Source organism: Magnolia sinica, chromosome 4 (assembly GCF_029962835.1).
Source record: "Magnolia sinica isolate HGM2019 chromosome 4, MsV1, whole genome shotgun sequence".
NCBI lineage: Eukaryota > Viridiplantae > Streptophyta > Magnoliopsida > Magnoliales > Magnoliaceae > Magnolia > Magnolia sinica.
In genome coordinates, this window is record NC_080576.1 from 13,306,057 (window position 1) to 13,378,145 (window position 72,089).

General features: G+C 38.9%; 2 protein-coding genes and 1 non-coding gene across 10 annotated transcripts; 1 reads left to right on the plus strand and 2 right to left on the minus strand.

The window, feature by feature from the left end:
• Positions 1-3,238: 3,238 nt before the first annotated feature.
• On the plus strand, positions 3,239-27,180 carry LOC131242485 (thioredoxin-like 4, chloroplastic). 8 transcript variants are annotated; one of them, XM_058241163.1, is made up of 4 exons: positions 3,239-3,370; positions 10,649-11,334; positions 11,636-11,689; positions 26,806-27,180. In XM_058241163.1, the coding sequence occupies exons 2-4, from the start codon at positions 10,846-10,848 to the stop codon at positions 26,926-26,928; spliced, it is 666 nt and encodes a 221-aa protein (XP_058097146.1). In that variant the 5' UTR covers positions 3,239-3,370; positions 10,649-10,845; the 3' UTR covers positions 26,929-27,180. The 8 variants fall into 8 exon arrangements, 7 of the variants coding, with proteins under 7 accessions (XP_058097146.1, XP_058097149.1, XP_058097151.1 ...); XM_058241166.1 differs by having other exon boundaries at positions 3,264-3,370; positions 10,652-11,334; XM_058241168.1 differs by having other exon boundaries at positions 3,277-3,370; positions 10,820-11,334.
• Positions 27,181-50,004: 22,824 nt separating this feature from the next.
• On the minus strand, positions 50,005-50,111 carry LOC131244862 (small nucleolar RNA R71). Its single transcript, XR_009170634.1, has one exon. It is a non-coding gene; the product is annotated as a small nucleolar RNA R71 (small nucleolar RNA).
• A 9,908-nt stretch (positions 50,112-60,019) lies between these two features.
• Positions 60,020-63,296, minus strand: LOC131242487 (abscisic acid 8'-hydroxylase 4-like). Its single transcript, XM_058241170.1, has 9 exons — positions 62,901-63,296; positions 62,474-62,795; positions 62,154-62,303; positions 61,807-62,055; positions 61,622-61,708; positions 61,444-61,522; positions 60,912-61,018; positions 60,552-60,670; positions 60,020-60,337 (listed from the first exon to the last, which is right to left on the minus strand). The coding sequence occupies exons 1-9, from the start codon at positions 63,110-63,112 to the stop codon at positions 60,235-60,237; spliced, it is 1,428 nt and encodes a 475-aa protein (XP_058097153.1). The 5' UTR covers positions 63,113-63,296; the 3' UTR covers positions 60,020-60,234.
• Between the last annotated feature and the right edge of the window lie 8,793 nt (positions 63,297-72,089).

The following is a 72,089-nucleotide window of genomic DNA, read 5'->3' on the forward strand; positions in this document are numbered from 1 at the left end:
AAAGATGTGGACATTCAGCTATAAATTTTTTATCGATTATTATACATTAGGATAACCTATCACGTATGGCCACATGTATAAGAGAGATTCTCACTCCACATCATGCATTCCAAGTCATCATATTTTTGAAATTCCATAATAAAAAGTGGCTAAAGAGTTACTTTGGACAAAACTATAGCATTTAATGATAAGATATAAATCTTCGAATTCTAGCATTTAATGCTCTAAGAGAGAGACTTATAGTAAACTAATGAGATTCTTACTCTTTACATAGGGTACTTTTGATAAATTTCCATCATTTAATGCTCTATCTCAAATGTACACGTGGAATTAATGAGAAAGCCTTTCGCATGAAGTTTCTGCACAAGGATGCTAGGTGGGGCCCACCATGATGTTTGTAGGAAATTTATCCCGTTCATCCGTCTTGAGATCTCATTTTAAGACATTTGATCAAAAATGAGGTGGATCCAAAACTAAAGTGGGACATACAAGAGGAAATAACGAGGATTTAATAAGAACCGTTAAAACATTCTTATGACCATAAAAGCTTTGTGTCAGGTTAACTTGTTTATATTTTCACTTAATCCAATGGTAATGACCTTATAAAGGTTTTGGATGGCATATAAATATCAAGGTGGAGCCCAAGAAAGTTTCAACAGTAGGTATTTCTTTCCCCAAATTTCCATCTCATGTGGCCCACTTGAGTTTTGGATCCACCTAATTTTTTACCTCATATCCAAAAATGGGCTCTCAAAACGGATGAACAAGGTAAATCTCCCAGTGGGCTCCACCCAGCATCCTTTCGCAAGAAATCTGCGTCTATTGAAATCACTTACTCGATGTGGTATGACTGACGGTTGGCGTCTCCTCAACTATTTGTTTTGAATATTCTTGATATGATTATTTAGCGCATTTTATCAAAATGTGATAGTGTGTCATTACTCATTGGACCACACAGGGGTGCCAAAAACGAATACAAACAACAATCACTTGAACTGTGTTCAGGAAATGGACGCTTATCCTTCGATTGCTGGAGACGGGGTGAACGGCTTTTCATCTTAAGTCCTAACAAATCAAATGGCAACGGTCCACGTTCAACCAAAACGAGACCATATACTCCTGTCCTTGATACTACAATCAATACTGAACTACTTCAATCACATAGCCTAACTTCCACAAGCTGAAAAGCAGACCACCTCCGTTAAGCTGGTCTATCCTGTGACGTGTCCTACGGTGGATGTACCTTCGCCAAAATCTTCTCGACGAGAAACCATCCTAGCCTTCCGATCCGTGGCCCACAAACAGATAGAAAAAGACAAATGCTGCAATTGACCTCATCTAACGGCGGAAATATTTCAATCTAGTTTCTTTTTTGAGGCATGGTTCATCTGCTCCTGGATTCAACAGAACAACAGTGTGGATCACAGAAACATGGGTCCCACCTACCAGAATTGAAAACCCACATACACCAGGCAATGCCCCGCGCCATGCCTCGTATGCTTCCACTCAAAAGTTCATGAGAAATTGACCATCGTAAATGCTACCTTTTACCTGGTGTCTTATTCAAACGCTCCCAAACTTACTCTCAGTCTAAACCTTTCAGGTAGGGTGAAAATCGAGTTGAACCGAGCCGGCCTCAGCTAGACTCGGCCTGAATAGTGGCTGACCTCAGCTTGAACTCGGCTCGGCTCAGTCCTCGAGCCTGACTGGCTAGCTCAACTCAGTTCGGTCAACAACTCGTGCCAGCTCGGGCCGAGTTCGAGCCAAGATCGAGCTGAGTTCACCATTGAGGCAGTTCCACAAACACCTTAACTATAACTTCAAAATTCCACTGTTTTATAAAAAGAGGCAATTGTTTTACAGGTATTTTCTCAAACACCTTCTAAATAACTTTAAAAAAAAAAAACAAAGAGAAAAATGTATTTGTTACATGTACATACCTTCCTTGCCACCAACTAAACCTTCTTTGCTACCTTGCCACCAGCCAACAAAACCTTCCTTGCCACCAGCCACATTTTGTTGAGTCATTTTATCAAATAGTTGGTGAGCAACATCATGGCAAAATAACCAAGTCACTGAACTACTTCGATTCGAGCTGGATTTGATTCGAGTTCGATTCGAATTGGATTCGATCCAAGCTGAGTCGAGCTGAGCCCGCTCGAACTCGGCTTGAACTCATTTTTGAGCCCAAAAAATCAGCTCGACTCGGCTCGAACTCAGTTTCAAACCAAGTCAAATTGAGCTTTTTCGAGTTGAGTTGAGGGAGCTAATTGAACTAGCTCGATTCGTGTACACCCCACCTAGGGGTATTTTCGTCCACAAATTAGTACATCGGCATGTGAGAGGTTTAGACTGGGATGTAAGTTTGAGATGGTACAGGAAAGACGCTGGTTAAAAGGCGGGATTAGAGTGGTCAATTTCTCAAAAGTTCGTGATGGCAAGGGATGCTCACGTACAAGTAGCTGGACCTGGTAAGTTACGGTCCAACTAGAGAAACTGTAACCTGTCCAGTATTTACTAAATCTATCCGTTTAAAACGTTTCTACCGCATCAAAAATTAATTGATTAAAAAATCCTATCATGCAGATGAGTTCGCTTTGGATCAGATCGTCGGATTTCTTCTTCTTTCAATGTGTGGTCCAGAATATGAGAGAATCATCTTGATTTTTCCAAACCTTTTGAACGGTCGGATGTCACTAGGTCTTGACAACTCCTCACTTATTTTGTGGTTGGACAGTAGCTTATCATCCAACTAGTTGTATTGATCATTTCTCACGTCAGCAGACAGGATTTATCCGTAACAGTGCAATCAGATTTCTTTTTAATCTCCACCGCGTCGCGACTCAGAATCCAGCGTATGTCGCGTCCACTGGGCCTAGATGCTGAGTGATCCTATGATCAGAACCGTCAATATTGTCTACTCTATTCTATACGATCCACCACATGAAACTTATGCTAAAAAGATAATTGAGACTAGGGGTGTCAATGGGCCGAGTCGGGCCTAAAAACAGAAGTTTGAATAGGCCCAGCCCAAAACAGTTCAAAACTGGGCCGAGACTACCCGAGGCCCGGCCCTGACAGCCTACTGGGATGAATTTAGAACAATGGCTGGCAATCACCTCTAAAAATCAGAGGCAGTGATCATTACTGAAGTGTGATTATAGGCAGATAGCTTACCTAAGTTAATATCTAAAACATGGAAGGTTCAAATCATCGGACCATCCGAGCTTGTGGGCCCCAGTATGTGGCGACACACGCTGGGTTCTCAGTCGCGACAGAGGCAAAACAAACTCAACAGTCCCTTAGTCAGGTGTTGGTTCGTCCTTCTCCTTTGATCGACCAAAAGCCCACACAAATCTCCTTCAAGCAGGTATGCATCTCTCTCTCTCTCTTTCAACGGATGATCAAAGCCGTTCGGCCATGGACCTGAAAAATCGGACGGTAAGATCAGTTTCGCTCTTACTGTAGATTCTCGATGGCCTTAATAGGCTGGCTTTGATTATCCGATCGTGTTGATTTGGGGTCCATGTGCAATCCACGGTGGATCCCTCCTATCCAGTGGTCATCGATGTCGCCGGCGGGCTGACCTATCTCTGCCGTTGAATGAAAATCAGTCTCTTCTCTACAACTCGTTGGATTCATCATACATTGTATACTTGATTTTTTTTTTTTCTTTGGTGAATGAATAATAGCTACTAATGTGCCAATGAATTCTGCCAAGATGAACATTTGGGGTTGTTTGATAACGTGGAAATCCGTGGAGATGAAATTGGTTTCCATGAATAGTCGGCTTTCTCTAAAGTTTGGGAAAAAAGTAGCATGGGCGACCAATTTGAAATTCTTATATTTTCCTCGAAAACTATGGACATTCATTTCTCCCAAAGAAGGCGTTAAATTAACTTCCGAGGCAGGGAAGATGATACAATGCCCGAGTCAGAAAACACCGTGTGGTTAATAGAATTAAATTAAGAAGAAAAGATAGAAAATAAGGCCACTTTGAGGGTGGTCAACCTCCTTAAGCAATTGCATTTTTTTTTTTTTTTTCTAATTTTTTTTTTTATTACATTCTCCACTCTATTTAATTATAATAATTCAAATTTCAAATAATACCAATAATTTAAAATTCAAATAACATTAGCTATTTCTAATGCTAAAATGAGATAAGGAGAATATCAACTCCTTTATTTTTGCTAACCGCATAACTCCTTTATTTTGAACAAATTGTTGGGGGCGGAAGCAACCTCTGATGAAATCAAACAATGCAATAGAGAAAGAAAAAAAATACAAGCAACCACATATAACACACACGAGATTTTTACATGGAAAACTCTTGCAGGAAAAAACCACAGCACAAACAGACAATCAATCCACTATAATCAGAAAGTCACAATAGATGGAACAACTTACAGTAGAAAACCCTATCTCCCTTCAAAACCCTTCAATAAACGTTCTGCTCATTACCCTAATCATAATCACTAAAGTACTTATATACCCTCGTATAAGATTAGGAAACAAAACCCGCACTAACGCATTCCGATCAGTCGGGCTAGATATAACCTTCGGTTGGACCGGACAAAACTAACATTCCTCGGTCGGATCGAGTGTCAAACTGAAAATGTGCAAAACATCATAGCGAGCAAAGGGTCTAATTTAGAAAATTTCGGTCGAACTAAGACATGCTTCGATCGAGTTGAAAAATGCCCTCTCTACAACAGATTAAAGGCACTCGATCAACAATATCCACCGTGGCTTTAATCATCCAGCTCCACCGCTTCAAGTTGCTATCATCATCTCTAATTATCTTCAATAGTAACACCATCATCATCGCTTCTTGTGTACACTTCGTCTTTATTTCTTCTTTGCCAAGCCCGGAGAAGTCGAGCAAAATTTGAATTTCTTTGAAGGAACAACCTTCATAAGCATGTCTATTGTATTTACGCTGGTGTGAATCTTCTCAAGAGTAACATCTCATTTCTCTAGCATCTGCCAGGTAAAATGCTGATGAACATCAATGTGTTTAGTCCGTGAGTGATACACCGAGTTCGTCGCCAAATTGATTGTGCTCTCGCTGTCACAAACTCACAATGCACATGCACGACTTCTTGTTGAAGCCTCAACTCATTCATCATCCATTTCAACCAAACAATTTCCTTGAATGCTTTTATCACTGCCATATATTTAGCTTTGGTTGTGGAAAGTGCAACCACAAAATGAAGCTTTGACATTCAATTGATAGCTCCACCTGCTAACACAAACGAGTAACCAGAAGTCAACCTTCTATTATCCACATTCCCTACATAGTCTGGATTCACATAGCCTTCAAGTTTCTCTTCAGAATTTTCGAAAACTAAGATGTAGTTCATCGTACCTTGTATGTAATGAAGTAACCATTTTATTGCTTCCCAATATTGTTTGCCGAGGTTTGATATGTATCTGCTCACAACACCAACCGTATGTGAAATACCTGGTCTGGTACAGACCATGGCATACATAAGACTGCCAACCACACTTGAGTAAGGCACATGAGATATATACTGCTTTTCATCATCTTATGTAGAACATAAACTTGAAGAAAGCCGAAAGCGAGCAGCGTAGGGTGTGCTAACTAGTTTTTCCTTTTCTGGTACAAACTTGACTACAACCTTCTTAAGATATTCCGTCTAAGACAACCATCGCCTGCTCCTTTTCCTGTCTCTGTATATATCGATGTCTAGAATCCTCTTTGCAACCCCCGGATATTTCATCTTAAATGTCCTGGATAACTGAGCCTTCAATATATTGATTTCAGACATGCTATGGTTGATGGCAGGCATATCATATATATATAACACAAGAATAATGAATTCCTTGCCACTCAGTGATTTAAAATAGACATAATGATCGAATTCGCTTCTGATAAGCCACCGGCTCATCATAAGAGAATCAAATTTTTTGTACCATTGCCTAGGCGACTGTTTTAGTCCGTACAACAACCTCTTTAACTTGCAAACCAAATTCTCCTTTCCCTACACTTCGAATCCTTCAAGTTGCTTGTTGATCTGCTCATCTAGTTCCTCATGTAGAAATGCAATTTTCACATCTAATTGTTCCAGTTCCAAATTATATTGGGCAAGCAAAGGCAATATAAATATGATAGATACTTGCTTTACCATTGGCGTAAATATCTCACCGAAGTCGACACTCTCCTTTTGAGTATATCCCTTCGTTACCAATCTTGCCTTATACCTATCCAGTTTCTTATGGTAAATCCACTTGCACCTGATCGCTTTTCGGTCAACGGGCAGCTCCATTAGCTCTGACATTTCATTTTTGTATAGAGAGTCCATCTCATCATGCATCGCTGGCATCCATTTCTTTGCATCTCTATCTTCAAGTGCTTCCTGAATAGTAAACAGACCCCCCTCATCTGTAATGAGCAAATGCAACATTTGAGTCATCCCTTTATCTTAACGGTAACCTGCAATCTTATGTTGATTTCTCCTGACAGGTGGTGGCTCCAACTCTTGCTGTACCTTTGCTCATGGCTCAAGTTCTTTAAGTGTTTCGCCTTTGTCCGTTTCAACATTAATTACTAATTTTTCCGTTTCCTTGTGCTCATCCTTCTGAAACAAGGAACTTTTATCAAACTTAACGTCCCGGCTAAATATGATTTTCCGTGAAACCCGATCATACAATTTGTGTCCTTTCACCCCATTGCCATAGACGACAAAAGTACACTTCTTAGCCCTTTGGTCTAGCTTATCTCTCTCAGCTAACGGTATGTGAGAGTAAGCATCACAACCAAATATTTGCAGCCCTGAGTAATCAACTACCTGATTACTCCATATTTCTTCTAGAATTTCATAATCGATAACTATAGATGGAGATTGATTTATTAAATAGCAAGCCGTATAGACGGCCTTAACCCATAACTTCTTGCCCAACCCTGAATTACTCAACATACTCCGAGCCCTTTTTAAAAGAGCCTGGTTCACACGTTTAACCACACCATTCTGCCCTAGTGTATGCCTCAGTGTGTTGTGCCTCACTATCTCCTCATTCTTACAATATTGATTAAACTCCCTTGAAGTAAATTCTCTGCCATTATCTGTCCTCATAATTTTCACTTTCTGCCCCAACTATTTTTCAGCTATCACTTTTTAGGTCTTGAAAGTGACAAATACATCAGATTTATGTTTCAAACAATAAACCCAAATCTTTCCAGAGAAGTCATTAATGAATTTAACAAAGAATGACGACCCTTATCCAGAAACAATAGTCAATGACCCCCCAAACATCCAAATGCACATAATCCAGCCGACTTTTACTAACATGTTTTCTAGTTTTAAAGCTTAACCTTGATTGTTTCCCATATATGTAATGCTCATATATATATATATATATTTAAGTCAAAAATTTTAAAACTAGGAATTAACTGACGATTGAGAAGTACCTTCATATATTGCTCGCTCATGTGGCTTAGGTGGGCATGCCACAAACGTGCCGATGTGGATTCCGCTACAGACACTGCAACTCTACTCGATATAGTATTCCCAATCAACTTGTAAAGATTTTCACTCTGTGCTTTCATAACTATGAATGCCCATTTTGAAACTTTCAGGATACTTTTATAACTAGCGAACTTGCATCCTAGTGCATTTAGAGCTCGTGGAGAGATCAAATTCTTCTTCAAATCCGGAACGTGCCTCACATCGGTCAGAGTATGCTCCATGTCCAACCAATTCCGACCATTTTACAGGCATGATTATTGCCCATGAGAACTAGGCCACCACCATAATCGCTATATGTGGTGAACCAACTCCCATGGGGACACATGGTGTGATGCCCTTGTATCCAAAATCCACTCTTGATAGAAGTTATCGATGTCCTGGACACTGACAAAACGTCATAACCACCTGATCCTTCACCTGATTTTGTTGAATTGGCTTCATTCAGTGAATCATTTGATTTCTCCTCCTTCTGAGTTTTGGGATATTGATAGTCCTTCATATGTCTCACCCTATGACAATTCCAACACTTCAACTTGCCTTTGCCTTTCGACTTGGATGTAGATCGCAACTTCCCATTCTCTAGCTTAGACGGTCTTCCTCGAGCAAACAATGTATCCGCAGAAGTACATTTGCTTCCGCTCTTCGTTCTCAACTGCTTTGACTAAAGGGATGATATAACGGTCTCGACGTCTAAGATATACCTACCATAGCATATAGTATTAACCATAGACTTGTTGGACTTCGGGAAAGATGTCAATAAAATTAGTGCTTTGTCTTCTTCATTAATCTCCACTTCCACACTTGTTAACTTGCAAACCATCTTGTTGAAGACATTACTAATGTGCTTAGACAGATCTGACCCTTATGCCATCTTTAGAGTATAAAACTCTCTCTTCAGATATAGACAATTGATGAGCGATTTCGTCATGTAGATGCTCTCCATCTTCGTCCATATGCTCGGGGTAGTCGTTTCATCGATGATATTATCAAGTACTTCATCGGCCAAGCACAATTGAATTGTGCTAATCATCCTTTGATCAAGTTCATCCCAATCATCTTCCTTCATAGATTCCGGATGTTCGCTTTCCAAATGAGTGCATACTGCAACCCTTGCTAAATTAGGAGGGTTTTCATCTTCAACCTCCATAATTCAAAATTATTTTTACCTGTGAACTTCTCTGTCTCGAAGTTCACATTCGATCCCTTCGATGCGATGTTTTCGTATTTAACCTAATACCCCGACCCTCTCTGATACCACTTGTTGGGCGCGGAAGCAACCTCAAATCAAATCAAAAAATGCAATAGAGGGAAAAAAAAATCCAAGCAACTACAGAGAACACACACGAGATTTTTACGAGGAAAACCCTTACGGGAAAAAACCACGGCACAAAGTAACGATCAATCCACTATAATCAGAAAGTTACAAGAGATGGAACAACTTACAGTAGAAAACCCTAGCTCCCTTCAAAACCCTTTAATAAACGTTCTGCTCATTACCCTAATCGTAATTACTAAGGTACTTAAATACCCCCGTATAAGATTAGGAAACAAAACCTGCACTTACGCATTCCGATCAGTTGGATTGGACAAAACAGACATTCCTCGGTCGGACGAAGTGTTGAATTGAAATTGCACAAAACATCACAACGAGCAAATGGTCTAATTCGGGAATTTTGGGTTGAACCTAGACAGGCTCTGGTCGAGCCGAAAAATGCTCTCTCTACAACATATTAAAGGCGCTCGATCAACACAAATTGCTGAAAATTCGGAATGGTAGTTGATGACGGTGCCCTGTCAGCTGGGTGACACTGTGTTGTATGCTGGTGATGGTATGTATCAGAAGACCGATTGAAGTGACCGTATGTGGAATTGTGGAAATCCATGTAGATGAAATTGGTTTTCGTGAGAAGTTCACATTTGGGTAAAACGAAGAAGCATGGGTGACCAATTTGCATTTCTTATATTTTCCTCAAAAAACTATGGACTTTCATGTCTCCCAAAGAAGGCATTAAATCAACTTGCGAGGCATAGAAGACCGGTTGAAGTGATCATATGTGGAATCATGTAAATCCATGGAGATGAAATTGGTTTCCATGAGAAGCCCACATTCTCTAAAGTTTGGGAAAAGGAAGTAGCATGGTCGACTGATTTGCATTTCTTATATTGTCCTTGAAAAGCTATGGACATTCATTTCTCCCAAAGAAGGCTTTGAATCGATTTCTGAGGCAGAGAAGACCAGTTGAAGTGACCGTATGTGGAATCCATATAATATTGGAATCCAAAACAAATAACGGAAGGAAATTGAAATCCATAGTTTTTCATTTCCCGAGGATTCCAGGTTACTTTTACATATCCACGTTTTAGTTTTTATTCATCCAAAAACTCCTTTAACTACAAAAAAAAATGTGGGCACATCAAATTTTTGGGAAATGGAACAACCTTGTTACGTATCTCTAGTGCAATTGATGGTTTCTCCGTCTTTGATTTTATAATATTAGAAAAGCCAGTGCAGCTACATCATGTAATAGGGCTTTTCTTTCAGTTCAAGCCATTATCTCTGTCCTCTTCATTCCATGTTACTTTTTAGTGGTTTTTTTTTTTTTTTAAAATTTTATTTTATATAATTATCTTACACTTCTTGAAACAATGTTCTCTATTCGTTGCGAACATGGAATTTTATTTGTAGATGTGGGGGCCATGGTTGCTCTATCCAAGCCATTGATCTGACAGCCCCTATCATGGACGAACCATTCCCTCCAAATCTCCCAAATTGGAAGATCCTAGCCATCAAAACTTTGGTTTTTCCTCCATTGAATCTGGTATGCTCATGCATATATTTTTAACTATTTAGATGCATGCCAACAATGGGAAGGTTAGAGTTGACCATTTGAGAGGATATTCTGGGAATGGTCTGTCCATGATGGGGGCCGTCAGATCAATGGCTTGGCTAGACAACCATGGGCCTCACATCTACAAACTAAGTTCCAAATAAGGTAGTCTCTTGTTTGAAACAAAAAGAGAACTTGCCCACTTGGCCTTTACACTTCTTTTGTTCAAAAGACACACCATCCAAAGTTCACCTTCCTAATTTTCATTTTCTGCTTGTTTTATTTTTGGCTGTTTCTATCTTTTATGGTTATATGTTTTGTTCTATGCAGCAGATGAAATGAACTGCTCATATTAAAACAAAACAAAAAAAAAGAAATCCTATGATTGAGTGCTTATTTTCAGAATGCAATAGCGGAAAATATTTTATCTGAATCTTTATGCTGCACGTTCTTTATCCTGGTGCACATCCGTACATCCCATTTATCGGAAAATTCATTTAGCCGCCGAGGCTATTTTCTTTCTTGCCATGCAAAGGCAGAGTTCACTATACCGGAGGGCCTCTTTCAATGTTACAAAAATCACAGATGGACTGCATGATTCAAGAGTCGTCTGTGCACTTCCCAGCTTGCTGGATGCAGCGTGTCAAAACCATATTAGATTTTGGCTGTTAAGGGCGAAAATCCCTTCAATATTAAGGAGTGTGAAGCTGGACAGGGTAAAAACACATTGCAGCATTCAAGCTTCAGATTTCAAAAGTACATCGTACGAAAATGAAGGAGAATTATCAGATGCCGATGAGGATGACGAACTTTGTCCAGTTGAATGTGTTAGAGAATTCAAGACTGACAAGGAATTCTGTAAAATTCTGGAGAGGTCTAAAGAAACAGATTCCTTAGTTGTGGTAGATTTCTATCGGACTTCATGTGGAAGCTGCAAGTATATAGAGCAGGGATTTGCAAAACTATGCAAACGATCTGGCGATCATGAAGCCCCAGTTATCTTCTTGAAGCATAATGTAAGCAATGTTTGATCATTCCTGAATGTGCATTTTTGTTTGTTTCGTGGTACGCCCGCTTTAGTTGCATTAATATAGTATTTTATGCCGTGCATCACATACCATACCTGCCTGACAGTTGAACACTTGAAATAATATTTTTGAAAGGAACTTTGCGTTCATGTAGTGTTTGGAAGCACCTGTAAATCAACTTTTGGTTTGTTCCTGACATACTTCTAGACACTCACTTAGTGGGCCATAGTTACACTTCTCATTAACTAGTGAAAAGGTCTTAAGGTTTTGCTTCCATGAACCACTGCAGGTTATTGATGAGTATGATGAGCAGTCTGAGGTGGCTGAAAGACTAAGGGTCAAGGTAAGTTTTCTTGAAACTAGCTTTTACTTGCAACTTGAGTTTTGGTTGGTAAATCTGCAGCATTTATTGTAAGGACACATACAACCATGAAGATGGAGGACTCAGTGTTTTGCGTACTTTATGTGCATTGCATCATAGAGAACATCAGCATCTGTGCTCCTAGCTACTTGTGGCCAGAACTGTAGCTTCTGTTGTCATCACTCATGTTTTATGGTTGCAAATTGCAACTTTATCTTTAAGTTTAAACTCTTCAAACTATCCATATGAATTTTGGTCTAAATGTTCCCCATGATCTTCCTGAATCCAAATGAAAGTTGGGGGATTAGGGTTCCTGATAAGTTTACTCATTGCTTAGATAATATAAATGTGGAAAATGATGTTTTGGAGGAAACCTAACTCAGTTTTTCTTCTTGATGAGAATTTGACCACAAGACAACGGGCCTGCAGCTGCCCACACAACAAAAGATGCAACAACACATCGTAGCACAAGAATGAATCCTGGCCTAACCCCTCTCTACAAAAACAAAAACATCCACATCCAAATCTACCTCCTCGTACACATGAAAATAGGTGAGCTTCAATACTGTAGTCTTACTTATCTAAAATTTCTTCCACAATATTGGCCAATTTCCAATGGGACTTTCTGGAGGAAACCTGCTGGAGAACATTGGAGGAGTCTCCCTCGATAAGAAAAGGGCCATCCTAAATACCTTGATATAAACAGATACCCTGAAGCGACCCACATGCTTCAACCTTATAGTAAATGTGCTGCCCAATGGGTCCTGACTATGCTTGAATACACACCCCCAAGGTGGATTCTGAATAATCCCCCGACTGCCATCCCTGGCTACCCAAAGGAGCTTCTGTTGAAACTCATTGGGGGCTGGGTCTACCTATCCACATCCCAGGGAATCAAGACAGATATTTAATTACCTATTCCAATTATTCCTTAACAAAACCTTAGAAAAGCCAAGTACCAGCTTATCCACCCTTGAATATTCTATTATGTTCTACACCTGGATGACATTATGCTTTAGGCAATTCACCTTGCTGTGGGATATCCTGTTGTTCTGATCCAACCAATATGAGCTTGTGAAGACAGCTCCTAGAGGAGTTGCCAATAAGTGAACATGCACCATTCCACCAACCTGCCATAAGATTTGGAGGCTACTGTAGAGGATTCTGTGGCCACTTTTAGAAGGCCCACATTTTGCACCATGGCACATCCCACCAACTGTCTATCAACGAAATCTGCAAAATGCGCATAGTGGCCATCACATGGGATCCTCCTATCTTCTCACGGAAAACCTTACTAGGTTGAAATCGCCCATTTTGTACCATGGCACATCCTACTGACCTGAGTCATTTACTACCATAAGGCACCGGTAGAACTCCCACTTGTCATTTTGAATATCATGGTTAATGACAGTTGACCTAACTAGTCATCTTCAAGAACACATTTGAATTCCACTACTAAGATTCCTCCGGATCTACCTGGCCACTAACAAAATCTCACTCACATCGACCCTCATCCAATCACAGTTATCAAGAATCTGTTTAAACCTTGTATTTTTTGAAGAAGATAACTCACATTTTTTTGAAGGAAAGTAAAAAAATTATATATTTGCTTTATTATTATTATTATTATTTTTGAAGGATAATGCAAAATTTTTAAAAAAGGCCTGCTGGCAAAAACAAGATGTGAAAAAAATACAAAGAAAGGAGCCCATAGGGATTATAACCCTAGATCAGACAATACAAACATCCTCAACTTTTATAAGAGCTACCCATTCAGAAAGAAACACCTTAATAGATGCCATCACTGCCTCACCCGATCCTTTGATGTTTAAACTTCGTGTATTTCAAAAGATCATTAGGAAAAGTTCATTCTCGAGGCATCCTTTATAGTTATCATTCCGAAGGTGTCAGGTGTGAAAAGCTCGAGGGATTTCAGACCTATCGATCTCATTAGGGGGCCATATAAGATCCTTGCCAAAGTCTTAGCCTTTAGACTCAAGATAGTTTTTCCAAGCGCCATATTTAAGAACCAAGCAACCTTTGTGATGGGCCGTCAAATTCTGGATAGTCCACTTATAGCTCATGAGTGCACGGATTCAAGGTATAAGAGAGGGGCAAAAGGCATTTCTTCTAAATTGAATATTGAGAAGCCTATGAGCACGTTGACCGAGATTTCTTTGACTACATGCTTAGCTGGGTTGGATGTGGGAGCAAGCAGGGATAAGGGGGTGTGTTAGCTTCTCAATGTTGATCAATGGGTCTTTGAAAGGTTTCTTTTGAAGTTTGAGAGGCATCAAGTAAAGAGACATGTTACCTCCGTTCCTAGTTGTTGTGGTTGCTGAAGCTCTGTGTAGAATGCTAGATCGTGGGCATGAGGTTGGTCTTTTTTGTGGGTTCACTGTTGGAAGGTCAGGTTCTCCAATCTCCCATCTTCAGTTCACTGACGACATGGTTTTGTTTTGTGATAAGGAGACTAGTATGGTGGATAAACTCATTAGGTGTTTTAAAGCGGTGTTGGGGTTGAAAGCTAACATTGTTAAAAGCAAGATGCTGGCTATTCATCTACCCACGTTGGAGGTTGAGCAGTTGGTGAGGATCTTTGGATGCGAGGCCCTCGGTTTGCCTCTTTATGTGTGGAATAGAGTTGTGGAAGGGTTTGGAAGAAAATTTCCTCGGTGGAAGGGCTTATGCCTATCCCTAGGAGGCCGAATTAGTCTCATAAAATTAGCCTCTCGAACTTGCCAGATTACTTATGTCAGTATTCAAATCCTCAAAGGCGGTATCTCTAGATCATTAGAAGAGCTGGTAGAGACATTGTAGTTTGTGTGAGTGATACAAGGTTCAATCCCCGGTAGTGTTACCTTTCCAAAAAAGCAAAAAAAAAGCCTTATAACGATGCTGACAAGGAAGATTGAGGTAGGAATTCCTATGGTAGGGGTTCGAAGAGAAGAATAAGTTCCATTTTTTAGGTTGAGGGAGGTGTGTAAGTTGTATGAAGAAGGAGAAATTGACATAAGGGATTTAAAGCCGACAAATCTAGCTCTCTTAGGGAAGTGGTTATGGAGGTTTGGAGCAGAGGAAGGAGCACTATAGAGGGAGGTCATGGATGACAAGTTTGGATGCAAGGATGGAGGGTGAAGTACTACAAAGTCCTCTTTGTATGGATCTTTGTCCATTTGGAAAGGGGCATCTTTTGTTAAGGATAAGTTCTTTAAGGGTGTTGCTTTTTTCCCTTCCCTTTGTCAATGGGGAAAAAGTTTTAGTCATGGGAAGATGTGTAGATTGACGTTGATCTCTACAAGCAAAGTTTCCGTGTATGGCTCAACTATCTACGGAAGCAATATCAAGGTGGCGTAGTGTTTCTCTTACATCGGGGAGCTAGTAATTTGGTCCCCCCTTTCGCAGATCACTTCTCAATGAAGAGGTGGGGAGTTTGTATCGTTGTTAGATCGTATCCGATTGTGTTGCTCGTTGGGAGGAGAGGAAGATAGAATGGTTTGGCGTAAGGATAAGTCAAATGCCTTGTTGGTTCATTCCTTCTATTATGACCTGCAAGTACAAAAGAAGGGCAATGAGTTGGGGAAGACAAGACGTGTGGTCTTATGGAGCTTCCTTGAAGGTGGTGGCCTTCAGATGGTTAGTTGGTAAGGAACTAACTATGGATAATCCTTAGAAGCACTCAATGATGATCCCTAATGTATGCATCATGTGTATGTCGCATGCCAAATTGGTCAATCAGCTTTATCCACTGTCAATTCACACGCGGTGTGTGGACCGGTGTTCTCAGTACCTTTAATATGGATTACGTTATGCCAAATTCTATTGAAGAGCTGCTCATGTGACGTAGGGATGAACGTGATGAGGTCGAGCACCGTCTTCCTCAAGGGATAACCATTCCAAATCCACGGAACTTCTCTGGACTCCTCACAGAGATATCTCGAATCCACAAGGAAAAGAAGAAAATAGAAAATAATTTCTAGAAATTCGTAAATTGCTGACGATCCAAATAAACAAGTTTACAACCCTTTAAATAAGGATACTAAGCCTTAGAAGAAGTTTGGGAATCATACTATAAGTTCTATAACTAAAACTCCTAGAAATCACGACTTACTATAAATAGTAAACTTACTATTTCTAGACGGTCATGATTCCTACTAGTGCGCATGGTTTTTGGCCAAAAATAGTAAGTGCCCTATTTGGCCGAACCATGACGTTCCCCTAATTTTTCTAAGCAATTTTTGTGTTGGACATAACTCTTAAAGCCCAACGTATGGAGAGTTATAATCAAATTAAAACTTACGAAAAATAGTAAAAACGAAAACAAACAAGGATTTCGACCGTCGATCTGGTGGAATATCGCAAATTCGGCATGGGTAACCTGGCATGGCTGGGTTGGGTGGCTAAAGTAGCTCGTCCTACCCCAAAATCATATATGGCATGTCCGATAACTCATTCCAGTTTGCAAGATATGTTAGTTTTAATTTCTGACGGTCTGGATCATCTCTGTTTCCGATCGGGCCTTTTCTGATCTATCTTGGCCATGAAATTATCCGCGACCTGCTCTACATCATCATGGCATGGCAAAAAGCTAGTAGTTGGAAGCAAGCTAGGGCCTTTTGGAGGTTAGGCCTACTGGTTGGCCTTTGGGCAATTTGGAGAGAAAGGAATAGGAGGTGCTTTTGAAATGAGAGCAACTCAAGGAAGTGGGTCCTTAGTAGGGATTTGTTAAATGTAGCAAAGTGGGCTTCTTGTAGATGAGTTAAATGATTGTTCTTTGCCTTTTTAGGGATGTTTTTGTTTTCTATTTGGTTTGTAGCTTTTGCACCATCTTGGAGCTCATAATATATATTTTTCCTTTATTGCCTTAAAAAAAAAATCTTTCTTTTGGGAAAACCGAATTGAACTCCTTTTTTCTTGAGAAAAAAAAGAACTTCTCTCTCTCTCTCTCTCTCTCTCTCTCTCTCTCTCTCTCAGGATGATTTAAAGACATTCATTGTCGTCATCACTTGAGAGAATTGAACGGAAGGTGGTAAAATATAATGGAGAGGATTAATTTTATTTTATGTAGGGATCACTTGGAAAGGAAGGACTAGAGGGTACCAAAGAATGTATGTTATTATTAGAACTGTACATGAGTATAACTGAGTTGAGTTTGGCACAACTCTCGAACTTGGCTCGGCTCGGTACTCGAGCTTGACTATCTAGCTCAGCCCGGTTTGGTCAGTGGGTCGGGCTAGCTTGAGTTGAGTTCGGAGGAGGGGGCAAATAGAGAGAGAGAGAGAGAGAGAGAGAGAGAGAGAGAGAGGGCTCAGTGCTCCTCGGATTGGAGGAATTGGTTGGAACTTCGGATAGAGAGAGGGAGAGAGAAATGGGTGGGGTGGTGGGTTAGGGTTCAGTTGGAGGGGGGGGGGGGGGGGTTGTTTTTTGAAATTAGGGTTCTACACGACCGACCGGGTATTTATGCCCAGTCAAACGAGTCGAACCCAATCCAAGTCAAACCAAGTTGGATTCGAGCCAAGGACCAAGCCGAGTTGAGTCGAGCTCGGTCCCACTCGAACTCGGCTCAAATTTTTTCGAGGCCCCCAAAATTAGCTCGACTCTACCCAAACCTAGTTTCGAGTTGAGTCGAGTTGAGCTTTATTGAACCGAGTTGAGCAAGTTAATCAAGCTGACTCGGTTTGTGTACAACTTTAGTTATTATTCATGCACATAGAAACTCTAACTATTTTAATTGAAGCTTTGTATTTTAACATTTTTTGTGCATCACACGTGTGTGCATATGCGATCTTTTTTTCTTTTTTGCTCCATTTTTTTTTTTTTTTTGTAGAATCTGTATTAAACCCATACTTTTCATTCTATGTTTTTTGGCGTTCCCGCTTCTTTGACTAACTTTTCGATTGTTTCTGTAAGGATCGAAACCAAATTAAGTGTGAATATTTCCCGTATCATTTTCCCGCAATGTTTTGTTAATTATGCTCCAAATAGGACGCACCTCTGAGGCATTGCTAGGTTCCTTCTTTGTTTCCTGAAACACCAGAACATCAATCTTGTAATGTGAATTAGATCCTTGATTTGTAGTTTCTGCTACTCACTTCTCATGCTTGTTACATTCCATTATGCAATTCTCATTTTGAAATGATTGCCAGTTGGTTGTCATCCCTTCCCTCCCCTTTGCATCCTTCTGGGTTATTGTAATTGATGGTTGAAGCTACTTTTCGTAATTCCCTCAACTCCTTTCTCAAAGACACTTCCCAAAATTTTTGTAAGCAATTTTTATTTTTATTTTTAAATTGGGACAAGGCTTAGATTGTGATGATGAATTAACGACAAATATATTACTAGAAGCAGACCCAAAGTTCCAAATAACAACTCAAAGCATGCGAAAGTTCCAACAATATAAAAAGCAGAGCAATTGCTAGACTCCTGCAGTTAAATGAAATATTTAACTAGAGCAAGGGACCCAAACACTACCGCACAAGGCTGTACCATTCATTCCAAATCTATGCCACCGACATTCCATAGAATTTCTAAGAAACTGTTGTCCATTCAATGATCAATCCTTTAATTTTCTTGGTCAGCATTTCGGAAGAGATCTGGACCTCAAAAATTTTGTTGTTCCTTTACTTCCAAATCTTCCAACGTAGCAAAAAGTACCATGTCATATTCCTCATTTCTTATACTTCTTGGCTTCAATTATTTTGAGGATGGCTCTAGAGTTTTCTTCCTCCACATTTACATCCACCCCAATCAACTGTGCGATTTTCTCAAGATCTCTTTGAACCCACGAGAATTCCTCATCAATTGTTGCCTGGCCTGAGTCATTTGGAAGAGTGGAACCATTGGCCACCCCAATCAATGTACTACCTGCCTTACCTTCATCAACACATTGGGCCTAATGAATAGCCTTTTGGCCTTCTCCAATACAGTTTCCCTCCTTGTCCAACACAACAAATGGAATAACCCCACCATGTCTATCCTATAGATCTTTGATGCCATTGTTACACTATTGAGCTGATTCTCCTCACGACTGCAAGTCTGTTCACGCCTTCTTTTGCGTAGGTTCAGTGATGTGCCCACCACCACTGGTTATATCAGTCATTTGCCTCAAATTTATATTGTTAAAATCTTGAGCCATCTTGCATTTTGTATTCATATATCTGTTTGGCCCGTGTTATTGTCCTGATGAATTGGTGATCGGTTCCCACTCTCCTGGTCCAGCCATTGAAGCTCTTGTTGGTGTGATCTTCACAAAATTCCTCCATGTTCTCCACTGATGAGAAACCCACTGGATCTACTGCCTTTCCTCTAATGTTCTTTGAAATTTTGTATATGGGCTCAAGGACTGCAGTGAGTTAGGCATAAAATTATGATTCATCTCTTTGCCTGAGCTAAGCAATTGACCTAATGCAGTATAGATTCTATAGCTCCATTTTAACCACTAGACATTCCATGAGGCACATGGTATCCTTCGGGTTTTTACCTGCCTCACTGGTAGTCTTTTCTGACAGTCTAGAGTCTATAGTTTAGACAGGCTATGTTGAGGTGTCATGCTATCGAACGAAACAACCAAATACCCTCAATTATCCACTTCCAGAGTTGAAATGAATAAGTCTAGAACTCGGACAGCCCTTGACCATGCTCAAGGGAGCCTATTTGACTCTAATACATATAGGCACCACATAAGTACCCTCAGATCCATGTAGACCTCCACTGTTGCCAGGAGAGCCCTAGATCATTCTCTTGCGTATCTAGCAAGGTATGGAAAAACTGTTATGTAACGTGGTCACGTAACGGCCATTACAGAAAAAAACAACCCATATTGGCCTCATAATGGCCATTACAACTCCCGTAACGGCCTGTTACACCCCCCGTAATGGCCTCGTAACAATCTGTTGTGGGGCCGATGCAGGTTTTTTTTTCCCATACAAAGAAAAGAAAAGAGAGAGACTGTAATGACTGTTATGGCCCGTATCATACCTTGGTTTCTAGACCAGCCCAGCCATTGTTTTTCCAGCTGAACCGTCTGACTGAAGACTGCTTCCCCTCTTAAGATGCTACCATTTCCATCATCTTCTCCAAACTCCCTACGGTCAGGATGGTTTTCGTTTCAGAGCTTTGATTGGACAAACAATAGAAAGGATTGGCCATAAACCTTTAAATCAACCACTTGTCTAAAACTTGTAGCAGAGTCAAGAATTCTAACTCTTACAAAAGAAAGAAATGGTTCTTCGAAGATGAATCATCCAACTCCAATACCTTCCCATGGAGAAATGTAGGTCAATAGCATCAAATCAATTTGAGCATTGACTGGAGCATCATATGTCCAAATCCATTTTTGTTTGTAACCACATTGAAAGGGAGCCATGGTTCCATATTATGGATGGAAAATGGTTGGTGAGTCTTAGGATCGTTAGCAAGGTTTTGAACTGGGGCCAAAAAGTGATATGATAAGGGACTTATTGGACCATATCGGCTGATTTTTTTTTTTTTTGCCCAAAAAAACTTCAAAAATTATTTGGAAAAATAGGAGAGAGTGTAAAACACTGGAACCTATAAATTTTTTTTTTCAACACGTGTTAAATGGTGTATCAGACCATTCTTTGATGAGAATGTTGTCTCTCGACTTGACCTGCTGAAAGTCAACCATCTAGGTGCTAATAGAACATAAATCAAACATGATTTGGTTGATTGTGCCCCCATTTCATTGAAATAGGGAAAAAACAGATGAAAAAAAAGAAAAAAAAAATGATTTACCCCTTTTCTTGATTTTCTCCCCGTTTGGCTTTGATTTGTCGAATCTCACTCAAATCTTGTGTTTCGATTCCCAAAATAGGCCTATGTGTAGTCTAAGATAAGTTTCTAAGAGTTCATTTACATTTGAAACAACGAAAAAAGTGAAAAAAAGGAAAAAGAAGAAGAAACAAAACAAAACAAAAACAAAAGAGAAACTTTATGGTTTTATCAGGTGTATCAGCCCCGTATTGGCCAATATGGCCCCCTTTTCTTTTTTCCAGTATGCTAATTATTGCATCATGCAACAGTGAGGCCAATATGGCTTTTTGGTGATTGTTTTCAAAACCATGGTCCTTAGCGAGTGCCGCCATTTCCTTCCCCAATGAGAATGTAAAGAGAAAGCTATTTAACAAGAATACACTATGATGACTTCCACTTTAAATAAAAGGGAAAGATGAAGTCCCCTCTTTATTCTCTTTAATGATTAGAGAGTTGCTATCACCTACCATGCTATTCTGGAGCTCCCCGGTTCTTTCACAATAGTCTCATTGATTCCCGCATCTCTTTAAACTTTCAATTCCACTATTTTGTATCTCCCCATAGAATTCTACCAAAAAAAAAGGACATCAGAAAATGATTCTCCTCCTCACTGAACCATTGAAGGTGGGTTAATCTCATATTTTTTGAAACCCCATATTCCCTCCTTCCTTCATGGGCAAGAATCAAATGTTCTTCCTCTTTCTGCCTTCTTCCTCCTTCAAACTTCTGACTTGAGTAATTCTCCCTTTTCTTTCCATCCATCTCATGAATCTCCTTTTGGGCCTCATCAAAATATTAGTATCTCACAAACGCCAACCTGCTGCTCCTACATGTATTCCTAAGAGAGAGACACATGATATACATCCAAGTCCCCAAACATTTTCATAAGCTTCTCCTGTGATTATTGGTAGGAGACACTGTGACAGATGCTAGAAGCATGCTTTCCACTTCTCCTCCATCAGCATGTCGGACTTCATCAAGTCCACAACTTAATAGGGGCCATGCCCGTCTGAAGCCACTTCTTCACAAGCTGGCAGCATTCATTGGCAGGCACACCCTCTCCAAATCAATAACAGAGACAGGAGACCTAAGACAAGCCAGGGATCTAAGGGTGAGTCTGATTCAGCGAATAAAAGCACTTCTAGCTACACCAGGAAAGTAGTTTTGTTAACTGTTTGGTAGTAACATTTCAGAGAGACGACCCTACTTCACCGGGAGTAGTTCAGACCTATTTTGTCTGGTAAGCGCTTCTCATACAGACTGATTAAATCAGACTGATTGAATAGAGGCACCTGAAATCAAAGGTCGGCTGGCAAGATGGATTACCCCCAGGCATGATTAATCACTTTTGTTGGATTGAAGTGATTGTGAAGAGGCAGGGAATCAGAGGTGGGCCCACTTAATGGATGGCACAAATTTGTGATTACACCTCTTTTGTCATCAAATGTCTAGACCGACATTTTGTTGGCCATTGATCGGATGGCTAGGATCATCCTATCAAAGTTATGCTTGAGAATAGCAGGAAATAAAGGTGTGGCTCGCAAGATGGACATTCCAGATCCGCACATGTTTTGTCATGAATGATATATACTGTCCATTTTGTTGGCAAATGATCACATGTTTAAGATCATTAACCCTGTGTCGTAAAAAAAGAAGAAGAGAGTTTAAGATCATTAAATCAAAGTGATTCAAGAGAGGCACAATATAAGAGGTGGGGACTATAATATGGGTGGTCTAGATCATTGATTAGCCTTTCTTTCATAAATGATACGTAAATCATCCATTTTACCTGGCATTGATCGAGTGGCTGGGTCTTCCCATCAAAGTGATTCTTAAGAACATTAAATTAGAAGTGGGACTCACAAGATGGATAGTTCAGATTAATGATGAAATGGTTATTCGTCATAAAGGATCTGGACTGTCCATTTGTTTGGCCATTGATTGGACGGCTAGGATTATCAAAGCAAAACTACTCTTGAAAGGAATAGTGAATAACAAATCAAAGTGCGGAATGAGAAATCAGAGGTGGGGCCCCTTGGATGGGCAGTCCCAGTACATGATTAGGTGGTGTCTTCTAATAAAGATTTAGACCGTTGATTAGATAGCTCAGATCATAAGATCAAAGTGATTCTTGAGAGGAAACAGGGAACTAGAGGTCAGGTCCACAATATCGATAGTCTATATGTTGTCGTCATTGTCGTCCAAAGCCTTATCCTAACCAAATGGGGTCATCATACCAAAGTGATTAGAGATGTATGAGGAATCAAAGGTTGGAACCTTGTGATGGACTGTCTGGATCTATGATTGGATTTTTGGGTCATTCATAATTTGGATTGTCCATTTTGTTGACCAACTAATTGAATGGTTAGGATGATCTTACCAAAATGATCGTTGGAAGTCATTAGTGATAAGATGGAAGCGTCCCATGAGATGCATGGTCCAAATTGTTAATTTGACATTTTTATGATAATCAATTTGAAAGCAAGCCTAGCATCACTTCTAGAGTATTTACACCCAATCAGTTCATCAGGTTACTTAAGAGTCATGTTCCATTAAGAAGATGACGGCAATGAAGTCCTGAACAGAAGTCCTCTGCTGAAGTGGGAACCAAATGCACCCTAATTAGTTTCCCGTAAGCTAAGCAGATGGAGGCAAGCTGTAGTTCCCCAATATCTGCTTGGCCAGCCAGTAATTGAATTATAGTAAGAGATCTTTACTCAACCCTGCAGGGAGCAGAGGGGGAGAAGATTCAATTGAGTGTTCCAACCTTGAAGTACACAATCGTCGTGATTGTTCTTCAAAATTCATCTAAAAAAGATCATAACTGCAATTTCAGGGTCGCTTCCTCATTATGAGCACGGGGAAACATCATAAATTTGTCATTTCCTCTCTTGAATTGAATGTTCACGGTTCAAATCAGTTGTCCATCCAAATGCAGCCTAATGTAATATAATCAAAGGCGTGTTTGGTCAATGGCCTGATGATGTTGGTAGTTTACACTGTATCTGTATGTTTAGAAACGAGAAGAAGATGGTTGGTATGAATCCCATTCCACATGGATAAATTTAAACTCATATGCCTCTAAGATTTGGTCCAATGCATGTTAAAGATGGAACCCTTACCCAGCTTGGTAGCCAAGTTTGATGTGTTCCTGCTCTCCCTAGGCATGGCTCTGGGATCGAGCCTGCTTACTTTGTTGGAGAGGCACTGGCCCCACACCCCATCACCTCAACGCCCCACTCACTCACCCACACGCACACAACAACAAAAAAGAAGAAGAAGAAGATCTAAACCCTACTTATTTAGGAAGCTTGCTTATTGTGTTCCACCATTCTACTATGTCAAGGGCCATACCTTTAGTTAGACCATAGGTCATTGAGTCTTTTCTCACTACTTCCATTCATGTCCTTTTGGGCCTTCACCTTGCCCTTTTAGGGCCTTCAACTTGTACCAACTCACTCCTATCCGGCGCAGTTCTTGTCTCTGTTGCACATGATCAAACCATCTAAGTCTACATTCCCTCATCTTATTACCTATTAGTGTCTCCTAAGTTCTCTTGAATGCTTTCATTTCTAATTCTATTCTTCCCTGTCTTACCACTCATCTATCTCAACATCCTCATTTTAGCTACACTCATCTTATGAACATGTTGTTCCTTAACTGCCCAACATTCGGTGCCATAAAGCAAGGCTGGTCTTATAGCTATCCTATAAAATTTTCCCTTTCAAGTTAAATGGTACACCATGATCACATAAAACTCCAGAGGCACATCGCCGTTTCTTCCACCCAGGTTGAATTCTATGGGCAACATCCTTCTAAATCTCTCCACTCTCATAAATTATTGACCCAAGGTATTGAAAGTGATCATTTGGGAAACTTCTTGGTTCACAAACTTAACTAATTCCTCATTTTTCACTCAAATTGCTACTAAAATTGTACTCCGTATACTCTATTTTAGTCTGAATGATTTTAAATCCTTTAGATTCTAAAGCACCCCTCCATAAATCTAGCTCTTTCTATTTATGCCCCCCACGCCTTGTCAATCAATGCTATGTCATCCGCAAACACATATATCATAGGATCTCTTTCTACAAATGCCTTGTTAACCCGTCCAATGTGAAAAGGTACATGCTCAATGATGACCCTTGGTGCAAGCCGTAATTGGGAACTTGTCTCTCCACTAGTGGTCCTCACATTTGTTACCGCTCTCTTGTATCATGTTAATATAATCTCTAGAAAGTCCTCTCTTTTTTTTTTTTTCCCAACACCCATCAGATCAACTCTGTAGGGACCGTATTATATGCTTTCTCTATACCAGTGAAGACCATGTGGAGATCCTTCCTCATCTCCCTATATTTCTCCATCAATTGACTAAATAGGAAGATGAATTTAGTGATAGATCTTCCAGGCATGAAACCAAACTGATTTTCTGATACATTAATCTCATGCCCTAGTTTTGCTCAATCACTCTCTCCCAAAGTTTCACAATAGGCTCATAAATTTAACATGATAGTTAGCTGTATATGTCTCCTTTATTCTTATAAATAAGGTACCATAGTGTTGGATTAAGCTTAATGTTGATGGTTCGGCTAGAGGAAACCTAGGGCCATCTGGCGGGGGTGGTATCTGCAGGGATGTAAGGGGTGCCCTCATCTTTGCGTTCTCCTCTGCCTTTGGCTTGGCTTCCAATGTTTATGCCGAATTGAGGGCTATCTATGAGGGTCTTCAGCTGTGTTCCCGGTTTGGCTATCTTCAAATTGTAGTGGAATCGGATTCTAGCCTAGTCGTAGATTTTTTGAATGGAAATGTCACACACAGTTGGAAATGGTCTTATTGGATATCCTGCATCCAGGTAGTTGCTATAGCAAGTCAAGCCATATTTTCTCATATTTATCGAGAAGGGAACGAACCAGCTGACGCTATGGCTCGGTTGGCTAGCTCCTCCCAGGTGAACTCTTTGATTCGGCAACCTTCTCTTCTTCCAAGACACGTCCGGGGATGTCTTTTCTTGGACAGACTCGGCCTCGGTGCGATTCGCCAGGGATTTCCTTAGGGGATGTGTCATGTCCGGTTTTCGTCGCTTGCTTCCCTTTTTACGATAGGCCGCTCTCAGGTCCTTTTTTCCTGAGGCGGCCCAAATGTCAATTCTGTATATCTTGACTTATGAATGAAATTCTTCTCTTTAAAAAAAAAAAAGAAAAAAGAAAAAAGAAAAAAAAGAAGAAAAGGTACCATAGTGTTTTTCCTTCATTCATTTGTCATTTTCTTTGATCGATCGTACATGTTCGGCCTCTTTTCATCTTTCTCAAAGCTTCTTTCACTTTAGATATCCTAATCCTATTAAAACTATTTATGATCTCCGATGTCATTTGAGTTTATGTTCCCTTCTATCTCCATGCTTTTAGAGTGGTTGTCATTTAACAATGAAACAATGTATCCTCTGGAATTTAAATAGAACAGGCCTTTTGGCGTTCTATGCTATTGTACTTATCCTTGCCAAACTTACACCACCGCATGAGTTATGCTTATAAATGGTCACTTTGGAAGCATTTAACACGGATATGCTTTTTAAGGCTTCCTGTTGTCCTTGGGTCTCTAGTGTTATAATTCCCATCTGTTTAGAGTTTACTACAGCTAAGCCGAAAAGGCATGACTAAAAATGTTCTCCCATTTTCATAAATTGAAAAAGAGCCGAAAAGGCATGACTAACAATGTTCTCCCTTTTTCATAATTTGAAAAAGGCCAAGGTTCCTATTTGATGGGAATAGAGAACTTCCCTATTTTATACCTAATCTGTACATGCGGGGCCCATAGTTTATACAATCCATTGATCTGGTGGCCCCTGTCATGGATGAACCATACCCAGAAACTCTTCATTTGATCAACTCTAACCTTTCCCTTGTTGGCATGTAAATACATGTATAATAAAAAAATGCACCAACAGTCCACATTCAATGGAGAAAACAGATTTGATGGTTCGTCTCTCCCACTTTGGGAGATTTTTTAGCATGGTTCATTTATGATGGGTTACATCAGGCCAATGGCTTGGATAAACCAACCATCGGTCCCATATGTGCCAATTGGATATCAAACAGGGAATTTCCCTATTTGCATCGACTAGGAAATTCAGCCTCAATAAAATTGAAAAAAAGAGAGCCAAAAACTGTTCCTTTCTTTTCGACAAAGAAAAAAAAAAAGAGAGTAGAAACCCAAGATATTATAACAGGTACTAACTCTTTTTGTTTGATTGTTTCAGCAAATAGACTAATAAGCTATTATTTTCTGTTTCTTAATGCTTACTCAAACATATATTTCAACTAATGCAGTCAGTACCCCTCTTCCACTTTTACAAGAATGGAGTCCTGTTGGAAGCATTTCCAACCAGAGACAAGGAGAGGATTGTAGCTGCCATTCTGAAATATACTGGGCTTACTCCTGAAGACTTGTAGATTGCACTCTTTATTCACCGTATGTGGAAATACGTCTCGCATTTGGATAAGGATAGAGACAGCCCCCATTGACTTCAATGCTTGGAGTTAATATGCCTCGATATCTATTGTTATGCATAGAAGTCTATTTTTTGTAATTCATCCAACTTGTAATATTTGGAGAATGAAAATATGATTTGAAAGCTTTGTATCTGAGCCAATGGTACCATTAGACTCTTAAGCAACGGTAATGAATACCCATCTTCTCATTTATTATTAATTTTGTATTGATGGATGACTTTATGGTTGGACAGGCATGGGAAGATTGGGGAATCTACTAGGGCAACTAGCTAAGTTTGTGTTTGGATGCACACTTGAATTGAATTGTGATACTTGAAGAAAGTGGAAGTGACCAAATTCCAGTTACCTTAGTATTCATATTGAGTGCTGCTTCCTGATCTTGAAGCTGTCAGGTGACCACAATGTGGTTATTTCCTCACCATTGAACTAATTATTGTAATTCAATTCAATTGCGCATCCAAACACACCCTAAGTTTGCCGGTGTTCTGGTATTGTTCCTCAACTCTGCTGTTTTCGCTCCATGCAGACCTTTCCACCTTTTAGATACATAGGTTTGCAAGCCCCACTTCCGCAACACTTGTATAGAGGTTTGCAAGCCCCATATGTAGCTCCACACACAGCCACTGGTGCCAACCAGCATATATGCCGGGCATTTGAGCTGTACATTGTGCGTGATGAACAGTGTATATCATTTCTCCAAAAACCCCTCATTCATCTATCAGGTAGGCAACAAATGCATGAAAACAAAGGACGTCTAATAGGTTTTAGACATTTTCTTATGTGTGGCCTACCTGATAGTTGAACAACCTGAGCTCCTGGCTAGATCAAATATGGTGGGCCCAACCTGACGATGCATGGCTCAGATTTCCTGCTAGGCTGGCATGTGTAGCTGTGTGGAGGTGCATGTGGGGCCAGCAAGCAACTGTAATATGCTCACGGAACTATTTACTTGTCAAGGAACCCAACTACCCAAGTTTATGAGGGTAAACCAAAATGCTAAGAAAGCAATTGCAGATATTTCCTTGCAAGCAAAAACATGTGGAAGGCCATAATCATACTGCATGGAGGCCATAATCATACTGCATTATGCTAACATAGGTTGGTTTGCACTATTACTTTTTAGTGGGTCACACTGTCTTGTGCATAATGACAGAACTGTTATATTTTGTTTTAAAATAATATTAAAAATTTCAAATTTCAAATTTTCGGTAATTTCCCTCTACATTTGAAAAGTTATGATACTTTTGTGTTGTGGGTTTTGTCCCACATCGGATTTGACAAAGTAAACTATCTTGTATATAAGATAGTCTTTTTGCCTAGGGCTTGAGCCCCTTTCAGGGGGCATGTGAATTTGGTCCTGGGGGGGGGGCTATACCAATAGCTCTAATCTATGCTATTGACCACATGCGTTCCGAGCCGAGTCCGTGTCCATGTGCGCGTGCGCAACGCGACGGGCTGGGCGTGGGCGCGGGTGCGGGTGCGGTGTGAGTGTACTCGCGTGGGTGTGTGTATGGGTACTTGCAGGACAGTATGTGCGAGAGCGTACTCGCACTTGCGCTTTTTCTTTTTAAACTGTTGGGTTTAAACCCAACGAACCTAACCTTTTGTAAAGGGTGCTTATGCACCACTTCGGACTTCTGATTCCAGTTTCTAAAATACGAAATTATTATCTCTCTTATAAAACTCTCTCTGATACGGTTTGAAAGAATTTTACTGAGTTCATCGCTGAGTCAACTCAGCACTTTCGGATTAAACTGCAAGTGGTTCAAGCCCGTGTACAGTGAGTGCACCGCTGGGACCGGGTCATAGTCGTTGTATCCTGGAGGTCGATTGCTCTGGAAACCTGTTGCACTTGGGACGCTGTCCAAGGGGAGCAAATTCGATTTCAAACCGAGTAACTCAGACACGCATTGACTCAATTCAATAAGTTCTTCTTTCTCAAAATTTATTTTCCTTTTTTGGTTCTCGATTTTTAATAGTCTATTTAATTCAATCAAATATTACAACAATCTTGAAATCGAATTTGTTGAATTACATAGACTATGGCTATAGTAACAGTAAATGCTTCTGCTGAATTAGCCAAAATCGAACCGTTCGCTGGATAATGCTTTAAACGGTGAAAACAGAAATTGATGTTCGCACTGACCATCCTTAAAGTTTCATACATTTTATCTGAATCATTTACTATAGATCCAACAAATCAAACTAAAGTAACAGATGAAAATAATTGTAAAAATTATATTATAAACTCTTTATCCAACGAACTATATGACGTGTATGCTTCTTACGTGTCTGCTAAAGACATATGGACTGCTTTGAAAAAGAAATACATATTCGAAGATGTAGACGCTAAGAAACATGCAATTGCTAATTTATTTCATTATGAAATGACAGATGATAAACCTGTCACAAATCAGATTCACGATTTTCAAAGTCTAGTTCATGACCTATTGACAGAAGGAATTAAGTTGGATGAAGTGTTTCTGTCAGGAGCACTAATAGAAAAATTACCGCCCTCCTGGAAAGAATATAAGAATAGAATGAAACATAAAAAGAACGGTGTTTATTTGGAAACTACTATCGTACACATATGAATAGAGGATGTCAATAGAATTAGGGACCAAAAAGAAAATAGAAATGAGATAGATTCAAAGGTGAATCTTGTGGAATCAAGTCGGACAAATAATAAGAAAAATGACAACTGTTATAACTGTGGCAAACCTGGACATTACACAAATGAATGAAGGATTAAAAAGAAGAATGCAAACAATCAATTGAAGAAAAAAGGAAACTGTTATAACTGTGGAAAGCCTGGGCATCATGTTAAAACATGTAGGCTTAAGAAAAACAAAGATAAGTCGCAGGCTAATCTTACAGAAACAGACCATGAGTCTAACATGATAGTAGCTGTGGTGTTAGAAGTCTTCCTTGTAAATAACTTGGAGTGGGTACTAGACACTGGTGCAACTAGACACGTGTGCAAGGATCGTAACATGTTTACCTCCTATCAAGTATCATGAGATGATGAACAGGTGTTCATGGGTAATGCTAGAACGTTTTCAGTTGTAGGGAAAGGGAAAGTACTTCTGAAACTCACTTCTGAAAAGACTTTGATGTTGAATGATGTCCTACATGTGCCCGACATTAGAAGAAACTTGATCTCTGGTTCACTCCTTAATAAGGCTGGTGTCAAGTTGATATTTAATTCAAATAAGTTTGTAATGACTAAGAATGGAACTTTTGTTGGTAAGGGATACTGTAGCGATGGTTTATTCATTGTAAATGTATCCAATGATAATAATAAAAAGACATCTAGTTCTGTTTATATTGTTAAACCTTTTTATCTATGGCATAGTAGATTAGTTCATGTGAATGTAGTATATTTAAAGAAAATGAAAAGATTAGGTTTATTACCTAATATATCTAATGAAGGATTTGACAAATGTGAAACATGTGTCGAATCAAAATTCATTAGAAAATCCTTTAAACAAATAGAAAGATTATCTGTTCTATTAGAGTTAATACACAGTGACTTAGGTGATTTTCGAAATCACATGTCTAGAGGTGGAAAAAGATATTATATAACTTTTGTAGATGACTACTCTAGGTTCACTAGAGTATATTTGTTAAGAAACAAAGATGAAGCTTTACATGCTTTTTCTAAGTATAAAATTGAAGTTAAAAATTAGTTAAATATAAAAATTAAAAGACTTAGAATGGATAGAGGAGGTGAATATGAATCTTCTCAATTTAGAAAATTATGTGAAAAGAATGGAATAGTTCACGAAACTACAGCTCCTTTTACACCAGAACAGAATGGAATAACATAACGTAAGAATAGAACTCTAAAAGAGATGATGAATGCTATGTTAAATAATTCAAGCTTACCCTCAAATATATGGGGAGAAGCAATTCTATCTGCTTCTTATATTCTAAATATGATTCTTTCTAAATCTTTTAAATAAACACCATATGAACTTTGGAAGAATCATGTTTCTAGTTATAAATATATTAAAGTGTGGGGGTGTCTTGCTAAAGTAGGATTACCTGAAACTAAGAAAAGAAAATTAGGTCCTAAAACGACCAACTGTGTATTTATAGGTTACGCACAAAATTGTGCGGCCTATAAGTTTTTAGTTTTAAAAACTAAGGATAATATTCTACATCCTAATACAATTATAGAAGCTAGGGATGCAGAGTTCTTTGAGAATGTATTCTCTATGAAATTTAAATCTATAGGAATAGAGGAAGTCAATAAATCAGATATTGCATCTATTAGTAAAAATGCTTATAACAAAGTAGTAGAAGAGATACAACCAAGAAGAAGTATTAGGGTTAGAAGAGAAACTAACCTAGGAGATGGTTTTTTCACCTTCTTAGTAGAAGATGATCCTACAACGTATATAGAAGCAATTAACTCTCCAGATGCAACCTTTTGGAAGGAAGCAATAAATGATGAATTAGAATCTATTATATCTAATAACACTTGGAAACTTGTAGACCTACCACCTGGAAACAAACCAATAGGCTGTAAATAGGTGTTTAGAAAGAAACTAAAACCAGATGGGACTATTGATAAGTTTAAAGGCTAGGTTGGTAGTGAAAGAGTTTGAACAAAAGGAAGGAATAGATTACTTTGATACATATTCCCTTGTAACTAGAATTACTACTATCAGGGTCTTAATAGCGATAGCCTCCATATATAAACTGGTGGTACACCAGATGAACGTTAAGACGGCTTTCCTAAATGGAGACTTAGAAGAAGAAATATATATGGAGTAACCTGAGGGTTATAAGATATCAGGTAAACAAAATAAAGTATGTAAACTAATTAAATCATTATATGGTTGAAAATAAGCTCTTAAACAATGGCATGAAAAATTTGATGGTGTTTTAAAATCAAATGGTTATCATATAAATGATGTAGATAGATGTGTATATAGTAAAATTTTTTAAAAATGATTATATTATTATATGCCTTTATGTTGATACATGCTTATTTTTGGAACTAATATTAAATTAGTTAATGTAACTAAGAAATTCTTGTCATCTAAGTTTGACATGAAAGACTTAGGAGAGGTTAGTGTAATCTTGGGTATTGAAGTAACCAGGAAAAATGGTGTTATTATATTATCACAATCTCATTACGTTGAGAAGATATTGAGAAAGTTTAACCATTTTAACTGTTTACCTGTCAGTACTCCTTATGATTATAGTGTAACTCTTATGAAGAATACAGAAAATAGTGTGTCTCAATTGGAGTATTCCAGAATAATTGATAGCCTCATGTATCTAACAAACTGCACTAAACCAGACATAGCTTTTGTAGTAGGAAGGCTAAGCAGATATACACATAACCCTGGAAAAGAGCATTAGAATGCTTTATGTAGGATTTTGAGATACCTAAAAGGCAGTATAGCCTATGGTTTACATTATAATGATTTTCTTGCTGTATTAGAAGGATATAATGATGCTAACTGGATTAGTGATTTAGATGAGACAAAATCTACGAGTAGATATGTCTTCACTTTGGGTGGAGAAGCAGTCTCTTGGAAGTCTACCAAGCAGACATGTATCGCTTGGTCTACTATGAAATCCGAGTTTATTGCCTTAGAAAAGGCTGGATCAGAAGCCGAGTTGTTTAGAAATCTCTTGGTTAATATACCATTGTGTCCAAAGCCTATATCGGCCGTGTCTATTCATTGTGACTGTCAAGAAGCTTTAGCAAAAGTAAAAAGTAAAATACACAATGAAAAAAAAAGACATATTAGACTCAGACACAACATAGTGAAACACATGTTGCGTGATGGAGTCATATCCATTAACTTTGTAAGGTCAGAAAAGAATCTAGCAGATCCTCTTACCAAAGGACTATCTAAAAAGTTAGTCAATGATACATCGAAGGGAATGAGGCTGAACCTAATATATGAGCTGCCAGGGTCGGCAACCCAACCTATACAAGTGGAGATCCCATGAGATAGGTTTAATGGATAAACAATAAGACACGAGGTAAATGATTGCATTGAGTTATATGAGTCCCTTCTATGGTGTATAGTGCGAGCAACAACGCAGAAGGATGAGTTTTTAGAACTCTTAATGGATCCATAGCCATATATTTGGTGGTGTATACAGTTGCTGCATACACTTGATAAAATTCACCTATATGGGTGTGGAGGTGGAGGCCGCTTTCTATGCTAATCTAGGTGAATTCTCTAGAGCACTCATGAAATTCAGGTAATGGTGTATGGCCGAAACGCACTGAACCGCAGAATCACTTGCAGAGGAAGAGTTGTGTGAGTGGCATGTACTTGCGATCTACATTAAAAGGATTCAGGTTCAAGACTATGGTGTCACCTGATTCCTGTAGACCTATCTTGTTTACTCTAATGTCGGTTCAAGTTTATAGTGACATCGGCACCATTGCACAATTATTACGCTTTAATCCGAAAGAGTTTTATTTTAAAACATGTGGGGGATTGTTATATTTTGTTTTAAAATAATATTAAAAATTTAAATTTTTAAAATTTCGGTGATTTCCCTCCACATTTGAAAAGTTATGGTACTTTTGTGTTGTGGGTTTTGTCCCACATCGGATTTGACAAAGTAAACTATCTTGTATATAAGATAGTCTTTTTGCCTAGGGCTTGAGCCCTTTTCAGGGGGTATGTGAATTTAGTCCCGTGGGGGGCTATGCCCCGAGCCGAGCCGAGCTGTGCCGAGTCGAGTTGAGTCCGTGTCCGTGTGTGTGTGTGCGTGCGCGGCGCGACGCGACGGGACGGGCTGGGCTGGGCTGGGCGCGAGTGCGGGTGCGGTGTGAGTGTACTCGCGTGGGTGTGTGTATGGGTATTCGCAGGACTGTATGTGCAAGAGTGTATTCACACTTGCGCTTTTTCTTTTTAAACCAGAGAGATGCATCCCTTCCGGTTGGTCACCCCTGTTGGGTTTAAACCCAATGGACCTAACCTTTTGTAAAGGGTGCTTATGCACCACTTCGGAGTCTATATAAAGACTTCCAATTCCAGTTTCTAAAATACGAAATTATTATCTCTCTCATAAAACTCTCTCTGATACGGTTTGAAAGAATTTTACTGAGTTCATCGCTGAGTCAACTCAGCACTTTCGGATTAAACTGCAAGTGGTTCGAGCCCGTGTACAGTGAGTGCACCGCTGGGACCGGGTCATAGTCGTTGTATCCTGGAGGTCGATTGTTCTGGAAACCTGTTGCACTTGGGACGCTGTCTAAGGGGAGCAAATTTGATTTCAAGCCGAGTGACTCAGTCACGCCTCGACTTAATTCAATAAGTTCTTCTTTCTCAAAATTTATTTTCCTTTTTTAGTTCTCGATTTTTAATAGTCTATTTAATTCAATTAAATATTACAACAAGAACTTCTTGTAAATTCTATACAGAATGACTTGAATTTATGTGATTCATACTCGAGCTTCATGAATCAATTGATTATTGTGGATAGATGCTTGACGCAGGACAGACTACATTATCGGGTTTTGAACATGAGATCCTACTAAGCTAAGAGACGACCTTTCGGTAGCATCGGTGCAATCACGTCAACTGTAATTGCATGAATGTGATGTATGAGAAAAAAAATCCTGCAGTATGCAATGGAATGGCCCACCGGAACGACGGCCCCAGCCTTCCAAATGGTGAGTGGCAGCAATTGGACTTTGTTGCCGTGCTGTTGTTTCAAAATCATTGCACAGGTGAGTCAAGTTGGTCTGTGTTGTCACTGTAGGTGCTGAAAACTGTACCTCTCAAGGCTCTCCTTCCATCGCCAATATGATAGTAGATAGAGAGGATGGTAGGCAATGTACCACAAATATGAGGACCTCCCCTGCTGTACACGTGTCATTTGTCTAGAATCCTAACTGCCCAAATAGTGGGTCCCACTAATTTGAGGTACATGCATCTACAGGAGCCTAGGGAGGTTAGGTATCTTTTAGAGAAGTAGGACCTTGTCTCCACAAATATAGACCATTATGTGGCATGCGGGTACAGGATCTGGAAGGTTCATCCAGTCGGCCCGACTGTTGGTGGGCCATACTCCAGAAAATGTCATTGATCTCACAATCCTACTGTCCAACTGGGCTTTTCCAGTCTATCTTTATTTTGTTTTTGACCCGTTCATCAATTGGTAGGACACTGAAGGGACGGTTAGGATTGCTTCTCAAGTGTGAAAACCCCATCAATGCCGTTGTCTTGGTTATCCATGCTACAATGGCCATCACCATCAAGTGTGACAACCCCCTAAGGGGTCGATTGGTTGATGGTAAACGGTTGTAATCGGTAGAAAATGGATGCAAATGTGCAAAAAAGGTCATTTGGTCGATGATGAATAATGGTAGATTGATCGATGGTAAACGGTTGTAATCAATAGAAAATGAAATGCACATGGGCAAAAAGGTACGTTTGATTGATGACAATGGTAATTTGTAATCAATGCAAAAGGAAATGTTGCAAAATCGCAAAAGGAAATGTAGCAAAATCACAAAAGGCTAAGGATTGAATGCAAATGCTCGAAATGATTGGATTTTTAAAAATGGGTCTACTTTATGGTCTACATGGGGCTATCTTTTTTGAACGCGGATTGCGTCCTACCCTGCCCGGATGGTAATCCATTCGGACAGGGCTCTTTGGGGCCCACCATGATGTAAGCATTTTATCCACTCCATTCATCGTTTTTATCAAATCATTTTAAGGTATGATCCAAATAATGAGGTAGGTCCAAGGCTTAAGTGGATCACAAAGTGAGGATTGAATGTCCACCATTAAAAACTTCTTGGGAGTTGGAGAAGCTTCGGATCAAGCAGATATTTGTGTTTTCACTTTGTATAGGTTGTATGGTAAAAAAACATCACGGTGGCCCTTAAAAAGGTTTCAACAATGGGTGTCATTATCACTGCAGCTTCCTTTGGTGTGGTCCATTGGAGCTGTGGACCTACTTCATTTTTAGGATGATAACTTAAAATGATTTGAAAAAAGAGATGAACGGCGTGGATAAAATACTTACATCATGGTGGGCACCACAGAGTAGGACGCAATCCATGTCCATTATTATTATTATTTAAATCAAAGTACATATTTTAATAGACTTATTACAATTATTATGTGAAATGTCACGTATATTATTATGGGTCCTTTTTCATGTTATTCACAAGAGTTTCAACATGAGGTTATGATTGGAGTACCCTTTGTGGTGAAAATTCAATATAGTATGAGTGTGAGTTGGTGTTTAAAAAATTAATTTTTTTTTGAAGTATTAAATTTGATTTACTTAATGTATTTCAATTACAGTCATTCAAACACAATTTTAAACTTTTTGTGTATTTTAATTACAAGCATTTAAACATAATTAAGGATTCAAATTGAATCAATTCAATTTAACATGTTATTTGAATTCCAATGTATTCTAATTACAAGTATCTAAATAAATGTTCATCAGAAATCCAGTGTATTCTAATTACAAGTATCTAAATGAGCCTTCATCTGTTGATTATTATGTAAATATTTTGGCTACATCAAAGGGTGCTTTTTTATTTTTTCCTACGTGTGCTTGTTGGATTTATGGATTGGACTTGTACGTGTGGCATGCATTTACCCACACAAATAAGGTAGACACTCCTTGTATCATTGATTAGAAAATCATACATCTAGATTATGGAAATTCTTTGTGGAATCTGGAGTACCGTTGCCCATTTTCCATTTTAACTCTCGATCATACATCCACCGGTCAACCATAAAATCATACATCTAGATTATGGAAATTCTTTGTGGAATCTGGAGTACCGTTGCCCATTTTCCATTTTAACTCTCGATCATACATCCACCGGTCAACCATTTGCAATTGCACATTCAATGAAAATGAGGGTTGTGATCCATCTATTGTAGGGACCCATGATTTGGACGGTTTAATTTGAGGTGCAAATACACCACATCTACAATACTGGTATGCATGTTTAAGCATCATACTCAGCTAGAGTCCCAATGGACCCAATCATTTTTTTTTGTCATAGAGCTTTTCCAAGCCCACGAACGAGGAATGCCGTTTACACTCCAACACATGTGCCATCTCGCCGACATGTGCAGTATCCAAGCTGTCCATCAGGTGAGATCCTCACCCAAAAATAAATCTACACCATTCAGCAGGTGGACCACTATGGTAAGAAAAGTTAGCCAGGAAAGAAAACTTCAGGTAAGTTATTTTTACGCATACACTCATACACAGATGGCGGCTGCTTGATTAGTAGACCAACCTGATTTTTGGGCCAGACAAACTAAATAGTGGTATGCTTGGACGAATGAATTGGATCTCTTACCTACGTTCCATGCTAGCACGTGTAGGTGTAAATGAACCGCCTCATGCATACATGTTTTTTGTACGCATCACTAGAATACATTCCCATGCGCACGGCCGTTAATTTCAACTCTTTCATAATTTGGTTCTTTTTCTTTGAACATAATTAAACTGTCTCTAAACTTAGAGCATGATTTAGATGGAAATGAGTGATGATTATATATTACTTTAAAATTATAATAATTATAATTTTTTTAATCTGTTTTCTATTATTGATGTATTTGACTTTTGATATATATATGGAAAAGGTTCTATGCGGTGGAGCTCATGGGAACTTCCCATGAGGTCGAGCTGTGTGGGCCAAACCGTGATGTGTGTCGAATATCAATACTGTGTATTTGATGGGTTCCCATTAAATTATGGGATATCCCAAAAATCAGCTGTATACGGAACTCATATGTGCCATACCATCTAAAATCATATGAAGACATGGCTAAAACATATAAAAGCACTTGGTGGAGCCCACCTTAAACTTAGATGCATTTGAAACTTGGTCTGACCCCTCATCCAAGTGGGACACACATAATGGATGGGCTGGATTTGTGAACCAGATCTCGGTAGGCCCAACAAATGATTATGAATGTTTTAATAGGAGGGTAACCCCTCTCAACTTTTGTACGTGGTGTGGCTCACACAAGTCATGGATCGACTTGATTTTTAAGTCCGACGCTCACCATGGAATGGTGCATCTGACTGATGGGGTAGATGTTTGACACGCATCACAAGGGGCCCACACAGCTTGATCTCATGAGAAGTTCCCATGAGCTCGACTGCATAGAACCATTCCCCCCAAACACATACACACATACAGGGAAAAGGTACTATGCGCTTGACCTCATGAGTCCGTCCCATGAGCTCGAGCTGTGTGGGCCCTACCGTGATGCGTTTCGAACATCTACCCCATCAGTCAGATGCACCATTCCATCGTGGGCCTAGGTCTCAAAATTCAAGTCAATCCGTGACTTGTGTGGGCCACACCACATACAGAAGTAGAGAGGGGCTGTACACCATTAAAACATTCATAACCATTTTTTGGGCCCACCGAGATGTGGTTTGCAAATCCAGCCCATCCATTATGTGTGTCCCACTTGGATGAGGGTTTTGACCAAGTTTCAAACGAATGCAAATTTTAGGTGGGCCCCACCAAGTGCTTTTATATGTTTTAACGGTGTCTTCACATGATTTTAGATGGCATGGCCCACCTAAGTTCCATATACGGCTGATTTTTGGAATATCCCATAATTTAAAGGGGACCCATCAAATGCACGATGTTGATGGTCGACATGCATCATAGTGGGGCCTACATAGCTCGACCTCACGGGAGCTTATCGCGAGGTCGAGCGCATAACACCTTTTCCCATATATATATATATGGGAAAAGGTGCTATGCGCTCGACCTCATGAGTTCGTCCCATGAGGTCAAGTTGTGTGGGCCCCACCCTGATGCGTTTCAAACATCTACCCCATCAGTCAGATGCACCATTCCATCATGGGCCTAGGTCTCAAAAATCAAGTCAATCCGTGACTTGTGTGGGCCACACCACATACAGAAGTGGGGAGGGGCCGTGCACCATTAAAACATTCATAAGCATTTTTTGGGCCCACTGAGATGTGGTTTGCAATTCCAGCTCATCCATTATGTGTGTCCCACTTGAATGAGGGTTCAGACCAAGTTTTAGCAGCATTCAAAACTCAAGTGGACCCCACCAAGTGCTTTTATATGTTTTAACGGTGTCTTTACATGATTTTAGATGGTATGGCCCACCTGAGTTCCGTATACGGCTGATTTTTAGGATATCCCATAATTTAGATGGGACCCATCAAATGCATGGTGTTGATGGTTGACACGCATCACGGTGGGGCCCACACAACTCAACCTCACGGGAGCTTATCGTGAGGTCGAGCGCGTCGTACCTTTTCCCATATATATATATATATATATATATATATATATATGCACCGTAATTCTTGTTTAAAGAAGCTTATTAAATCGATGTTTGGTAATGCCACACACATGTTGGAGCGGTCCAAATTCATGGGCGAGAACATTTATCACAATACAACACGTCTGAAAGATTTGAGATTTTCATTTCTAAGTGGGCCACGACATGAAGAAAATAAATAACTAAAAATAAATTTTAACCGTCAATTTACTTCGTAAGTTGTGAAACCCCTGAAGAGTGAAGTTGTCTGAACTTTTAAAGCAGAATATCTAGCATTATTGAGTTCTCATACACGTGTTTTATATTTACACGTGTGGATGTATACAGCTCTACACACGTATGGGATTGGTAAAGCTTTGAAAAAAAGAAAATAATTCAGAATTTTAAAAATAATAAATGTTAGAAATCGAGCTCTATTTTCGTCGGGAGTATTCTCGAGTGCGGCAGTGACATTTTCAATGGGTCAGCTTCGGGTAGTTGGTTGGACCTTTCAATGCAACAGCCAGGGTTCCTTTTTAAAGGACGGTGGGCCCTTGAAAAAATCACAAAAAGAGGCAACGACCAAAAGCATAACTCGCGTGGGCTTCGAACTGCGGAGCTCTAGTAGCCACATATTGGTGGGCCCCACCTGGTGACGATGGGTGGGCCCACTATGGCAATTGTGGTGTACTTTCGAGATGGTACCATCCGACACAAAAATCAACTAACTTTTTTGTGTGTGCCTTCCAGCTTAGGGCAGCCCACCCTCCAGTTGATCACAATCCGACACGTGGCTCTTCCTCGACCATGAAGGTCACACTTCCTCCTGCGGTGATGACGTGGAACAAGCGGCAGATATTTACGAAATCGGATTGGGTGTTGAGTAACTCTGTATGCTTTTATCGTACTGAGTAAACTCTGTTGGGCCCACCGTGAATGTATGTGGTTTATCCAGGCCGTCCATCCATTTTTCCAGCTCATTTTAAGGGTTGAGGTTAAAATTGAAGCATGTACAAAGCTAGAGTGGACCACACCATATGAAATATTGGGAATAATGATTTCCATGGTTGAAACCTTCCTAGGACCCACTTTCATCCAAACTGTTCATAAGATCACACATACATGGATGAAATGAAAACACAGATATCATCTTGATCCAAAACTTCTGTGATGTGATCGTCCAATTCACACTGTTTCCTGTGATGTGCTCAACTTGAACTTTGGATATGCTTCATTTTTGAATTCAAGCACTAAAGTTATCTGGGAAAACGGATGGACGGAGTAGATAAAATACATAAATCATGGTGGGCCCCATAGAGTTTACTCAGTACGCAATCCGCATCTGATATATATATACACGCAGATATACATAGATATACGTTAGATATACGTATCCTATTATTTACAGGTGGTTTACAGATTACGTGGGGCCCACTTTCTCATTATCTGTACAAGACCTTGACCATGGTCTTTCTGAAAAGTAGGGTTCATGGTCAAGTAATCAAGACCATTGCTTTATTGCATCCGGACAATTATAGATGGACCGTATGACAAAAATATTTCAGATTGGAACTTTGTAGACACTAATATTAGGATATTTTCAGTTGATCAATATGGATTTAACCCTTTTAAAAGGCCTCTAATAGAATCATTTGGACTCATCCTATCAAAAAGAATTTAGGGGCATGGTCAATTAGCGTAGGACTCAACAGACGAATGGTCTCGATTATCGAAACAAAGGGTCCACCTGTCAGAATTGAAAACCTGAGGGTCCATCTAAGAGCTTGTATTTAAAATCAAGGTGATTCTGAATCTTTTATTTGCCTTTGGCGCTTTTATTCCAATAGCATTGGATTTAAAAAATAACAGTGCATTTAAGTTATGTAATCCTCACCGTAGTGGTAGATTCTAAGGAATCTCAACACGAGGTCTTGTGTTCAAAACCTCTAAGATCACAACTACGTAATTAACCAACATATTTAAACCTTTATTTATAAGGTCTTTATTTTTTATTTTTTTATTTTTTACGCAAGCACACACACTCAGGCTAGTGGAATTTCACCACCTATGGGTACTCAAACCCTTGACTAGGAGTTGAAACTCCCGAGAGTCTACCACCCGGGCAAGAGTAAGGACCCTATTTATAAGGTCAATGTTTGGTCTAGTCAGATCATTTTATTGATTTAATTTTAGCGGTGTGTTGATAATTCAATTGTTTTGGGATATCATAATCGTGCCATATATATGATGGATTAATAACTTAATGACATTTATGTTACATGTATAACTTTTGTACTTTTGAAATTTTAAAAAAAAAAAGGAAATTTTTTTTAAATCTCAGCAAAAAGGAAAAGATTGCAAAACACAACAAAATTGAGTATTTGAAATCCTCCCGTGTTCCAATATACCCTTGATCCACATTGTCACGTATCCCTAGATTCTGAAAACACTCCCATACGTTACAATACCCCCCAGTACATGATCCCAAATGATCCCATACTACCATTCCCAACCTTAGGTGGAGGATCCAATAATTCTCCAGTCTTGGTGCGTGCAAGATGTAGGCCACCCATATATAAGGTGGCTAGGGCCACATGGACATGTTCTTTTTGGAAAAAGTAAGAAAGGTCCACTCATCACGTGAGCGCATGTGCACACTTAAGGTAAAACATTACTTGATTTTTATTATACTGTTCATTTTTCTTTACTGATTAGTTGCTCGCTTATTTATTTATTTTTTGTGTAGAACGTGCACCCACACCCCCACACACACCTACAAACTCACACCACTGTGGGATTTCGCCACAATGGGTACTAGAACCCATGGCCTCGTGTTGAAACTCTTGTGAGTCTACCACCAAGGCATGAGTGTCTCACCTAGTTTAAATGAGACTATGGTTCTTGATTGGGTAAAATGGTTGAATAGGATTTCTGTTAACTGACCTTAGTTATTTATGGTAAGTCTTAGACAATGATGTTAAGTCTTAGACAACGATGATAATGATGATGAAGAGTGGTCCACCTAATGAGTGAAAAAGCTTGATTTTGGATGTAGAGTAGGTAACGGGCACTTTCATGGCGAAGATGGAATAGAGAAGGTCCAATCAGAGGCCGAAGTAACCAGGACTGTAAGAACCTTAAAATAGGCGTATCTCGCGAACCGAAATGAGTTATTCCACGTATCATATATGATTTTGGAGTAGGAGAAGCTACTTTAGCCAACCAACCTGCTACGTTGGGTTTCCCATCCTGGATTTGCAAGATTCTATTAGATCAACAGTCGAATGTCCATTTTAATTTTGTTTTTACTATTTATAATAAGTTTTAGTTTAGTCATAATTTTTGATCCTTTGAGTTTTAAGAGTCATGCCCACCATAAAAAGGGCTTAGAAAAATTAGGAGAATAATACGGTTATGCCAAATTGGACACTTATTATTTTTATCCAAAAACCATGAAGTCTAGTAGAAAACATGACTGTTTATAAATAGTAAGTTTTGTAAGTCATATTTTTAGAGAGTTTGAGTTAGAATTTGATTTTGAAACTTATTCTTTAATATCACTATTTAAAGGATTGTAAATTCATTTTCGATTTTATTAGAATTTATTTCTTTTTCCATTGTGGATTTGAGAAATCTCTAAAAGGAGTCCAGAGATCTCTGTGGATTCAAAGTAATTATCCCCTGAGAAAGACATTAATCAACCTCATCACGTCCTTCCTTGCGTCAATTTTTTACCTACTAATCCCATGTGTGCCCCATTATCCTGTTGAAAATTAATGGTTTTAAAAATAATAAAAATGAAAATTCAATTTTTTTCAAAATTTCGGGATTTTTCCGTCAAAATACTTTTTGAATTTTTTGAATTAAAAAGTACGGTGTGTGTGCTTTGTCCCACATCGGAAATGTAAAAAATAGTTTTGTGGTTTATATGAGATGTTGAGAAGGGTATTCTCACTTGGAGCTTTTTGGAGGAGATGAAACATGGGTACTGGAACACGCGCGCGCGCGCTCATGCTTGGGCTCAGGCACTGGCGTGGGCGAGGGCGAGAGTGAGGGCGAGGGCGAGGGCATGGGCAGTGTGGCAGTGTGGTTGTAGTGGCGCTAGATGGCGTACTTTGCACTTCGCACGTGCGCATCGTCGCAGAGTGGTCGCTCCCTCGCGACCTTACGCGAACCGGCGCGAGACGGTGCGACTTCGGTGCGATCGCGGTGCAATGGGTCTGGTTAGAGCCTTACGACGATGTGGATCTGAAAAGTTGGAAATGAGCCTGGGTTTTATAGGTGACTGAGAACGGTCGGATCTTAAATCCTTAAAAGCCACAACGGTCCGAAAACGGACGGGCCAAGATGATCCAACGGTCAGATCTACAGATCTAATGACCAGAAACGTCTGAGATTAATGGACAATAGCCAAAAATATTTTTCAAACGTTTTGGACCATTGAATACCACACAGCAACGGGTCTAAACCTGAGGCCTATATAAACTAGACCATTCCAGTCCGATTTCATCATCTCAACACACCATCTCTCCCATCAAATCAGATACAGTCTATAGCTCCATTTTAGAATACTGTTATCATCTCCATCGTCTAAGTCTGCCAGAAGAAATCTATTACGTTAAAACTGTTCCATAGTGGACCTATCGTGATTGCTGCACGCTGGATCCAGATAAGGCTTGTCTTATCCTGGGAGTAATTCGCCTGTAACCCATCAATAGTTGATAAGGGAGTGAATCATGCTTTAAGGACAGCATATTTTATACGTGATTCAGCCTAGTGATAATTTATTTTTCTATTTTTTTATATTTTCGGTGTATCAAATAGAAATTGATTCAACAATCTTAAAGCGTGATTCCATAGACACCGAAAGTGTTGCATCAATCAAACTGATGAACCAGGATCTGGTCCGATTGGACCGATTCGATGGTTCAAATTTCACTAGATGGCAGGACAAGCTGAAATTTCTACTGACCGCTCTGAAGATTTTCTACATCCTGGACCTGACTCTCTAGCTTCTGCCTGAAGCAAAGAACACTGACACTCCAGAACAGATTGCTGCTAGGATCAAGCGACAAGAAGATGAATTGTTGTGTCGTAACCACATCCTCAATGCTTTCTCTGATCGGTTGTACGATTTGTATACGGGGACCACATCAGCGAAAGAAATTTAGAGCATGCTAGAATACAAATACAAGGCTGAAGAGGAAGGTACACAAAAATTTCTGATTGCCAGGTATTTCGACTTCACGATGGTAGACAATCTACCGCTGCTAGCCCAAATCCAAGAATTATAGCTTATTGTAAATAAAATAAAAGTCATAAAAATTGATCTTCCTGAATCCTTTCAAATTGGAGCTATAATCGCAAAATTGCCTCCGAGCTGGAAAGACTACGAGAAGAAACTACTGTATAAATCTGAAGAGCTCACCCTTAAATAAATCCAGAAATATCTTCGTATTGAAGAAGAATCTCGTAACCGAGACAAAAAGGATGACGCTAATGGTGCATCCTCATCCAAAGTGAATGCAGTAGAAAAGACATTCCAAAATAATACCATGAGAAAGCTGATTCCCTTAAACCTAAAAAAGATCAAGGAAAATTCAAGAAAATCCAAAAGAAGAAAAACGGCAAGCCTAAGGGAGCTTGATATGTCTGCGGCAAGACCGGGCATTTCGCCCGATTCTGTCGGGAACGAAAAAAGCCTAAGAAAGAGGCTAATGCAGTAGACGATGAAATCGTAGCCATGGTCACAGAAGTGAACCTAGTTCAAGAGAAAATCCCCGGTTGGTGGTATGATACAGGTGTCACAGTCCATGTATGCAATGATCGATCTGCCTTCAAAACCTATGAAGACGAGACCAATGGTCAGGAGGTACAAATGAGAAATGAAGGACGATCAAAAGTTGTAGGTAAAGGAACCATGGAATTACTCTTTACCTGTAGAAAGAAGGTAATCCTGACCAACGTACTGCATGCCCCAGACATAAGAAGGAATCTTGTCTCAAGGGATCTCTTAAGCAAGCCCGGGATTAGGGTTGTGTTTGAATCAGGCAAGTTGATCTTGTCTAAGAATGAGAACTTTGTGGGTAAGGGATACGCTTGTAATGGGATGATCAAACTCTCTTTAAATGAAAAGAATTCTTCTGCTTACATGATTGAGTCTGTAACACTATGACATGGTAGACTAGCCCATATTGGCTACAATACCATAAAACTCATGTCTAAGAATGGCCTAATATCATATAATGATAGTGACAAAGATAAATGTGAAGTATGCATACGGTCTAAAATAATCAAGAAACCATTCCCTAGCGTTGAGAGATCATCTCAAATATTAGACCTAGTGCATACTGATATATGTGAACTAAATGACGTTCTTACCCGTGGAGGTAAAAAGTACTTTATAACATTTATAAATGATTGTTCGAGATATGTATATATATATCTGTTAAAATCGAAAGATGAAGTATTTAATGTATTCAAAATCTATAAAGTTGAAGTAGAAAATTAATTAGATAAAAATATTAAAATCCTTCGTAGTGACCGAGGAGGAGAATATTTCTCTAATGAATTTTCTAACTATTGTGAAGGACACGGCATCATACATCAGTGTACAACACCTTATACACCACAACAAAATGGTGTAGCAGAGAAAAAATAGGACATTAGTAGAAATAGTCAACTCAATGCTAATATAAGCACAATTGCCATTAAACCTATGGGGAGAAGCACTGTTAGTTGCATGTCATGTTTTAAACCGAATTCCATTTAAGAAAACTAAGACTTCTCCATACAAAATATGGAAAGGAAGAAAACCAAACATAGGGTATCTTAGAGTGTGGGGGTGTCTTGCATATTGCAGAACTCCGGAACCTACAAGAACTAAGTTAGGACCAAGAGCTATCAAGTGTGTCCTGTAGGATATGCACACCATAGTAAGGTCTATAGACTTCTAGACTTAGATACTAATGTAATCATATAGTAGAGTTCTTTGAGAATTCTGTATTCACGGAGAAAAAGAATGCTGAGATTTAATCTCCTAATGAAACTATAAAAGAAGCACAAATAGAAGAGAAAACTCTTAATGAACCTCATAAGAGTCAAAGAGTAAGAGTAGAAAAGAGTCTTGATCCTAATCAAATAGACTCTCAACGACTCTCTTTTCATCTAGTTGAGGGTGATAGAGAGAAGAGAGAAGGTGATTAGGAAAATAACTATGGTTTTGACTATAGAAGATGAACCTAAAACCTTTAGTGAAGCTATGTCATCAAGAGACTCCGCCTTTTGGAAAGAAGCCATTAATGATGAAATGCATTCTATAATGTCTAACCAAACATGAGAATTAGTAGATCTACCTCCAAGTTCTAAACCAATAGGTTGTAAGTGGGTATTTAAGAAAAAATATTACACAGATGGTACAATTCAAACATTTAAGGCAAGATTAGTTGCTAAGGGTTTCTGATAAAAAGAAGGAATTGATTATTTTAACACTTATTCTCCAGTAGCTCGAATAACATCGATTAGGATCTTATTCGCTCTTGCATCCATACATCATCTTCATATCCATCAAATGGATGTAAAGATAGCATTCCCGAATGGTGATCTTGATAAAGAGGCTTACATGGAGCAACCAGAAAGGTTTGCTCTACCAGAAAATGAAAGAAAAGTATGTAGACTTGTTAACTCTTTGTATGGATTAAAGCAAGCACCAAAATAGTAGCATAATAAATTTGATTCTAAAGTTCTGTCTTATGGTTTTGAACACAATATTGCTGATAAATGTATATATTCAAAAGTATATAATGATTATGTTATAATCATATGCTTGTATGTAGATAATATGTTAATAATTAGTAATAAAATGGAAGGTGTAACTGAAACTAAAAAGTTTCTCTCTTCGATTTTCAAAATGAAGGATCTTGGACAAGTGGATACTATATTAGGTATCAAAGTTAAAAAATATAGTGGGGGTTTTGCATTATGTTAGTCTCATTATATTGAGAAAATAATAAACAAGTTTAATCACTTGAAAATTAAAGAGGCAAAGACCCCGTTTGATCCAAGTATCAAGTTAAAGGAAAACAGTGGAAGAGCAGTTGCACAACTAGAGTATGCTAGTGCTATAAGTAGTCTTATGTATGCAATGTGTTGAGACTCAAATATTGCATAATTTTTCCCATTTATATCTTGGTTTTATGAACATAAATTATCTTAATATTCTATTTTACTCATGTATGTATTGCAAAGTAAATTTAAGAGCTTGGATTGAAATAGGTGTTAAAAAATAAGAATTTGATGCTCAAAAATCACCAAGGCCAGGGATGGATCTTAGGAGATCAAGATTGAAGAATTTACATGCCAAAGATCCAAGAAAACCAAGCGAGGAATGAAGAGAATCAAAGATTTGAAGTGAAGAATCCTGAAATCGTCCTAAAAAAGTGTATTCTAAAGCTGTGAAGTTTATTTTGAAAAACTGCGCAGCAGGAAGTCTGTTTTAAACGAACTATGCAGCGAGAAGTCTATTTTGGAAAAATACGTATATTTGAGGCGTTTTCTAGGGTTTTTAACTTTGTACGAAGTTTGGAGTTCCCTACTTATAAATAGGGCCTCCTAGGGCATTCTAAAGCATTATTCAAAGCATTCAAGAGCAATATTTAGAGTTTTTTTAAGAGTTTTTAGTTTTATTAAAGCTTTATAAGTTGTTTCTTTCCTTTTAGATCTTTTCTATTTACAATTTCTCTTCTTTCTTTCTTGTTACTTTTTATTTCTACAATTTAATTATGTTTTTCTAAGTTCCCTCTAGCCCAAGCTAGAAGGAAAGCACATGGGTTTGATATTTCTTTAAGTTATGATGATTAATTGTTTTAATGATGAGAATAATGGTGTATGCATGTTATCTGTTATTTAGGTTTTGTTTTTTTATCCTTTTGTAAGATCCATATGTTTCCATCATATGAGATCCACATTGATGGATAGGCTTACCCTAAATTAATCAGATTTCCTAGATAGGAGATGTTCTCAACCTGTTATATTTCTTTGATATTCATTATCCTATAGATATTGAATACTTAAAATCACTGGCGCTTGAGAATATATGTCAATGGTGCAAATCCATTATTTTCTAATCTTTTATATCATTTATTAAAATATTTAAAGTGTTTTATTTTTCGATTAGGCTGACCATAGTGCTCAGATCCTAGTTGTGTTATCCAAGTCATCATGATTTTGGAACATTAACCTATGTGTGGAACTTTGAAGCTTGGGTATTTTTTATTCAATTGAATTACATCCATTCAAAAATCAAAAAATCAAATCATCAGTTTAGTTTTTATTACTTAGTTTGTTTTGCATTTGATTTTTTCCTACTCGCAATTCATCTCCCTGTGGGATCGACCTTGTATTCACAGGATATTACTTATGAACCTCTGCACTTGGAGGTAAGCAACCAAGTTTTTGGCGCCGTTGCCGGGGAGAGACTGAGATAGATCAGATCTGTGCAAGATAGCTAAGGTAAGTTTTCTTCTAAACCCTCCAGATTTTCTATAGATTTTTTTTTATTTTTTATTTTTTTTCTTCCTTTCTTTTTCTTTGAAAATAAATTCAATTGGGACTTTCAAGCACTAACTATGACATAAGGTTGCCCTGCTTGAGATTTTATCACCCAAGTGCTATGGTTGTCCTATAGTTGCCGTTTGATCACAAAGATCATCTGCTGAATCTATTTTCCAGATTAGCATAGTTTAATTTCTGTATTAGTTTTACTTTTATTTATTTATTTATTATTATTATTATTTTTTTTTGTGGACTGAACCCTCATGGTCAGCTCTGCCGCCTGGGTTGTTGATTTATTTTGCTTTGTGGACTGAACCCTCATGGTCGGCTCTACCGCCTGGGTTGTTGATTTATTTTGCTTTGTGGATTGAACCCTCATGGTCGGCTCTGCCGCCTGGGTTGTTGATTTATTTTGCTTTGTGGACTGAACCCTCATGGTCGGCTCTGCTGCCTGGGTTGTTGATTTATTTTGCTTTGTGGACTGAACCCTCATGGTCGGCCCTACCACCTGGGTTGTTGATTTAAGTTTTTATTTTTATTTTAAGTATCATACTTGTGATTTGAATTAGTGGTATTTGTTGTGTGGAGTGAATGGTTTATGTCCCGTTGGAGTAGGGATCAAAACAAACGATTCTCTTCTGAAGGGGGACTAGTTCCAGGCCTTGATTATTCACTTAGAAGAGGCACTCAACATCACTTGGATTCCATGGAAGACCCAATTGATAATCCAAATCCAAATCTGCCAGATCCAATTATAAATCAAAATAATCCTCCTCTTGAGGATGAAAATGAAGTTCATAGGAATGTGTTAAATCAACCACGGACTTTACGTGAACATTTACACCCTGAGAGATCAACTTTACCATCTTGTATAATGTTCCCTGCTCACGCAGGGAACATTGATTTTAAACCAGGTGTGATTCAATTAATTCCTAAATTTCATGGCTTAGATTCTGAAAGCCCTTACTTGCACCTCAAGGACTTTGAGGAAGTAATTGCAACGTTACAAGTAAACAATGGCAATAGGGATGTACTTAAGCTTAGGTTATTCTCATTTTTTCTAAAGGATCGGGCCAAAGCATGGCTCAACTCTCTAAGACTTAATACCATTACTTCATGGCAAGCCTTAAGTAGAGAGTTTTTGAAAAAGTTCTTTCCCGAGCACAAAACAAATGCACTAAAACAAGAAATCATGTCATTCTCTCAAAAGGAGAATGAACTATTTTTCTAAGCTTGGGAGCGCTTCAAAGACATTCTAATTACTTGTCCACATCATGGTTATGAACCATGGTACGTGATTAATGCTTTCCGAAAGGGGCTCACCATGGATACCCGTCAGTTCATAGAGATGATGTGTGGTGGAACCTTTTTTGACAAAAATCATAATGAGGCTTGGAATTTTTTAGATATGTTAGCAGAGAATACGCAGACATGGGATGTCTCTGCTAAATCGGACCAAACTAGACCCATTCCTAGAGAGAAAGCGGGAATGTATGTCCTAAGAGAGGAAGACGACCTTAATGCAAAATTCGCTGCATTGGCTAGAAAGGTCGAAGCTTTGAAAATTAGGAAGATTGATATGGTTAAAGCAAACACTTCCTTAGGTAATTTTTGTAGCATTTGTGGTGGTACAGACTATGACAGAAAGGATTGCCCAATAATCTTAGTTGTACAAAATATCACGCATGAGCATGATCAAGCAAATGCTATAAATAATTACCAAAGGTCAGTTATGCAACTATTGGGAAACACGTACAATCCAAATTGGCGTAACCATCCTAATCTTAGTTGGAGGAATGGACCACAAATTAATGTGCCCAATGCACCTCAAATGCCTCCACAAAATAACTTCTTTGGGGCACCTAACAATGCACCATTTGTGCCCCCGCCAAAGAGATCATCTGTGGAGGATGCATTGACCACATTTATGAACTCTCAAGCTCAAATGAATCAGTCTCTAATCCAATCAAATCAGGAATTAACGACAGCTATGGCTAGGATTGAGACTCAACTAAATGCCAGGGAAAAAGGCACCCTTCCTTCTTAACCTGTGCCAAACCCTTGAAACACACATTTCATTGGAGACTCAAATCCAAGTGAGCTACATCATAAACAAGCTAAGGCCATCATTACCTTGAGAAGTGGAAAAGAGGTCGATAACAAGATAATGCAACCGATAGAAATACCGGAGGATGAGCCACTGTCTCAAGAAAATGATGAACCAGCTATGGTTCAAGAGTCGCAACAGCAAAATGATAAAGAGACTAAGTCATATGAGCCTCCAGTTCCGTTCCCATCTAGACTTCGGAATCCAATTGTCCCCATGAAATATCAAGAGGTGTTGGATGTGCTCCAAAAGGTTACTGTCAATATTCTTCTACTTGATGTCATTAGACAAATTCCATCATATGCTAAATATTTCAAGGACTTGTGCACTGTAAAGAGGAAATTAAATGTGCACAAAAATGCCTTCCTTACTGAGAAAGTGAGCGCTATCATTCAACAAAGGGTTGTACCTAAATACAAAGACCCGGGAAGTTCCACTATTCCTTGTATTATTGAGAATTTTCAAATTGAACATGCTTTGTTAGATTTGGGTGCAAGTGTCAACTTAGTACCTTATTCAGTTTACAAACAAATGGGGTTAGGCGAGCTTAAACCAACCACGATTACACTCCAACTCGCTGACCGCTCTATTAAGGTACCAAGGGAAATTTTAGAGGACGTGCTAGTCCAAGTGGAGAAATTCTACTTCCCCATAAATTTTATTGTACTAGACATTGAACCATGTGTAAATGCTAGCGCTCAAGTTCCCATCATTTTAGGCCGCCCATTCCTAGCAACTTCAAATGCAATCATAAATTGCAGGAATGGAATGATGAACTTGTCTTTTGGTAATATGACTCTAGAGCTAAATATTTTCAATCTATGTAAGCAGCCCATTGATAATAATGAGATCCATGAGTTGAATTTCATGGACTGCTTGATAGAAGAAGAGGAATTAGAATCTAGTCTAACTGATGAATTGATTCAAGTCATTGGAGACTTGAAAAATTCTGATTTAGAAAAAGTGCTTGCTGAAATTTCTGATGATAATGAGAGCACTACCACCCAGGACATTGGTATGTGCCAATGGAGACCGCGCATTCAAATCCTATTTATCGAGGACTTGCGACCTCTACCATCACCAACCAATGTTCCAAAGCTTGATTTGAAACCACTGCCAAATGAGCTTAAGTATATATACTTAGGTGAAAATAAAACTTATCCTGTGGTGATCTCTTCATTTTTAGAGAAGGATCAAGAGATTAAATTGTTGAAAGTTCTAAAGAACCACAAAGGAGCTTTGGGCTGGACCATTTCTGACATCAAGGGTATAAGCCCTTCCATTTGCACCCATCGGATCCACCTCGATGATGACGCCAAACCAATTAGACAACCTCAAAGGCGTCTCAATCCAAACATAATGGAAGTTGTAAAAAATGAGATGATTAAATTATTGGATGTGGAAATCATCTACCCAATATCCGATAGTGTTTGGGTGAGTCCAACTCAAGTAGTCCCAAAGAAATCTGGAATAACTATTGTGCAGAATTCTAATAATGAAATCATACCAACACGTGTCACTACTGGTTGGCGTGTTTGCATTGACTATAGAAAATTGAACCAAGTCACAAAGAAGGACTATTTCCCTCTACCATTCATTGATCAAGTTTTAGAGAGGGTAGCAGGTCATTCCTTTTATAGTTTTCTTGATGGATATTCTGGATATAACCAAATAGAGATAGCCCTTGAAGACCAGGAGAAAACCACGTTCACTTGTCCATTTGGCACGTTTGCTTTCAAACGGATGCCATTTGGATTGTGTAACGCCCCAGTAACTTTCCAATGGTGTATGTTAAGTATTTTTTCAAATATGGTTGGGAAATTTCTTGAGGTTTTCATGGACGACTTCTCTATATTTGGGAGTAGTTTTGAGGAATGCCTCAACAATTTATCTCTTGTCTTGTCTAGGTGTGAAGAGAAACACCTTGTCTTAAATTGGGAGAAATGCCATTTCATGGTTCAAAAGGGAATTGTTTTGGGCCATGTTATCTCCAAAAATGGAATCGAGGTAGATCGCTTAAAACTTGACATTATAGCTAATCTACCTATCCCCCGAACTGTTAGAGATATTAGATCACTTATAGGGCATACTGGTTTTTATAGAAGATTCATTAAGGACTTTAGTGTTATTACTAGACCCTTGACTAATCTTCTTCAAAAGGATATTCCATTTAAGTGGACAGATGAGTGTGCAAGTGCTTTTAATAAAATTAAATCATCCCTTACCACTGCACCTATCATGCGTCCACCAGATTGGACACTTCCTTTTGGGCCAAAGGAAAGAAAAACGGCCCTACGTTATTCACTATGCGAGTAGAACTCTAAACTCGGCCCAAGTGAACTACTCAACAACTGAAAAAGAGTTGCTTGCAGTAGTTTTTGCTTTGGATAAGTTTAGGTCCTACTTACTGGGATCCAAAGTGGTCATTTTCACAGACTACTCGGCTTTGAAATATTTGTTATCTAAGAAAGATGCAAAGCCGAGACTTTTGAGATGGATCCTCCTACTCTAAGAATTTGAATTAGAGATAAAAGATAAGAAAGGAGTAGAAAACGTAGTGGCCGATCACCTTTCTAGATTGGTGTTAGATGATTCCACTGAGGAGATTCATATCCAGGACACTTTCCCTGATGAAAAATTATTTGCGATCTCCAAATTGCCTTGGTATGCGGATATAGTAAACTATCTTGTAATGGGAAAAATGCCATATCATTGGAAGTCACAAGATAGAAAGCGTTTTGAAACCGAGGTTAGGAACTTCTTCTGGGATGACCCGTATTTATATAAATATGAGACTGATCAAATTTTTAGACGTTGTGTCCCAGAGGATGAAGTTCGAAGTGTTATTTCTTTTTGTCACATGGAAGCATGTGGTGGCCATTTTTCTGCTAAGAAAACCACTGCAAAAAATCCTGCAATGTGGTTTTTACTGGCCCACCATGTTTAAAGACACCCATGCTTTCTGTGTTGTTTGTGATAGATGTCAAAGGTTGGGAAGAGTGTCTCGGCACAACATGATGCCTTTATCCCCAATTTTACCATTGGAGATTTTTGATTGTTGGGGTATTGATTTTATGGGTCCATTTCCATCTTCTTTTGGATTTCTTTATATATTGGTTGGTGTGGACTATGTTTCAAAGTGGATTGAGGCAGTTCCAAGTAGGACCAATGACAACAAAGTGGTAATACGATTCCTCAAGAAAAATATTTTTACTAGATTTGGAACTCCAAAGGCCATCATTAGTGATGGCGGGTCTCACTTTTGCAATAGAACATTTAAGGCTTTGATGAAGAAATATGGCATCAAGTATAAAGTGAGCACCCCATACCACCCACAAACGAGTGGGCAAGCTGAGATTTCTAATCGGAAAATCAAACATATTTTAGAGAAAACTATAAGGCCAGATAGGAAGGATTGGTCCCTCAGACTATCCGACGCTTTATGGGCTTATAGGACTGCTTATAAGACCCCGATTGGAATGTCTCCATACAGATTGGTGTATGGGAAGGCTTGCCACTTGCCTGTGGAATTGGAATATAGAGCCTACTGGGCAATAAAGAAATTAAACTTTGATATGGATCAAGCAAGTGGACAAAGAAAATTAGAGTTAAATGAATTAGAGGAGTTGAGGAGAGACTCCTATGAAAATTCTAAAATCTACAAAGAGAGGACCAACGCTTTTCATGACAAAAATATCCTGAGGAAGAATTTTGAACCTCAGCAAAAGGTCCTATTGTACAATTCCTGTCTCCAGTTCTTTCCGGGAAAGTTAAGATCAAGATGGACAGGCCCCTTCATTGTGAAGAATGTTTATACTCATGGGACTGTTGAAATTGAGAATCCACGTAATGGCAATGTGTACAAGGTTAATGGTCAGAGATTGAAGCCTTATGTGGAAAACTTTCATTTGGGAGAGGAGTCCGTCCCTCTTCATGAGCCAGAATATTCAGAATGATGCTCCTGGTCTGATGGAGCATTTGTGTAGGATTTGTATCATATTCAATTTTTTTAGTGTCACATAGCAGGTGAGTTTTTCATGGTAGGTACTATCCACCCATTCTTTTATTTTTATTGTTCTCTACATTACATTATCATTACATTGGGGACAATGTAGATTTTAGGTTGGGGGGTGTGGATAGTCATCCATGTAAAAGTTTTTTTTTTTTTTTGGGGTTTCAGTTTATTTTATTATTATTTTTATTATTTTTAGGTTTCAGTTAGGTTTAAGTTTATTTATTTTTATTTTTATTTTTATTTTTTTAGGTTTATGAAAAATAAAAATAAAAAATTCAACATTTTTAAAATAATATTTTTATAATGCAAATTCCAAAGGCAAAGTTAATATTTAGTCTAGGTTGATAGTAGTCCGAATTCTGACAACTGAAAATTATAAACTTGAGTTCAATCATCTAATCACTAGTTTAAAGTGAGTTGTAATTTGATGTACTGAATTCACAATACACCCTAGCTAACTAAGTGAGGAATATGATATGTGAACTAAAATAACAACTTTTGATTCAAACAAGGTTGAATGAACTAGTACCATTGATATATGTTTAAAAGAGAGAATATTAAAGGAAAAAAAAAGAGTGATGGAAATTTTTTTTTTTTATTATAGAGCATGAATGCAATGACCATAACAATCGTGTCAGTAATCCGGAGTAAGAATACCTAAGTATCCATTACTGTTACCATTACAAGTACGATACCTTAGGTTATGAAGCAAACCCGATGGGAATCTTCATCTAAGGGTGGTCTATAATAATGAGGATATGATGATAAAAGAAGAAATGTCATAAAAAAATGAGATAACTAGAGATTTCATATTCTTGGGATGATTGAAAGGAGTTAGGATATGGAACATGCATATTTCTCAAAGTTAGACTAGTGTCACGAAGCACCTAAGGATATTGGGCTATAACTATTCTAAATTTTGATTAGGTCTCTGAACTCAAGGATGTAATGGATTAAAAAAATTAAGATTCTAGCTAACTTCATATCTAGGGTAAGTATTGTTTTGTTTTGGAATTCATATGATGAATGAATGTATAATTGTATAAATTTTATAATGTTGAAATAATTTTTTTATTTTCAATGTTTGTGGATAACATTTCTGGAAACCCTCACGAGACTATAACTCGTCCACTAGGGGAAACCTAGGGGTTTAAAGGCTTGTTGCATATACTAAATGCAATCGAGATTACTTGCGAAAGTGGTGTAGTTAGAATTTTGTTTTATTTTAATTTTTGTTTATAGAATTATTTTTTATTTTTATTTTTATTTTTCTTCGCTTATTTTGCTCGTGACTAGCAAAATGCTGGTTGGGGTGTGTGTTGAGACTCAAATATTGTATAATTTTCCCCATTTATATCTTGGTTTTATGAACATAAATTATCTTAATATTCTATTTTACTCATGTATGTATTGCAAGGTGAATTTAAGAGCTTGGATTGAAATAGGTGTTAAAAAATAAGAATTTGATGCTCAAAAATCACCAAGGCAAGGGATGGATCTTAGGAGATCAAGATTGAAGAATTTACATGCCAAAGATCCAAGAAAACCAAGCGAGGAATGAAGAGAATCGAAGATTTGAAGTGAAGAATCCTGAAATCGTCCTAAAAAAGTGTATTCTAAAGCTGTGAAGTTTATTTTGAAAAACTGCACAGCAGGAAGTCTGTTTTAAACGAACTATGCAGCGAGAAGTCTATTTTGGAAAAATACGTATATTTGAGGCGTTTTCTAGGGTTTTCAACTTTGTACGAAGTTTGGAGTTCCCTACTTATAAATAGGGCCTCCTAGGGCATTCTAAAGCATTATTCAAAGCATTCAAGAGCAATATTTAGGGTTTTTTTAAAGAGTTTTTAGTTTTATTAAAGCTTTATAAGTTGTTTCTTTCCTTTTAGATCTTTTCTATTTGTAATTTTTCTTCTTTCTTTCTTTTACTTTTTATTTCTGCAATTTAATTATGTTTTTCTAAGTTCCCTTTAGCCCAAGCTAGAAGGGAAGCACATGGGTTTGATATTTCTTTAAGTTTTGATGATTAATTGTTTTAATGATGAGAATAATGGTGTATGCATGTTATCTGTTATTTAGGTTTTGTTTTTTTATCCTTTTGTAAGATCCATATGTTTCCATCATATGAGATCCACATTAATGGATAGGCTTACCCTAAATTAATCAGATTTCCTAGATAGGAGATGTTCTCAACCTGTTATATTTCTTTGATATTCATTATCTTATAGATATTGAATACTTAAAATCACTGGCGCTTGAGAATATATGTCAATGGTGCAAATCCATTATTTTCTAATATTTTATATCATTTATTAAAATATTTAAAGTGTTTTATTTTCCGATTAGGCTGACCATAGTGCTTAGATCCTAGTTGTGTTATCCAAGTCATCATGATTTTGGAACATTAACCTATGTGTGGAACTTTGAAGCTTAGGTGTTTTTTATTCAATTGAATTACATCCATTCAAAAATCAAAAAATCAAATCATCAATTTAGTTTTTATTACTTAGTTTGTTTTGCATTTGATTTTTTCCTTCTCGCAATTCATCTCCCTGTGGGATCGACCCTGTATTCATAGGATATTACTTATGAACCTCTGCACTTGGAGGCAAGCAACCATAATGCAATGCACAAGACTGGATATAACATACGCTGTGAGTAAACTAAGTAGTTTTACGAGTATTTCAAGTGTTGAACACTGGAAAGCAATTAGTAGAGTTCTAGGTTATCTTAAAGAAACCAAAGAACTAGGGCTATTTTACTCAGAATTTCCAGCAGTGTTGGAAGGATATACCGATGTAAATTGGATATCGAGTGCAGGGGATAACAAGTCCACTATAGGGTGGATATTCACCCTAGGAGGTGCAGCTGTATCTTGGGGATCCAAGAAACAAACTTGCATAACGCATTCAACTATGGAATCTGAGTTCATAGCTTTAGCTGCTACAGGCAAAGAGGCTGAGTGGTTAATGGATCTTCTTTTAGAAATTCCATTTTATACGAAGCCTATATCAGCTGTTTCACTTCATTGTGATAATGAAGCCACTCTAGCAAGAGCCTATAGCGGTACTTATAATGGGAAGTCTAGACACATAAGTTTGCGACATGACTATGTAAGACAACTGATTCAAGATGAAATCATTGTGATCTCATATGTAAAGTCAAGTAATAATTTGGCTGATCTTTTTACTAAACTTCTAACGAGAGAGGTAGTAAGGACAACATCTAGAGGGATGTGGTTGAAGCTCTTTACTTAAAGTTTCACCAGTGAAAGAAATCTAACCCTAAATTAGAAAATCTCTAAATATTGAGTTTAATGGGTAACAACAATTCACTGATAAGTGAAAAGTTTTAGCACTAAATAAATAAAAAACCTCATCCAATATGATAGTGCTGGCCGTTACAAAAGAGGGATGAGTATTAAAACTCTTAATGAAGTCCAATCAAACAGGACAAGTGTTTTTAGCGGAAACACTGGAGGATTTCACCTATGCAAATGTAGAAGTGGTGCCGCTTCTCATGGGACTTAGAGTTATCTTGGGATCGTTCATGAAACAGGATAAGCACATGACCATTAAAAGTGCTAAGCAAGATTATAAATGAACACCTAATGCATGAGCTATTATGTGTGTGGTATTTTCGGTTATATCATAAAGGAATAACTGGTTTAATGTTGTGGCAACCAAAAATTTCGAAATAACTTTAAAATGCTTACACTAAGGAAAGATTCAAATCATAAGATATCTTTCTTTATGTATAATAACTGTTATTATTCTGGCAGAGTTTTCATTATTTTAAAAACCAGTGGGGGATTGTTGAAAATTAGTGGTTTTAAAAATAATAAAAATGAAAATTCAAATTTTTCAAAATTTTGAGATTTTTCCGCCAAAATACTTTTTGAATTTTTTGAACTAAAAAGTGCGGTGTGTGTTCTTTGTCCCACATCGAAAATGCAAAGAATAGTTTTGTGGTTTATATGAGATGTTGAGAAGGGTATTCTTACTTGGAGCTTTTTGGAGGAGATGAAACACGGATTGCATGATCCAGTGCGAAGCACTGGAACACACGCACGCACGCGCGCTCACGCTCGAGCTCGGGCACGGGCACGGGCACGAGCGTGGGCGAGGGCGAGGGCGTGAGCAGTGAGGCAGTAGTGGCGCTAGATGACATACTTCGCACGTGTGCATCGTGTCGCAGAGTGGTCGGTCCCTCGCGACCTTGCGCAAACCGGCGCGAGACGGTGCGACCTCGGTGCGATGGGTCTAGTCAGAGCCTTAGGGCGGTGTGGATCTGAAAAGTTGAAAATGAGCCTGGGTTTTATAGGTGACTGAGAACGGTCGGATTTTAAATCTGAAACGTCCAGCCATTTTTATAAACGGATAGTTACCTTAAAAGCCACTATGGTCCGAAAACGGACGGGCCAAGATGATCTAATGGTCAGATCCACAGATCTAATAACTAGAAACGTCTGGGATTAATGAACAACGGCCAGAAACATTTTTCAAACGTTCTGAACCATTGAATACCACACAGCAACGGATTTAAACCTGAGGCCTATATAAACTGGAGCAATATTCCAGTTCAATTTCATCATCTCAACACACCATCTCTCCCATCAAATCAGATACAGTCCATAGCTCCATTTTAGAATACTGTTATCATCTCCATCGTCTAAGTCTGCCAGAAGAAATATATTGCGTTGAAACTGTTCCATAGTAGACCTATCGTGATTGTTGCACGCTGGATCCAGATAAGGCTTGTCTTATCCTGGGAGCAATTCGCCTGTAACCCATCAGCAATTGATAAGGGAGCGAAACACGCTTTAAGGACAGCGTATTTTACACGTGATTCAGCCTAGTGATAATTTATTTTTCTATTTTTTATATTTTCGGTATATCAAATAGAAATTGATCCAATACATCCTCCAATCAATGGCCCACATCTTTCGCAATTATGTCACATTTGCCACATGCCATGCACATTGCCACAATCAATCTTTGGTCATGCGAAATACCCACCACTGACCAATTATGAGACAAAGAAAGGTCCTTTGATTAGCAAATCCCATCCATTAAAATTGACAAGTAGTTGATCATAAATAGATAACAAGATACACCAAAAGAGTAGACTTAGTTTCCTAATATGAGTGAGTTAAGGAGAGAGAGATTATGGGGTGGCAATTGCTATTATCCATACACCCCATGTCAATGCTTGCTGCCTAATTCCTTCCAAAACCTTGTAATTGTGTGGTGCCAGTTGCTATCATGGGCACCCATGCCATGTCATTGGCTTCCTGACTCCTTCCAAAACCTGGCTGGGAGGCCATGCACAGGCACTGGAAATGGGCCATACTGAATCCCACTTTGGGGTCCCACCACTTCCCACCTGCACAAAAATCAAAAGCAACAACAAAAGCAGTTCCATGTTATTCCACAATCCAAAGAGACCCTCCAGCTGTTCTAAGATTTTACTCCTTTCCACCCTTCCTCTAATGCAATCCTAACAGTTGATCTTTACATATAGATTCAATTTGAGCTAATGTTCCGATCAGCAATGCATTATATATGGAAAATCAAGAGGACCCATCTCATAATCTTACCTAAATTTCGTCACCAGATGATGTACGAAGATCAGCATCTCCAGCTTGGCGAGCTCATTTCCAGGGCATGCATGCATCCCAGTGCCAAATGGCATGAAAGTATTGGGCTTTGGTGAAACCTGCACCCACCATAATAACAAAGTAAACCAATCTCTTTCTTTATATATATATATGAACCCCCGATATTGATAGTTACACCCCACAAGGGCAATTTGGTCATTTTACGCAAACACCTTTGCTATTACCGAATTATCCCTTTAGGGATGGAAATATCAATTTTAAGGGGGTGGGACATCATATTCCTAGAGAAAACATAGTAAGTCTACGTTATCTTCAAATAACTTCAATGGGACACCATACCTCGAATCTTGAAGGGTCAAACTTGTGAGGATCTGGGAAGAATTCCGGGTTGTGATGAATGTTCCTGAATAAAGGCATCACCTTCCAACCTTTGGGAATCAGATATCCTGGCACAATTTCCCACGCATCTCTTTTTCAGACACCCATGAAAGGAACAAAGATGGATAATAAAGCCTGATTCTTTAGTCCTCAGACTACTACAGTTGATTTCTAGTCCACTACTTGGGCCATGTGTACATGTGATCGAAACCGTTCAAGACGTGGGCCTTACCATGATTAGGCAATGAGAAGATTATGATCTTCCATAAATGATCCTAACCTTCTGATCTACGGAGAGATAAAATCATAGATTGGTCAATGGTTACACATTCTAGTCCAATTTTCAGATGGTTAGGATAATCTTCAAGGAAAAATAAGAAGGCCCATTTCTTATCCAATTATCCATTGTGGGGCCAACCTCCTTAAGTGGGTCCCCACATGGCCCAATTTGGAAACTACAATTTCAATTCAGTAGTCTGTGGAGTAACCTTACCTTTGTACTCCACATCAGCAACTGCTTCCCTAAACGTGAATGATATGATGCTTGCCATCCTCAAACTCTCTAGTATAACCTGAAATAAAATACCATCTTCTTAAATCCATGCAAAACGTAGAGATGGTGGGGCCCACCTACACATAACACTTCTAAAAGTAGATGCTGGTGCACATACCTTACGTGTAAGTGGCATGTTTCTTGTTTGAGCCCATGTCAGGGGCTTTCCTCCTTCATTTGATTCATATATTGCCATTTGTTCGGTCTGTGAGTGAGCCGATTAGCGTTAATTAGGAATGATTATCATCGTTAATGATGGTTTAAGCTATATAAATTGATTTTAAAAGGCTTTAGTGTTCTTACCCTTACACCTTCTAAAAGTTTTGGGTTGTCATGGAGGTATTTGAGAATCCATGTTAGGACACTTGCCGTGGTGTCTTGCGCGGCGAAGAGGACGCCGACAATGTTATCAGTGATCTGTTCGTCGGTCAGGAAATCTCCCTTATCATCTTTTGAATTCATAAGAACACCCAACAGATCCTTCTCTACAACTCTATTCTCTTTCCTCTCATCCACAATCTCACTCACTATCTCACTTAGTCTTTTCCTTGCCTTTGGAAATTCATCAAAGATAAGAAGCAAAGATGGGTGAGTTTCCATGAAATAGAATATAAGAAAACATTAGCTTAGATGATTAGAACTTCTCTTACCAAAACTGCATTTTTGTATGCAGTTCCCGGAATGTTTGTTGGGAATGAATTGTAGCCTTGATCTACTATACAGTAGTTCTTCTTCAGCTCTTCTTTGTATCGGGAGTCCAATTGACCAAAGATGGAGAGAATGCCCACATCAAAAGAGAACTGGAAATAATTGCGAATTCGATCAGAAGAAGTGAAAAATCTCATGATCAAAATCAGCACATAAAAGGCCCAAAAATATAAAATACATCCAGTGAGTCGACAGAACTGTTGAATGGACGATTTCATCGATATAAAAGAGAAAGAAAATATAATAATAACGTCCAACCAACCTTCTCCATCTCATGAAAGGTGTTAACAACTGCACCGCCAGCCCACGATTCCAGTGCAGAGACAGCGATCGATGCGATGCCAGGGACGAGACTCCGGATGGCCTCAGGCGACAGGGATCCCTGCACCAGCTTCCTCAGCCTAGTATGGTAGTCCCCTTGGTGGAAGAAGAGGGCAGATGGGCCTATCATCTTCTCCTTGCTTTTTGGATAGGTGGGCTTGAACAAGTGGGCTTGGTTCACCAGCACGAACCGAGCCGCCTCTGGGCTACCCAGCATCACACAAGGGCACCCAAGTAAATGGGTCTTGAATATCTCCCCATACCTAAAAACACCAAAACAAAGAGATAGAAAGAAAATGGCTGAGAAAAAGAAAATCCAAATGCATACTCATGTAATAGAAGAACATGAACATGGAAAACACAAGTACCTTCTCTGCTTAGTGGCAAAGAAGACATTTGGGTTTTGAGAGTAGAATCTGAAGGTCTCTCCTATATAAGGCCAGCCCATTGACCCTGGTGGGAGTCTCAATCCAGGCCATGTTTGGCATGATCTCTTATTGTGTTTTCTCCAAATCAGATAGGAAAGTAGAAGAGTAAAGAGTAAGGGGAGGAGGAGAAGGTAGATAAGAACATGACCCATCTCCCTCTATCTCAATGGAATGAAATGGGACGGGCTTCTTTCTAGGAAGATCTTTGTTGTATGTGTTTGTTGTGGTTCTGGTTGTGGTTGTAGTCGTTATTGTTGTTGTCGTTGCTGTTGTTGTTGTTTGGAGGGAGGATGATGGATTTAGTGATGGTGTTAGAGAGGGGAGGAAATATGGGTTTATATAGAGTGGGAAAAGGGAGTTGGAAACTAATCTATCGATAGTACAGAGAGAGCCGGTATTGGAACAGAATGGAATATGAATATCACCGTAAGGTTCTACACATAATTACAAAGGTGGGCCCGGTAAAATCATGCCACCTCATCCACCCTACGTGTCAGACATGGATACACCCATCTGTGGAGTGAAAATTGTGGGATCCGTTTCGGCTGCTGCACAGGCTGGAAACTGAACAGATCCGATGGTCTTGACCGTTGGATTGTGCTTTTTAATTTTAGGCTGTTGATGATTTTTGTTCTTAACCGTTTATTTAGATGTCATTGATTGGATGGATAAGATGGCCCGGTGAGGATATTTTTGGACCGTCATCTGTCCGGACTTATGATTTGGATGGTCCAGATTGCAGGACGTGTTCACTATGCCTGCCGTGGCTATCCACATGTGTGTGTGTGTGTGTGTTTGGATCTTTATCCTTTTTCCAGGTGTAATGAAATCCTGACATCTGATACGGTATGCTTTGAATCTTGATGAAGATCTTGACTGTCGTAGTAGGGGTGCTTGTGGGTGGGGCCCAAGTTGGTCCTAGTTGACCCTACAGCCCGTGGCCCTGACTGACTAAAGAGAGCCGAGCAAGGCCGGGGCACCCATAAGTTAAAATTACGCATGCTACATGCATAATGGAGGTACAAATGGTAACTATGCGTTTGTAGTCCAATATACGTATCAGAATCAAACATTTCGCACTACACACGTCTCAAATAAGATAATTCATTTCATTCACCAACCATATGGCCCACCTGCTATATTTATGAATTTGACAAGTGCTTCAATGTAATTTTCACCATTTAAAGCCAAGTTCCTGGATTGGATAGTTTGTATGTACTTATCTAAGATCAATCACACTATCAAAATATCAAAGTTCTTCTTGTTACTATAATAACACACCTTTTTGCGTGAGCACCCGTGTGCACCTTTGCAAACGTGTCATGGGCATATAATCTAAATGTTTCATGTGATGCGGCACCCCTTGAAACTCTATGAGCCCAATTTTCAGCTTGACCCAAAACTCTAATGGACCATGGCAAAGAGAAATGCAAATCAAAGGAGAAAACTATTTCCTTTTACCATGGCCCATCAGAGTTTTGTATCGGACTGAAAGTTAAGCTCATAGAGTTTTAAGGGGTGCCGTCATGTGCGCCTATGATACGTGTGCAAAGGTGCGCATAGGTCTAGCATAAAAAGCTACACAGGTGAGCATTCTTTGTAATATATATATATATATATATATTGAAAAGGTACTATGCGCTCGAGTTTATGGGAACGTCCCATGAGGACGAGCTGTGTGGGCCCCACCTTGATGCGTTTCAAACATCTACCCCATCAGTCAGATGCACCATTCCATCATAGGCCTATGTCTCAAAAATCAAGTCAATCCGTGACTTGTTGGGTCACACCATATATATAAGTTGAGAGGGGCCGTGCACCATTAAAACATTCATAATCATTTTTTGGGCCCACCGAGATGTGCTTTGTAAATCTAGCCCATCCATTATGTGTGTCCCACTTGGATGAGGGTTCAGACCAAGTTTCAAACGCATGCAAATTTCAAGTGGGCCCCACCAAGTGCTTTTATATGTTTTTGGCATATCTTTACATTTTTTTAGATGGTATGGCTCACTTGAGTTCCGTATATGGCTGATTTTTGGGATATCCCATAATTTAAAGGGGACCCATCAAATGCATGGTGTTGATGGTCGACACGCATCACGGTGGGGCCCACACAGCTTGACCTCATGGGAGCTTATGGTGAGCTCGACCGCATAGTACCTTTTCCCATATATATATATATATATATATATATATATATATATATATATATATATATATAAAGATGGGCCAAGCTGTCTAGGTTATTCATCCTTAACCCTAGCTCAAACAATGGCATATGTTTGAGGCTCGAGCCCACCGTTCAGTGGCTCAAGCTCTAGCTCTTCATGGTTAAGTCACTTAGGCTGGACCGGGCAACTCGGTCCATTGCCATCCTGTAACATGTAAATTCTTCGATGATACCCGGGTTTGAGGGATCATGTTACGTATGGTCCAACCCTTTCTTGTGTTTGTCGCGCTGGATCGTTGAGGGTGTATTACCTGCCTAATATCTGACAGAAGGTGTGATGAATAGTTGATCTAGACCGTTCGTCTAGTGGTTTTTATCCATGGATGGCTCTGGATTAAAAATCATGCGGAAGATTTTGTCTTATCCAAAGAAAAAGTAGTCTTGAAATGGACGGTGAAATCGAACTGGCTAAGGGTAAACATTCAAGACGACAGACGGATGGATGTGATCCTACGTTTGGTGTGAATTTCAACCGTGGGGCGCCACTCATGAAAAAAGGACCACCTAGTGGTGTGAATTCACTGATCCCACCTGCCACGTGTCAACGACCATTGGAATAGTGGAAGTTGAGAAAAATTGGGTCGGTACCGACCCTTTATTGTAGTTGTAAATCCGTTGAATTCCGAAATTTTGTGGGACCGTGGACGTTTTTTTTTTCATAAAGGAGACGGTGCCGTAGAGCCCGGAGAACTTTGAATATGGTAGAGCTCTCTTTCCCCATTACACGTGGAAGGATGCTATATCATTTATTGCCGTTCATCTAATTATCCTTGCTATGAATGGAGAATGGCCTAAAAAAAGCATGCAATGATCCTAGCCATCTGATTGATGATGACCCACATAGAGACACTAGAAATTGAAAATGTTTGATGGTCAAAAGATGGTTGAAGAAAAGCAGCGGATCAGATTGTCTAGTAGGTGAGTATTTGAGGTAGAAGATATCTATGGGACAAAGATGGATGGACCAGATTCATACATGGCATGCCATACCGTGAAGAGATGTCTCCACCATATTCATGTATCGTCCAACCAACTGCACCTTGACCATGTCTGCATTTATGAGAAAAAAAAAAAGAATGAGAAAATTCGAGAAAATAGTATCATCATAGGTGCTCTTTTGGTCGTCCAAAGGACCACTGAATCTTTTTTGAACATCATAGCAGAGAGAGACGATACCATACAGCCTACTGTAGTATAATGTAGTGTTGCTACATAATGATATAGCAAGCTGTATTGTATCATTTTCAAAAATCTTGCCTATGATTTTTTATTTTTTATTTTATTATTAATATTTTTTTTCCCACTTCTATACATTGGACCGTTAAATAGTTTTTGTTTTCGGCTGTGGTTTTTAAAGATTAATTATTAGACAGCTAGGATCACAACGTCTACCTGCCCATTTTGTACTGTAGATGAGGATATGCTTATGAATCATCTGGACATGGGAGATTCTAGATATCCAATCCTAGACTACATTTTTACCGGACCAATCATTGATATATTGAAAGGTTACGATCTTTTGATTTAAGAGATTTTGCTATCCCCAACCATGTGGGGTCCAATCTAAAAAACCACATGGTTTAAAGAATCATTAGTTCCACTTGTCCAGGAGGAAAGTCGGCTAGCACAAGTTGCCTAGGGCAAGTAACTTATCTATTGTTGGTAAGGATATTATGTATTTGTAGAAATGTTGGAATGAAATCATTATCATCTAAGTCATATTCTAACTAATTAAAGTTAGCTACACGAAATTTATTTTGCAATTCCACTCTGCTCAGGATTATATCTTTGGCTAAACCATATGATATCAAATCTTTAAAATCATCGAAGGTTAGGATTCCTGAGAAAAAGTTGCAAGAGATTTTAATGTTGTTTGCCAACTTAATGTAACCCTCCTTTACCTCCACCTAGACTATCAAAGAAAGCAAGGAACTCCCATTAGCGTATTAAATCTAGGATAATAATAAGGAGCCTATTCCTAGTATGTGCATGCAAGACCACAGGTTTTGGTGCACACCCACCATATGTGTTGATTGTGCCACTTGCGAACACTGAAGTTCAAGTGCCTTAGGTATGCACGTGTTGGCATCATTATCCTTCTCATATGTACAACGTGCACATGTGCTATAAATACCACATATGCTACTATTTATATTAGCGTCCCGCATGTGCTACGGACTATTTTAACTCTATATTCTATAATATTAGGTAAATGGGAAATAGATACCTAGTTAAGGATATCATGACATGATAACTTATCTAAAATGGCATCACCTAGATAGGATATGCCAATACAACTTTGCTTGCATCCAAATAATGTTATAAGGTCTGGTGCACTATAACATGAAAAGTTCTCAATGCTCCACTCTATACAAGCGGAACCATGTTTCAATCATTCAGATCATTAATTTAATGGGCCCCACTTAAGTGTAATACTGTGATAAAAAAAAAAAAAAAGACTAGAAGATCCCAAGCAATTAGCTTAGATCAAGAAAGTTTAGAAAAATAGCAATAACATAAGAAGGGCCAAAGAATCGATGGCATTGATTGCCATTGTGCAAACCTTCAGGACATCTAACAATTATGATTGGAACCATCATATTAACAGCATGGATCATTGGATTGTAGGTTCCACCTATTTATATTGGGCTTATTAGCCAACAGGATGCATCATCACCTTACAATTCCTGTGTCAATAAATATATGGGAAATCACCACCCAACTTTTTCTCTACTCAAAACATTTTTAATGGGACCCTAGTCTTGGTCTTGGGAAATAATATTCCAATTAACATACATGTAGGGTGGTAGACTCTAGTTTGGCCCTGATCCTCTAAGCCCTAGCTCAAGCTATACCTGAGAAGACTCTATAGGTCCGAGTTGAGTTAATGTTAGCGTAGCTTAGAAAAGAGTTCAATGATCAAAGGTTTTTAATAAGTCAAAATTTAAAAAAATTTCTTATTTATAGTCTTCATGTAAGATGAGCCGCACCCATAAGATGCTTGGATTCATTGAAACATGATCTTATATCCAAAGGGTTGGAGCCCATAGTTCAGTGGTAGGCATGGCATATTTCAACCTTGAGGTCTTGAGTTTGAGTCCAGCTTATACCATTTATCAAAATTAAAATAAAAATCTAACAAATATTTTTATTCAAAACACTTATATTGAATGTAACTAGGAATAAATGTCTTTAAACCTATTTTGCAACAATCAAGTCGTCCTTCACATTACTGCAAATTTAGTCTCTCATAAATGCACATAAACCATTTAGCTGAATTGCCACTTTATTCATGAAAAAATTTAATCAGTATTAATTCAACCTTCCTACATTCTCTATATTAGGCATTCTCAATGTTCACTCTCTAACTTGAGGGAGAGTATTAGATTGTAATTTCGAATAATCTATAATATAATATTGAATAGTTTTAATTAGATTTTAAAATTTGTGATTAGCAATTGTAAAAGTAATCTTAGATTAGATGCTTACTAAAAAGCTTTGTATCTTTTCTATAACAGGACCAGTACTCTTTATTTAATAAAAATCAACAAGAAAATTTCTCCAGCTTTACACTTACACTTGCTAACTTTATTAATGGGTTAAGTTGTTTATCAGTGGCTATAAACCAGGTCTAAATTTCAATCATGTAGGTTGTTTGGCCTATTTCCAAGGGTGAGGATTAGATAGAAAAAGAGAGTACAAGATACAAACAATGGGAGATGGGGTGGGAAAAAGGATGAGGGAGGTGTGAACGCTTGCAAGGCAATGAGAATTTGGGTGGATAAAATCTAAGTGGCTGTGAGCTTTTTGCCAGTAAAATCTTAAAAAGTACTTTGCCTAGTAGCCACACGTCCAAATGTACCTAATATCCCTACTTTATTAAAAGTCATTTCTCATGACCTTATAAAACCCGAAGCTCAAAGGCCGCAGGTTCATTTAACATGCTGTAGAGAAACATTCTCATGGTGTATAGGGGAGGTTGGGTGGTTCACCATTTTGTGTGCACTCGCGCGCTATGCTAAACCAGTCCTCGAAGGAAACAAAAAGGCTACGAGGGTATTTCCGTCACGAGCAAAACCCCCGGTTCGGGGAGATCGTGGGATGGGCATTTCCGTCATTTTGTTATCCTCGGGATCCTCCCACCATAATCGCGTATCCAGCAACCGGCGCGCGTGCCGTGGCGGCATGCACACGTGGCGGAAGCACACACGCAGTGCCCTCCAGCTCACTCGACGCCCAGCCCTACGATATACCCCACCCGCCGCATCGTATGGTCCGCAACGCCCTCCTAACTTTTTGACAGGTTATTCCAGATTTCAGCCCTGGCTCATGTGGGCCCCACGTTCGGCGGTGTACGGAAGAGCACACGTGGAACTTTTTCGAAGTGGGGCCCACCCCCCTCCTCATTTTGACGTCGATACCACAGCCGACGTCAGGTGCGTGTCACGATCGATGCTAGCTGGCTGCACCACGTGTCCACATCTGGGTGGTCCATTTCGAGAGAGTTCGGACACGAGGAGGAGCGCGGTCTTCTTTCACGGGTTTGGCGATTACCGTAGCCATGCCCTTTCTGTTTCGAGACCGAATTAGGTGAGACCCCGACCCCACCCAAGACGGTGCGGCACTTGTCGTGGGGCCCACGTTGATGTTCGTATTTTGCATCCACTTTTCATGATCATTTTAATTTTCAAGGCATTATCCAAAAATAAAAATTTTGATGCAGATCCAATTATCAGGTGGACCATAACATAAGAAACGGTGGTGATTGGCAATTAATGGGCCACAACATTTTTGGATCAAGCTGATATTTGTTTTTCCCTTCATCCAGGCTTATGTAACCTTATCAACAGATTGGATGGAAAATAAACACTGCAAAAACGTTATGGTGTGCCATAAGAAGATTTTAATGGTTGAGTGTTTAATCACCACTGTTTATTTGTGTGTGGTTCAAATTATAATTTTGTATTCCTCATTTTTAGTATTATGCATCTAAAATGATCTGAAAAAACGGATGGACGGTATGGATACAGAATAAAAGTATCAAGGTGGGCCCCACGGTAAGGGTCGCACCGTCTTGTATGAGGCCGGGGTCTCACCTAATCGGCTCCCGTCTGTTTCTGGCTATTTACCAAATTACCCTTCAATCAACTAGACGCCGAATATTGTCTCATTTTTGCCCCTGGATTTATCACAAAATGGCTTCCGGATATGCAAATGCTTGCTTCCGAGTCACTCAAATTTCGATACGTAGAGGTCATGTTAGGAAAATGATCCATCTTTCGCTCATTTAATGATATAAAAATCCAAAAAGGTCTAAATTCCATTATTTTCTTTCGAAAAAGAGCTTTGACTAACAGCGCTTGTCCAATAACAAGCAATTTGCATGTGTTTGACATGTGGGCCACCTTTGATCAGGGTGGACCATTGGATATTAGGGGCCCACCGTTGATCACTCGTGCTACCAATATCACCCTAATTCGAAGATCAAAACCGTTCAGATAAGGCCTTGAAAAATGGACGGTAAACCTACTTTTAAGTCCTACCATTCATTTTTTCATTCCCCAAAATTTTATGGTTGTGATTATCCAATCATGACTATCTTTTAACTGTGTGCAATCTGGGCTGGGTTCCGCCCATCCAACGGTCGATGGGCCTACTTGGGCCCCACATATGAATTCGTGCGGATGATAACGCATGAATCCTTCGTACTGGGTCATAGCTCTTATTTGTGTTTACTGCACAAGATTGTGTCCAGACGCAATATCTGGAAGGGTGTATTACACGTGCCAACTGTATTGTTTTTAGCTCCGAATACATGGCCTGTTCGGTTTTCTAGATTTGGAATTCACCATGTGATCTGTAGTGTAGTCGAATGATCCGGCTCAGATCACCGTATCTCGCACACGTTTCCTTTCTTCCACGTGTTGGAGTGCACCGACCTTGCATTATAAACTAATTCAATGCACCTGATTGTTTCTCGTGTCAAAACCATGATTAGGTAGTATGGAATTTCATATTGGTTCTTATAAATTCCATCCAGCCTTTGAAATTAGTGGGATTAATAATCTAGGATAGGAAATACCATTGGATTTATGTGGATTTTAAAATTTATTACATGTGTGGGCCTCACATTGATGCGTATGTTTTATCTTCGCCGTTTATCTATATGACATTTGAGGTGATTGACAACAATGGTGAATTTAGTCCTTTGTTTATGATTCCATAATCCACCAAATGCAGATTTAGCTTAATACAACATTTTTTTTCTAAATGTAGAATTTAATTCCAAATGCAGGATTGAACTGTTAAAATATCATGGTATATTCATACATACAATCATTGTGCAATAATGGTGTTATTCCATTTAATGCGATTCCATACCATTTAATTTTATAGACTAAATAGGTCACTAAGTCTATCTTGTATGGGCCCATAGGCACACATCATGATCATGTAAATTAAAATGATTGGACGGTTGGAAAGTCTAGTCATTGATGACCATAATGGTGGTTCTCTCTCTCTCTTAGCTGCTGAAATACCCTTCTAGTAAATTTTAAACTGTATGAAAGTAAAACATCACTGTGCTTTCAACTTATATATATATCGACCTCACGGGAAGCTCCAAGGAAGTTGAGTTATGTGGGCTCTACCATGATGCGTTTCAACATCTACCCCATCAATCAGAGTTACCGTTCCATGGTGGGCCTCGGGCTTAAAATTCAAGTTAATTCATAAATTATATGGGGACACCACGTACAAAAGTTAAGAAGGGTTATCTTCTCATTAAAACATTCATAATCATTTGTTAGGCCCACAGAGACGTGGTTCACAAATCCAGCCCATCTATTATGTGTGTCCCACTTGGATGAGGGGTCAAACCAAGTTTCAGATGCATC

What these genes read in the sequence shown, in the direction of transcription:
- LOC131242487 (XM_058241170.1), bottom strand. Translation starts at nt 63,112, where the DNA reads ATGGGTCATGTTCTTATCTACCTTCTCCTCCTCCCCTTACTCTTTACT. An exon ending in ACATGCCACTTACACGTAAG is followed by an intron (nt 61,523 to 61,621) that starts GTATGTGCACCA and finishes ATTTTATTTCAG; the next exon opens with GTTATACTAGAGAGTTTGAG. An exon ending in CATCTGGTGACGAAATTTAG is followed by an intron (nt 60,338 to 60,551) that starts GTAAGATTATGA and finishes ATTTTTGTGCAG; the next exon opens with GTGGGAAGTGGTGGGACCCC.
- LOC131242485 (XM_058241163.1), top strand. Translation starts at nt 10,846, where the DNA reads ATGCAAAGGCAGAGTTCACTATACCGGAGGGCCTCTTTCAATGTTACA. An exon ending in TTATCTTCTTGAAGCATAAT is followed by an intron (nt 11,335 to 11,635) that starts GTAAGCAATGTT and finishes GAACCACTGCAG; the next exon opens with GTTATTGATGAGTATGATGA. An exon ending in CTGAAAGACTAAGGGTCAAG is followed by an intron (nt 11,690 to 26,805) that starts GTAAGTTTTCTT and finishes CAACTAATGCAG; the next exon opens with TCAGTACCCCTCTTCCACTT.